Raw genomic sequence first — 72,089 nt, 5'->3', positions numbered from 1 at the left:
TCAGTTGAGATCATACTCACTACCACCAACAGTGTTACTAGTTCATCTCAATTCAAACCCATTTCACTTCATCTTCACAAACAACACACCATCTCCAGTTACCATTATTTCTAATCCGCAACTGCAATTGAACACAACACCGCACGGCCATTGTTCTTGATCATAACACCATTATCCACAACTGTAACTCAATCCCAACTCAACTGCACTAACATAATTCTCTTATTCAGTTAACCACAATCAAATACAGCTTAACCGATTTCATTATACAAACAATACCACCAACACCATTAGCTTCTTCATGTTTATCATCTGTGGCTCCATTTCCATACAACACCAGCACATACAACATGCATTTAACATCTTCATTACAAATCTGAAATTGGTCTTCTCAAACACAAATCAACAATAGTTTAATTAAAATCCACGAACCCTAATTTTCTCAATTTGGGGAAGAACAGGGGAAAACCCTAATTCTCAATCTTATAGTTAAACTCAAACTAGAACCCCATACGATCAAAACAACTTCAATCTAAACAAACCCATCCTTAAATTCTCTGTTTCATAATCGATTTCATATCAAAACAACTATCAATTAACAGAAACCCTAGATTACCTTTTTATTTTCGATTCAGTACAAGAAAATCTTCACATCGTCAATTAATCATCAACCCATTCAATCTTCATTTACCATCAAATCAATATAAACATCAGAACTTCACATATCCAACTTCAAATCCAGAAAACCCTAACTTAATCTTCTCTAACTCGTCACTTATTTTAACTCAGAACCTACCACACCACAAACATCACCACCAGCAACCATTGCATGATATTTTTACTCTTGATTCGATCTCAAAATCCTCACTTTCGATTCTCAAACTCTCAACAGATGAAGAACAGGGGAAAGAGAAAGAAGAAGAAGAGAAAAGAAGGGAAAAGAAGAAATGAGAGTTTATCCTCGATTTGGGTTGATAAGGCCATAGGAAGTTTATGGAACACCCGCTGAAAGTTAAGGGAAGCCCCAGCCGGTCTAATATCAAAAAGACTGTTTTGCCCTTCTCACTAATCTGATGATTACTTCTTCGTTTGGTATCCGATTGACACGTTCGAGTAGTCCATCGCGCATGAATTCTCAAGATCTATCCAGCGGTACTAGTTTCATCTTTAAATCGTTGTTAGATTAATTCCTATTAATTAACCTTCGTGTTAAACTAAACTAATCGAGTTATTAGCGGCCAAATCGTCTCTTGAATAGTCTAATAGCGTTGACGTCCTTGAGGGTCCTTACATTCACCCCACCTTGTATCATTTTCGTCCTCGAAAATAGAACCACCTTCTGGTCTTCAAAACTCCACACCTTAAAGAATAATCCACTCTTTTCTAAGCGCAAACAACATAAAACAAAACACAAACCTATATGGATTTCTACTACTACGATTTGCGGCTCTAGGTTCGACTATACTAATTTCTATTTCATAAGACAATTGTCTCTAATTACAAGGGAGATTCCCTACAAATCTTTCTAATTGAGTTTGTAATTATCGGTTTTTCTAAAAGAACTAAATTACACTTCTATAATCAGTTATCTCTGAATGCAGTTGCCCTGTCAAGGTTGTCCAATCCCAATAATGCCTTCCTACGAACAGAGAAAACACAACCTTCACTATTCCCTAGTGTTGGATTAACTAAATACAAACTTATTACGATTATCTAAGTATTAATTTATTAAAATTAATTAGTCTCTAAATTTTTATCGTAATTGGTGTAAGTATTATAATTTATTTCATAAAATATATAAATAGTTCACAACATTTTAAACAATTTAGTTATCTAAATTGTTACATATTATCTTCAATGTATATATTTGTTTATTTCATTATGTGACTGGATATAAGTAAATAACCACTAACAATTTGTCATAATCGTTTGGTACTAATATGTTATTATCATTATAACATTTATTTCTTCTTTCTTGGATCGATAAAAGTTAATTAAATTTAATCATAACAACAAGTTCATTTTTATTATAACTAAATTTGATTTGATCCAACTTTATTTTCTTAAATTTTTATATTATTGCTAAGTGATCCAAAAGTTGTACTATTAATAAAAAATACATTTTGCTGTTACTATCTTACAATTATTATCCAAATGATATTTGCAATAATTCTAAACTTTATAGTAATTAGTATTATAGTATTATTATTTGCTTATCTCATCAAAATTATTGTCTTACCTATATTATCATCTTCATATTCTTAAGTTACTAGTCCAGTAGGTACACTAAGCCTTAAACTTCTAAATATAATTCTACATTCACGTAAAGATTATTATAATAAATTTTATTCATTTAGATTGAATCCATATACTATATCTTATTTAATTTTTGGCGCTGATAATTTAATATGATCTAAATTTGGGTCTGCATAAAATTATAATATATCCTAATAGTCTTTAGATTTTGCTATTACTGTAAAGTATCCTATTAATATATGAATTTATTTTCTTTTAATTCTACTATTACAATAAACATCTGAATACTATTATTACTATTTCATGTATGTTTGTCTCATTATAAATATTTACTGGATTTTGTTAGACTAAAGATAATTTCGATACAAGAATTCTAACAAGTGTCTTTTTATTTTATACATTTTAAGTATTATCTTAACCGGCTAGTTCAAATACAAATCAGCTATTCCTAATTTGTCATTAGTTTAATTTATAAAACTTGACCATATGTAAGTGTTAACAATTTTCCGTAGCGATTTAATCATAATCATTATTTTTCTTTATCGTTAAATACCCCCATTGACATTTTAGTTAAGTTAAACTCAATATGATACTAATTGATAAATGCTAACTACTTTATTAAAATTATTATTACTTTGATCATCATCTGTAATTACTATTATAATATTTTCTTATTAACATGGATGGTCGAACTATTATTCTAACTACTCTTACAAATATTATTGAGTCCCAAAAATATTATTAACATTTATGTGATAATAAATTATTGACCCTACATATAAGTCAAGGTGCTTAAAAATATATATATATGACTTTCAAAATTTATCAATAGTACCAATTTTTTTTTATTTTTTGTATTGTATTGTATTGTGTACCCGTTCATACTATTTAGATCAATTATTCTCAAATCCATATAAGCTAAATCTATTGGTGTACCCTACAATTTTTACTTCATTACAAACAAACAAATCAATCAATCAAATAATTCTTTTAATTGTAGATAGTTTTTAGTGATTAAGATTTATCTCACAACCAAACCCAGTTCTAGACTAATCTATTTCACTAACTAGCACTGGCTATTCCTATCGTTTCCCATATAAGGTCTAATAGTGAGCTCTGATACCAACACTGTAGTGCCCCCTAATCTAGCAGCTGACTAATCCAAGAGATTAACTAAATAAAGAGGCGCCACGAATCTAATTCAAATACTTAAACATTCAATTAAGAAATCTTCTACAAAACGTATCCCAAAACTAACCCCGCTCAGAATATATATACATGAACTTCTCTCAAATGATACATATACAATAGTAAATTGGTTTACAGATACATTAGACAACATAATAAACATAGAAGAAGTTAACTAATTAACGGAGTCAACACTTGTGGCTTTCGCTGCGCAACTTTGATCTGTCTCTGAAAACTGAAAGTGGGAATAATTAACATTTAACTTCTAAGTAATCATAAACAAGATTAAGAAAAACAATAATGTTTTCCTAGACATTAAATAGTGACCAAGTCACTGAGATACACAAACACGAATATGGACAAGCTCCTTCTTCAAACAATGTATACTATGGTTGTGCAATTCCGAACTCGCAAATCCACACCTAATCGTAAATATGGATGTCGAAAATTCCGAACTCGCAAACTGTTGACCAATATATCATAAAAGCTCTAGGTATAAATGTGAAGGAGCGTAACTTATATACCACACGTGGAAATTCTTATTTCCCATAACAATTCATATTGACCACAACACATTACAGGTCCTTTCCAAACCATGGAAAGATTAACAGAATCAACAGAATTATCGTAAAACAAGTTAAACAATGCATAGAATGCACAAACAGAAATACATGAGTTTGTTAAACATAAACTGTTGTAAAGGAAAACAATAATGGTTACCGAAGAGTCAAATGTATTCCCACCTCTTTTGATGACAAGCCTCGCATACCTTGAGATCCAAAGTCCACTGGTTCATTCTTTAGATCGATTGTTGTTAATAAAGATTAATTGTTAATCACACAAGCACTCTAAATATTAGCCAAAAGGCTCATACAAGGCTCATAACACAGACCCATACAATTCTCTAGTTATAATCTAAGTGAACTATCTAATGGTTCTAAGCCCATTTAAAGTTCTACACCTTTTATTTATCTACCTTTGGCAAATCTATGGTTTACTAATTCAATTAGATTGGCTCTATAATCTATTAGCTAAGTCTCATGAAGATCTACAACTTGTAGAAGAAGCCAAATGCTAATTCAGACCACAAAGGTCCAACACATTAAAATGGGATAACTAGTCCAAAGCTCAAGTCCACTAATAAGCCCATTATACAATGCATGACCCAACTGGGTCAACTAACAGTCACTGACGGTCAAAGGGTTCAACTAACAGTCCACGTCCAGTCAAAGTCCAGGGTCAAGGTCAACTCTGTCAAGTCTGAGTCAAATCGATTCAACTCAGGTTACAGGGTTAACTCGACTCAGTCAGACACTGAGTCGGACACACTGAATCAGTCAGATACCTAACTGATAGAAAAACACAAGGCATGAGCCTCTACTCTATAACCATGCTAGCTACAACTCTAACCCCAGTTTAACATCAATCTAAACATTACATCAGTTCATTTATTCAAAACAAACTTCATAAAACATTCTCAATCAATTCAGCTAAACTTCATAATGAAATTACAAATATAACTACAGCCTACCTGCAGTTCAGCAGTTCCAAGCTTTACAGCAAACACTAACAACAATCAACACCAAACTCAACCATAATCACCTGCAGGTCTAACTAACAACTCAACCTCAAACAGACTCCGTACTTCATTCCCCACTGTGTATATCTTCTCATCTTAAATCTAGGTTTCTAACATCCTTGTTCTCCTCTAGAACCTTTCCAATACACACTCTTGTCTGCCATCATCCACATACTGGAATCGAACTCCAATTTACACACCCTGACTCAAACTGAACTTCAATAAATTCAGATTCGTTTTATATACGAAAACTATCTACATCAACATTTGAGGTTACATTCTATCCTCATTCTTCCATCAGTAGTGCCACCATTAAAAAACCATAACTCTAAGGCTCCATCTGCATTTCAGTTGAGATCATACTCACTACCACCAACAGTGTTACTAGTTCATCTCAATTCAAACCCATTTCACTTCATCTTCACAAACAACACACCATCTCCAGTTACCATTACTTCTAATCCGCAACTGCAATTGAACACAACACCGCACGGCCATTGTTCTTGATCATAACACCATTATCCACAACTGTAACTCAATCCCAAGTCAACTGCACTAACACAATTCTCTTATTCAGTTAACCACAATCAAATACAGCTTAACCAATTTCATTACACAAACAATACCACCAACACCATTAGCTTCTTCATGTTTATCATCTGTGGCTCCATGTTCATACAACACCAGCACACACAGCATGCATTTAACATCTTCATTACAAATCTGAAATTCATCTTCTCAAACACAAATCAACAATAGTTTAATTAAAATCCACGAACCCTAATTTTCTCAATTTGGGGAAGAACAGGGGAAAACCCTAATTCTCAATCTTATAGTTAAACTCAAACTAGAACCCCCATACGATCAAAACAACTTCAATCTAAACAAACCCATGCTTAAATTCTCAGTTTCATAATCGATTTCATATCAAAACAACTATCAATTAACAGAAACCCTAAATTACCTTTTTATTTTCGATTCAGTACAAGAACATTTTCACATCATCAATTCATCATCAACCCATTCAATCTTCATTTACCATCAACTCAATATAAACATCATAACTTCACAGATCCAACTTCAAATCCAGAAAACCCTAACTTAATCTTCTCTAACTCGTCACTTATTTTAACTCAGAACCTACCACACCACAAACATCACCACCAGAAACTATTGCATGATATTTCTACTTTTGATTCGATCTCAAAATCCTCACTTTTGATTCTCAAACTCTCAACAGATGAAGAACATGGGAAAGAGAAAGAAGAAGAAGAGAAAAGAAGAAATGAGAGTTTATCCTCTCGATTTGGGTTGATAAGGCCAGAGGAAGTTTATGGAACACCCGCTGAAAGTTAAGGGAAGCCCCAGTCGGTCTAATATCAAAAAGACTGTTTTGCCCTTCTCACTAATCCGATGATTACTTATTCGTTTGGTATCCGATTGACACGTTCGAGTAGTCCATTACGCATAACTTCTCAAGATCTATCTAGCGGTACTAGTTTCATAACTAAATCGTTGTTAGATTAATTCCTATTAATTAACCTTTATGTTAAACTAATCGAGTTATTAGCGGCCAAATCGTCTCTTGACTTGTCTAATAGCGTTGACGTCCTTGAGGGTCCTTAAAAATCCGACTTCAAACGAAGACTCTACTGCGTTTCTACTAAAAGCTGAAGTTCTTAATTTTCTGACGAAGAATTTCGACAAAGTTTTTCGTATATGCACATGGATCCTCATTCATTCATTCACAAATCAATAATTCCATACTTCTATGAAGAGGTTACAGGATATATACTTACTTGGGGAGTCTCCGAAGCATTCAATGAATTAGAATTGCCCGTGTCAGCATCAAGAGGATCATTACTTCCATTCGGTTTCGAACCTTGGAAATTTCCTTCATCTCTATTCTCAGAGGATGAACGAGTATCAGCACTCTCCTCCTCCATAGCGACATCCTCCTGGACATATTCTCAAACAATTAGCATTTTATTATGAAGCATTATATTTGGCTATGAGGAAGAGTTCTCACATCATTTTCTTCTTCAACGCTCAAATCAGAAATTGTCTGCCCAGCAGCAGAGAATTGAAGACCATCAATACTAGACGGAGCAAAATTCTGTAACCAAATAACAAATATTGGTTTTACGATCCTAGTAATATGGATAGAAGAAGTCACGGCGGAAAAGTGTCGACAACTCACCAAAGAAACAACCCGGGACTTTATGGTGTTAGGAAGTAGCTTACAATTATTGTTCCTACCTTCTCCACTGTGAATAATTGTTTCTGCTTCTGAGAAATTCACTTCAAGACGAGGTCTCACAGCACGACCGTCCTGCAAAAGAAATTGAGGTGATAATCAAAGGAAATTATTTCAATTTTATGAATAATGTGCAAAAGATACATACTGGTGAACATCCTGGAGATGTCTTTCGCTTATCACCACCGGAGATGTGTTTCAATCTGGGTCGAGAAGCAATCATATCAGCAGAAGGAGACTCTTTCACCAAAATTTGAGTTAATATTTACGAAATTGATAAGCACGTAAGTGTGATACATTTACACCCATAACTGCATTAGCTAGGATTCATTATTTTACTAATAATATTGTTTTAAGGCTTTTGTAGGAAATACAAGTAAATTTGGTAACCATAAGAATAAAACGGCTGAAATTAGACTTATGCGCGTATTTGACCAATCAGATCCGGTCAAAGAAATATGGACGGTCGTGGCTAATGGAATGAGATTAGGATTCGAATTAATTGGGCATAATATTTTGTTCGTGGTGGAATTACAAGAATATGGCGACATTAATTAACTTCATTTCTACTTACTATATTGGTTTTGTTTCCATTTCATTTCTTTAGTGGATTATACAACGCATGAAATGTGATTTACTACTGAGCACTAAATGTGGAAGATCTTTGAAGAGATTATATAAAGAAATGGAAAAAGTCACGTAAAAGATGCTTTGAGATATGATTCAAATGGGTAAAGTGACGACAAAAGATATATACATTCCTTATTTAGATATTTTGGATGTGTAATAATATCTTTGGACTTTTGGGAAGTAGACAGTGGTTATATAATTGGAGTGTCAACCATGTAACTGGGGGTTCTCGGTTGGTGGTCTGTTCGGGGGGGATTCAGATAAGAGGAGGCAGTTTCGGAGTTCTTTGGATGGGGTTCCATTGATGGATTTTCTGTCGGCGGACGATGGTACTGTGAAAGCTTCAGAGTTGAGAACAATCAAGGACGAAGAAGATTCCGTCTTTATTTCGGTTTAATCTTCTAACTCTCTTTTTGTTCAATACTTTTATAGATTTTTAAGAAATCTATGCATATGTGTTGCTAGTAATTTGTAACTAGGTTTTTATGGTAGAAACCACTTCAAGCAACGACCATTATGAAATAATTTGGATTGATTTGGTATTAGGCTATTTTGAATAGAATTGTCGAAATCCAATTTTTATGATTTATTGATTTTATAAATAATATTTGCGGAGCACCGGCTTTGTACGAAGTAAAAGCCTAAATGCATAAATGTATTTCGTGTTCCAATTTTATTTGTTACAGTATTTGATAATTCATGCTTAGGTTAAATCATTTGATGGGTTATGCTTAGACGACACAAATAGTGATTGTGAACCGATAATTATGTTTTCAATAATCTTCTTGTTATTGTAATTTGACAGTCCATGCTTAGGAAACTCTGATGGGTTATACTTAGGAGATGCGAGTTTATTATCGATAATTATAACAATAATAGGTGTTGCGATAGAACGTAGATTTAAATGCATATTTGGAATTCGAATGCTTTTCGGTACTCAATTAGAAATAGTGGTGGATACCATAGAACCCTGGTTACCGACTATTCCATTGATTTTATTTTGTTACTTTAGTTTATTCTTCTGTTATTATTCTTTTAAAAATCCAAAAATATTATTGCTGGTTAGTTAATTAGGAATACTGATTATTGATATTTCCACCGCTCCTCGTGGGAACGACCCATATTTGCCTCTGTCTACTAGTTGGACACCGTGCGATTGCGGTTATCACATATAAGGGTTCTCCCAGAATCCTATTAATTTTTGGTGTCGCTGTCTTGGGAGCGGTTGTGGAATATTGTAATTGGTATTTTGTAAATATTTTTGTTTTTTTTTTATTATTTTTTATGTACATAGCTTATTTTTGCTTTTATATTTTCTTTTAATTCTTTTTACATAACTTATTTGATTTTCATAGGTATCTTAGTCTGAATAGCGGCAATTGGAGTCAACAACTGGCCTAAAGTAAGTACTTGATATTCTCGCAAATCTTTTGCAAGGTGAGTTATTGAGAATTACTTTGTATAATGGTTTCCAGCGAGTTGAATTCTTTTATAGCTTTTTGGAATCTTACAAAAAGAGCTGAGACAGAGGAGTCATCTGATATTTCACATGAGGAGTATGTATATGCACCTTCTCATTATCAAGAACCTGCCAAGTGTGTAAATAATGATTGGAATTATTCTCATTGGTATGATCATCCGGACCTTGTGAAGGTTATGATCGTTACCAACCTTACCCTGGTTATGAGCCAAAATTTGTTGATTCCAATTATTATTCATACACTTCTGTGTCACGGTATGGGAGAGATGATTTATCTTACTGTGACTCATCTGCATCACAACTATCTTTGTTAGAACGCCTCAATATTGACATTGCTGAACAGACCAAAGCTAATGAGTTATTTTTTGCCGAGCTTAGTAAAAGCCATGATTATATTGCTCAACTTGCTGAACAAAATGCTTTATCGATTGCTCAACTAACGCAGTCTGTAAAAGATTGTGGTCTTACCGAGGAGACAAGTTTTAATTTTTCTAGTACTCTTGATATTTATGATGAAACCGCTTTAGATAATGAATCAATGTGTATGGAGAATGATGATGAACTTGATAGTTGTGATCATAGGAATAGAGACATTGTCATACCAAGTGAAGGTGGTGTATTTAGTCCAACTCCTGATCGTGTTTATGATCACTCGCCTATTCAAAAAGATGAGTTTAGGACTGAGGACACCATTCTTTTAGACGGTGGGACATATCACTGCTATAACAATGATGCCTATGAAGAATGCGTTAATTCCGAAGAAACTATAGTTAAGTCTAACGACTTAGAGACAAGGTTTCTTTTAATCATCTTTATTGTGATATTCCCATTGATTCCTTGATTGATGATGATTTAGTACAGGTTTGCAAATCTAATGGAGAAGTTAATATACCTAGAATTGTTAGCACAACTTTTCGGAAGATTCCTAATTTTGGATTAGAACTGCGTGCTTCTCCAGTATTACTAGATTATTTTGCATCTCGTGACTTCTCTTTGCCTGTGCATGTCTCCCAAATGGTTTCAATTCCCACCCACAGTGAACCACTTGGGTGGGTAATTCTTGTTACTGACGATTTATCCTTTGCAAAAACAAGGTATGTGGGAAGCTCTTTCCTTTTGATAATCTCTATATCTTTACGTTGCTACAACGAAGACCTGAGGTTATCACTGGTTGTATATATTGTTCTTTGGGTTGATCCCCGACTATTTAGGTTGCTGATATATGGAGAATCCTTTATGTATATTCCAGTGGGTAATTCTATTTTCTTATTTTATTTTTATTTGTTTATTGTCTCATATTATGAATTTCCCATCTTAAATTTTATGTTGGATGACTCAATTACATTGAGGACAATGTAATGTTTAAGTGTGTGGGAGTGGTTAACTTTTTCCTTTTTCTTTTTCAGGAATTTTCTTGCAATTTATGACCAGCTGTGGAGCGGGTATATTGTAGGTCTGCAGGTATATTATGACCAGCTGTGTAGCGGGTCTTAAAAAAATTAAAAAATATATCATCATGGTTTTTAGGGTTATGACCAGCTGTGTAGCGGGTCTTGTGTATGGTATTTATCATGACCAGCTGTGTAGCGGGTCCTTTGTATGGTATTTTCTATGACCAGCTGTGTACCGGGTCTTGGTATGGTATTTCAAATTTTCATTTTATGACCAGCTGTGTAGCGGGTCAACTTTTTTGTTTTGCTCGGGACTAGCAAAATGAAAGTGTGGAGGAATTGATAAGCACGTAAGTGCGATACATATACACCATAACTGCATTATCTAGGACTCATTATTTTACTAATAATATTGTTTTAAGGCTTTTGTAGGAAATACAAGTAAATCTGGTATCCCGAAGAATAAACGACTGAAATTAGACTTATGCGCGTATTTGACCAATCAGAGCGGGTCAAAGAAATATGGACGGTCGTGGCTAATGTAATGAGATTAGGCTTCGAATTAATTGGGCATAATATTTTGTTCGTGGTGGAATTACAAGAATATGGCGATATTAATTAACTTCATTTCTACTTACTATACTAGTTTTATTTCCATTTCATTTCTTTAGTGGATTATACAATGCATGGAATGTAATTTACTAATGAGCACTAAATGTGGAAGATCTTTGAAGAGAGTATATAAAGAAATGGAAAAAGTCACGTGAAAGATGCTTTGAGATATGATTCAAATGGGTAAAGTAACGGCAAAAGATATATACATACCTTATTTATGATATTTTGGATGTGTAATAATATCTTTGGACTTTTAGGAAGTAGACAATGGTTATATAATTGAAGTGTCAACCATGTAACTGGGGGTTCTCGGTTGGTGGTCTGTTCGGGGGGAATTCGGATAAGAGGAGGCAGTTTCGGAGTTCTTTGGATGGGGTTCCATTGATGGATTTTCTGTCGGCGGACGACGGTACTGTGAAGGCTTGGGAGTTGAAAACAATCAAGGAAGAAGAAGATTCCGTCTTTATTTCGGTTTAATCTTCTAACTCTCTTTTTGTTCAATACTTTTATAGTTTTTTAAGAAATCTATGCCTATGTGTTGCTAGTAATTCGTAACTAGGGTTTTATGGTAGAAACCACTTCAAACAAAGACCATTATAAAATAATATGTATTGATTTGGTATTAGGCTATTTTGAATAGAATTGTCGAAATCCAATTTTTATGACTTATTGATTTTATAAATAATATTCGTTATTGCTCCACCGGCTTTGTACGAAGTAAAAGCCTAAATGCATAAATGTATTTCGTGTTCCAATTTTATTTGTTACTGTATTTGATAATCCATGCTTAGGTTAAATCATTTGATGAGTTATGCTTAGACGACACAAATAATGATTGTGAACCGATAATTATGTTTTCAATAATCTTCTTGTCATTGTAATTTGACAGTCCATGCTTAGGAAACTCTGATGGGTTATACTTAGGAGATGCGAGTTTATTATCGATAATTATAACAATAATAGGTGTTGCGATAGAACGAAGATTTAAATGCATATTTGGAATTCGAATGTTTTTCGGTACTCAATTAGAAATAGTGGTGGATACCATAGAACCCTGGTTACCGACTCTTCCATTGATTTCATTTTGTTACTTTAGTTTATTCTTTTGTTATTATTTTTTTTAAAATCCAAAAACATTATTGCTGGTTAGTTAATTAGGAATACTGATTATTGATATTTCCACCGCTCCTCGTGGAAATGACCCGTACTTTCCTCTGTCAACTAGTTGGACACCGTACGATTGCGGTTATCACATATAAGGGTTCTCTCAGAATCCTATCAGAAACCATGTAAGCGTTCAAATTGCTGGTTCCAGAAATCTATATAACCCGGAGTTACATATGTAACTCGGTCAGCACAAGGGAACCAAAAAGAGCTTCCTTCGACATGTGTACGGTCTAAACAAGTCTTAATATGTTCCACCGATGGTTTTCTCCTCCGAAAAAGTTGGAACGCATTGATCCATACCCATCGATGGGCTGCTCTGTCAATGTTGTATTCCTCCACTGAAAAGTCTCCATATGTTGATGCTATTAGATAACCTGGAGTGCAGCTCAACACGAAAGATCTTTCGATCTCGCTCAAGTCAGCACCAGAGTTCAAATCCATGATTTCTTCAGCATTGAAAGTTATCAATTGAGAAATATGAGGAGGAATCAGCACCCAGGGACGAAATTTAAACTCAGACTCATTGTCTACTACATCAATGAAGCGCGTCTTGGATTGAGGCTGTCTTGTGGACCAACGCATAATCCTGGCGTTATCCTTCTCGGGGAAAATACGTCGAGAATCAGCAGCATTCAACCCTTGCAAGATACTACGGGGAATAGGTGCATACTTCTCGAAGCGTTCCCATATCAAGGCCTGGAGAAACATCGTATTGGCGTAGCATTAAATCTTCATAAAGCCGTTCGAAACGCTGGAGTCTATAACCAAGGAGTCCAGGTTAAAGTACAAAGAACCAAAGAATAAGCTACCTATGGGAAGTTGTTCACCTTGAGCCATCTTAATGGCAAGAGGGATTACAAATGGCTTTAGCAAAGTTCCGGCGTCTTCAAACACGTCCCTGGACAGCCATAAACACAAGAAAGCAGCAATATGCAACATATCGTCAGATTCGTTGAGAGGGACATCTCGTGGCCACCAGTGTGTTAACCAGTGAGCATAAAAACCTTTGCCAGAAGCCTTGTTAATTCCCTGCATATCAGCTATTAAGGTGTTGGAAATTGCTTTCTCCTCCGTCGAAAGCTCTTCAGGAAAGTTACATGTGATTGGAAGATGCAATAAAGTAATTAAATCTTCCAAGGTAATAGTAAGCTCTCCCAAACTACATATAAAGGTATGAGTTGGAATGCACCAGCGAGCAAGAAGGGCCACAATACCTCGCACATCGTGAAAGATATACAAATCTCCGGATGCTTAAATATCCCTGGTAACCTATGCTCTATCTAGCATAGCTCTAACACGAGGAAAACCCAGCATGTGTCTTGCCCATCCGGAGAATTTCTCTAAAGGTCATCGAGAGAGCTTGAATTCTATAATTGAGGCCAGGAAAAGTCCTCGTTCAAGGCAAAACCGATTAACTGCTCGAGGAGTCACCAATTTCTTTTGAACAATCGTTCTGGGATTTATCAAAAGACGAAATTCTGGAGTTATGAGACGTATTTCAGTGCCTTGCTGAACCGCGAAGAATGCATCATCTATATTTGGAACATTTTTGATTCCAGGTGTTTCTTCTTCTTCATCACCAATAGAAGTCTCATCCATACACGTATCATCTCTGGAAGCGTCATTTTCCTGGGATTCAGACATCCTTGCGAAGAAGCTGTAATGTGCACAAAGTATTCTACTTCAGTATATCGTCATATCAGGTGCAAACTTCGACAATATGATGAGATCATATAATCTGGCAACAAGGTACTTATGGAGACATCTACGAAAATGGTAACTCTTAGCCCTTACCTCTTTACAATTCCACTAACAATAGTGATAGTGCCGCAAGAGTTAACACTCCGAAATTAGTTCGTTCCTTGAAACCTGCAACAACGAACGAAGCTTTATTAATTTCCGAAACTGATTTTTCATTAAATCATAGACACAATTTTCATAGTATAAACATCCACAACTGAGCTATGAAATTTACACCAAGACAATATTTCATTATAAATAAATTGTCCAATTTCGAGGGTTACTCAAAACCCATGTTTTGATTTTACGAAACAATGAAAAACCGTGATTAACTCATGTAAAAAAAAATTTAACGCGAGCTCAGGCTCACGTGAGTTTATCAAAAATAAAATGTCCTTATGAAGCTCCACGGTTTCACATATTAAAAAAAATATCTCTTTTCCTTCGTACGATTGCTTTTCCTTAAAACGAAGGTTTCTTTCGGTTTTGTGAAAAGCTCACATCTTTTAAAGATAAATTTTTTGGTTTCCATGAAAGCTCACAGACAAAATTTTATCACTGGACACATGTCTATTTCAAAAGAAAAATCTCTCAAGTTAGGGATTGTTGTTAATTTTTTAAACTAACGATCGAATGAACGTACATTCCTAAAACAAGGGTTTTTCATAAAACTCACATCCAAAAGTATGTATATACACATATTATTTTATATAAACAACTCATGAACAAACAACAAGTTTTTGAAAAAAAAAATCACTTACCTGTCGGCGCCGATCGGGAGTTGGCCGGACGGTGGTGGCTTCGCTCGGACTGCGGTTGGCGCTCCGACGATTTTCCCTTGCTCTCTTCTGCTGCTGGCGTGAAGGGCGGAAGGAGATGAAGGAGGTGGTCGTGTGGGAAGAAATAAAAAAAAAGGATTAATTTCCTTTTATATCAAATTTTATTTCCAAAACCTAATTTCACAAGGATTTCCTTATCGGGCCCGGCCCGTGAATCCTAAAACGACCAAGGACTCGTCATCAAATCAGCGGTTCCATATCAATTTATGCTCTCTGGATGACGCTCTATTATGCCACTGGGGTTTTTCTCAAACCATAGTTCGCTCATTCAGTCGAAATCCGATAATATCTTATCTTCTAAGTTCAATTACTAATTTTTGTCAGTACCTGGAAAATCACCATTCAATGCTGACTGAGGAACATGACTGTCCCTCACTAAGCATGGGACTTAATGTAGATGGTGTATTTTCGACAAGGGCAAAACCTTAAAACCATAATTATACATACTCCGGATCCGACAATCAGATGAGTATTGAGACTCATGTCTCTCAATAAAGCGTGAAAGCTCATGCCATAAAACCTCGGACTAAGAAGACCGTCTCTCAGAGTATATGTAGATGTGTAGTCTCCCAGATGAGGCCATGGTACATCTCATGAATACTGAGAAATTTCAGTAATTATTTCTGTATAGAATCGAAAGATTGGATGTCTCCTAGACAACATGCCTGCTAGTATAGAGCAACAACATCTTCAGGATGCAACCAGGCTTTCCTTGACTATACAGGAGAAATATGACACTCCAGTGATAGACGCATTTATGTGTCTAATATGTCTCAATTGTATGTATTGTTAGTGCTCGATTTTGTATTTATTTTGTTATTTTATGTCTTTGTAGGTATTTATAGAGAAATAAGCTCTTGCAGCAAAATTGGCTCGAAAAGTGGTGTTTTACACCCCAGGATAAAGTACTAAAGGCACCCCAGAAATGCACCGGAAGCACCCCAAAAATGTGCCGGAGAAACCCCAGAAAAATTACTATTTGCACCCCATAAGGCAAGTGCTAAAGGGAAACCCGTACAGGATTAGGGGGAGGACATCTTCTTCTCAAATTCAAAACCAATTTTGGCGGGAAAACATTTCACATCACTGGAAGAATTTCGATCGAATGTTTCGAGGAGTTTTTGTGTGATTCAATCGCTAAAACTTCATCGGTAGTTGTGATATGTCCTAACAGAGCTAGTATGGGTGTTTGTTTCGATCAAATTTGGCTGGATAACTTGGTTTAATCCAAACAGGGAGTTGGAGGAAAAACATGAGCTTGCATGAGTTGTGAGGAATTTAAACGTGTATTGCACGTGCTTGGAAGAGTTGATCGATATTCTGGAGCGTGAAGAAGGTATAAAAGGAAAGAAATACAGCTGCAGACGCGTAGGAAAACGATTTTTGGAAACAATATTTTTGCGAGAATAAAAGAACTAATGGGATTAAATAAAGAGATTTTGGGAGATTCAATGTCGCAATGATGTATAAATAGGTTCCTAGGATCACATAGAAGGATGGGGGAGAGTTTGGGGTCGACAGGAGAGATCAGGAAGCGTGAATCAAGAGTTTTTAGAACTTTGTTGCTGCTGCTCGTGAAGAACAGGGAAACAACGACGGTTTCTTCATCCGTCGTAAGGGTTTCTTCAAATGCTTGTCACAGTTTCTTCAACTGGTTTGCAACATTTATCTTCATTGTAATAGTTTATTCATCCTCTTCTGCAACATTTATGTTCATTGTAACAGTTTCTTCATCCTCTTCTGCAACATTTATCTTCATATTTGTAACGGTTATCTTCATCATAACAGTTGAGAGTTGAAACAGTCGGTCTGCAACGCGCATGTGCTGTTGCAGATTTCCTGTTTCACTATTTTCTCTTCTTGTAAACACTTTTTGAGCCATGAATACATATTTTGAGTGTGTTTCCAACATGATGAGCTAAACCCAATCTTCCGGGGCGATGGAGGAAGCCATTCTTCCAAAAGTTATGTGGTAAAATTTATTTGAATTTATTTATGCAATTCTTTTATGATTATTTGCACCGAATGAAAATTGAGTAATGATTTTTATTAATTAGTTGTGTTTTCTCTTGATGAAGTATGCTTAGTTTAGGGCTTTTGATACTTCGTTCTTGCGATTAACAATTGATGTTTTGAAAATCTAATTTAGGCAATGATTAGAATCACAATTTGTTTTGATTGGAGTTATATTGTCTAGAATTGCATGATAAAAATTAACATTAAATTACATGAATTTTGGTGAATGGTGAAATCATGAACCCCGGTCTCTCTAATATAATCAGTTTTAATTTGCTTTATTTTCTTTAGTTTTAAAATTTAAATCTAAAAGCACAACCTTCACAAGTCTTGAACGAACTCTATTATTTATTACTATAACAACTTTGAAATTACATCAAATTTTTGGCGCCGCCGACGCGGACTTTTCTTTAGGCTAGAGTTTTTAGATTTTTTTGTTTTTTAGGTTTTTTTTTTATTTGTTCTTCTTTACGTTTTTGGGTTTTTGTCTTTTTCTTTCAGATTTTGGAATTTGGAGCGAAAGAAAATTTTGCCAAAGCTTTTGGTGAATACTTAAAGACTGGAGTAAAAGGCAAAGCGAAAGGAGCGAAAGAAGAAGATTTTTTTTTATATAAAAAAAGAGAGAAAAAAAAAAAGAGAGACATTTTTATTTTTTTTAGACTTTCTTTTTCTTTTGCACTTTATATTTTTGGACTGTGGACTTTAAATTTTGGGACATTATTTTTTAAACCCTACGGAAGGGTGGTTTATATATAAACTGTTTGCAGAGAAGGACGGTGATTACGACATCACCTCGGCCCATCGGGTTCGTACATGACATAGGAGTCGTGGCCCGAGTCGACTACAAAGGTTCATCCCCCGTCTGGTACGGGAGGTAAGTTTGTCAAAACACTCGCGAATCCCCTGTCAGCGAGTTACTGTCTTCCTTTGTATGCATATATGTTGAGGACTTGAAAACGGCTGCTTTAATTTCCTAGTAAAGGGCAAGGACTGGCCATACAAGATAAGGGTTCGGATTTCATCACCGTTATCTTCTTGCCCGCCTTAGGAAAACGACACCAAACGCGAACCTAAGCCTAAAATTTTGACTAGAACGAGACCGATAGGGTAACGAGCTTAACAAGAAAGTCATTCGAAAGATATTGGTTAATCTTTTAAGCATACTTCGAAGTTCTTGACGGTTACTGTAAGTTGAATGCGTGACTGCGCCGCCTTGTAATACGGTGAGGCCTTGGGTATCAAAGCTCCACCGAGCTTCCCTCACATCTATTCAACTTACTTTGACTCGGATTGATTCCAGAGGGGTTTGCTTAAATTGTAACGAATTCCCGTTCGAAGGATTAGAAGCTAGTCTAGAAACAATCTAAGTGGAGCCATCATGCTTTTTGTTTGCTAGAAATCAGTAGGTTTGCTGTGGTGGAGTCAGCCTTGTTTGTGTTTGCATAGAACATCCCTTCCGTTTTAGGACTTTTCTTTTTGATTTTGTTTTTCTAGTGTATGCCCGAAGTTTTTAAACGGTCTCTGAAAAGAAACACTCTAGGTCGTTTGATTAGTGACAAACCTAGTAGTTCATCTTGTGAAGGCGGGGAGCTCGAAGACTCTTCTTTTGAGAGCCTCATTTTTGGAAACTTCAGTTTTGAGAATCTGTCTCTTCGTGAGGAAAGTACCCCTAGTACTCCTAGTCCTTTGGTAGTGCCAGAAATGGAAACTTTGAAAGCTTTGCTAAACCCAACTAGGACCTCTCGTCCGTATTGTATCAAGTTAGTTGAAACCGAGGCAAATTATGAACTGAAATATGGGACTTTACAGATGCTCCCAATGTTTTTAGGAAAGGAGAATGAGAACCCATATTTTCATGTTAGGGAATTTGAGGAAGTTTGTAGTACTCTGAAAATTAAAAACCTAAGTGATGATGCGTTGAAACTTAGGTTATTCCCCTTTTCCTTAAAAGATAAAGCCAAATCTTGGCTGTATAGTTTGGACTCTGAGTCAATTGAAACCCATGACCAACTTACTTCTGCCTTTATACATAATAGAACTTAAAAATATAGAAAACTTAACTCAAAATTGATTTCAAGTGATTGGAAAATAACCAAGACACTAGAATCCACTATTACACATGAATGATGTCATATATTTCATAACTCTAATTATCCTTTTAATCCTTTATTTCTTAATCCACAAATAATCAAACATATTCTCAAAAATTAATTGTATCCCCTAAGGATAGATTATCTAACCAAAGCATAACCTATCTAATTGAATCACAACTAATGAACAAAATTATGTAAACTTTTAAGAACTCTGCAAAAGCAGTGATTGAGTGAATTATAATTAAATATTAGAGAAAATGAAATAGTTACCCATTGCTCATGTGTGAATAGCTTCATCCATTGCCTTGGTTACGAGAGAATTAGCCGTTCATCATGTTGGAAACACGCTCAAAAGTTGACTTCATTTATGCTCAAAGGGTTACAAATGATGAATAAGGGAGAATTATAATAAAAATCGGGTTTGCAACGCTTATAACTGTTGCAAAAACCGTTACAAAGAGCCCTACTGTTGTTGTTGTTGCGTTTTTAGCCTGTAAACTGCGACCCACAGAATAAGTTGCTGTCACTGTTCAAAAACGACTGTTGGTGCAGGTCCGTTCTTCGTGTTCTTCAGTTTTGCAGCAGCAGAAATGGCAGCTCTGCAAATTTGATTTTTCGCTCTGTGGTGCTCTTTTTCTCTCCCAATCTCTCCGTCCCTTCTATGATATCCCAGCAGCCTATTTATACTCAACAGCCCCCTCGAATCTCGAGTTAAATACCACAAATTCTCTATTATTCGGCAGTAAATAAAAAATATTCTCCGGATATTTTTTTTCTTCATCCGAGCATCTGCAGCTATCCAACCTTCCTTATTTTCCTTTTACACGCCTCTGAAGAGTCCAAACTCCATCCAAACACGAGCAGTGCACGTTTCAATTTGTTGTAATCCCGTGATGGAGTTTTCCGGCCACGTACTCCCTGTTTTCTTCACCACGGCAATTCCATCCAAATTGGGTCGTAACAAACACCCATACCAGCTTTGTTAGGACATATCACAACTACCCATTAAGTTTCAGCCCTTTAGTCTACCCAGAACTGCTTCAAATTTCGATCGAAACTTCATCCAGTTTCAGTGCTTCTTTTTCCCGCCAAATTTAATTTTCAAACGAAGAAGATGGTTCCCCCTAACCAGCTGTGGGGTGAGAATAGCAGCTGCCTGGTTTGGGGGTGACCTGGGGTACCCCTTAGTAATTGAGGTGCCCCTTAACCAAATCTGGGCTCCGTGTAGCAAGTGTCCTCCGGGGGGTGTTCCGAGTGATTTTTCGATCCGATTTTTCCAACAATATTTATTTTCCAAAAATACCTAAAAATACACAAAACACCATAATAAGGACGAAAACGAGTACCAACAATACGAAACATTGAGGACAAATTAGACACATAAATGCATCTATCAAATACCCCCAAACTTATTATTTGCTAGTCCTCGAGCAAAACTAATAAAAAATAAATGAAACCGAGTTAATCTCGGGAGGGTTTACCAGAGGTGTGCCCACAAAACCATTACTCCAGACCCTAGCTATCTATGCAGAACCTTGGAAGGCACTAAAGAATCTCTTTGGTTGACATACTTATTGACTAAAGGAGGAAGTACCCTGATGCGAAATTCCAATTGTTGTACACGAGTTTGCACTCAAGCATACTAAAATTCATATAAAGTGACAGAGCTCTACTCAGATAGTTTCTGGACATCATAAACCGGAGTCAACCAATCACATGGATAGATTAAGAAGATGGATGTAGAGAAAAATGTGGATGATGTTGACTAAGGTGAACCTATCCTAATGGACTGAGATACTGGTCTGGACTAATATCAACACACTGGCAAATACAAGGGAACCAGTGGTCGATAATCCTAACTCTAGGTCAACTCAGCTGGCATATACAAGGGTACCAGTGGTCGACTTTATTGTATTTATTCCAGTTGGTCTGGTGGTGTGGTCTCAATTTTTTTTTTTCATCTCAGACACTCTATTTCACCCTAGTAATGGTAAAAAGAAAAAAAGAAGAAGAAGTGATCAGGATTCTTTCGATGTTTCCATCACGAGGTTATGGCGAAACTACCATGTTTTCATTTCTAACACCTGAGCTCTGTGCTTTTATGAATAGACTTTTCTAGATGTTTCCATCTAATCAGATTGGTTCCTCAATTCCTACAATCAAAATGTTCCCATCCACTTAGATCGGTTAGTGCCAACCTTAATAAACATAAATTTCTAGGTTCTGGAGTTTATTTATTGCAACTAAAAGCTAACAAAAAGTTTCTTCCCCACCCCCAAACTTAAATCTAACATTTTCCTCAATGTTTCTAATGAAAGAGCAATACCAAAAAGTTAAGTAACATGAGGAATCAGTAAAGAGAGAAGTCGGAAAGATAGTACCTGGGTGAAGAGAGAAATCAAAAACTAATATACAACATACAATCGCCTCGATGGTCAATCAAGGGTAAACAGGGTCCTCCAGAGGTACCTCCTCAACATCACCTGTTGGAAAGGGCTCTAAAAAGGGTTTCAATCTCTGACCGTTAACCTTCGAAGAACTACTACCATCCGGTGTCTCGATCTCAACAGCTCCATGAGGAAAGACAGTGCGAACAATAAAAGGACCCGTCCATCGAGAACGTAACTTCCCAGGGAAAAGATGCAAGCGGGTATCATACAGAAGAACTTTTTGACCTGGAGAAAATGACTTCCTTAAAATATTTCTATCATGCACAAGTTTCATTTTGTTCTTATACTCCTTCGCACTATCGTAAGCATCAATACGAATCTCGTCCAACTCATTGAGCTGGAGTTTCCTATGGGCTCCTGCCTTGTCAAGAGAAAAGTTTAGCTGCTTAACATCCCAATAAGCTCTATGTTCTAACTCGACAGGTAAATGACATGCCTTGCCATACACAAGTCGATAAGGCGACATTCCAATGGGGGTCTTAAACGCAGTACGGTAAGCCCATAAGGCATCAGTAAGCCTAGACGACCAGTCTTTCCGATTAGGATTAACTGTTTTCCTCTAATATACGTTTTATCTCACATTGGAAACCTCAACCTGACCACTAGTATGTGGATGATACAGGGTAGCTACCTATGTGTAATACCATATTCTTCATCAAAAGCCTAAAAAGGTCCATTACAAAAAGTGCGACCCACCATCACTAATTATAGCCCGCGGTGTACCAAAACGTGTAAGAATAATTATTTTTTCAAGAAATCAATCACAACCCTATGGTCATTGGTTTTACACGCAACCGCCTCAAATCCACTTAGAGACATAGTCTACAGCGACAGGATGTATAGGTTACCAAAAGAATTAGGAAACGGACCCATAAAGTCAATACCCCACACATCAAAGACCTCGACAACCTAAAATAGGGTTCAAGGGCATCATGTTCCTACGGGAAATGGTTTTCCTAATTTATGGCAACGTTCACAAGTAACACAGTAACTGTGGGAGTCTTTAAACAACGAAGGCCAATAGAATCCACACTGTAATATCTTAGCAGCAGTCTTCTTAGCACTGAAGTGACCCCCACAAGCATGATCATGACAAAGGAAATAATACTGGACTGGTCACTCTCAGATATACATCTCCTAATAATCTGGTCTGGACAATACTTAAACAAATAAGGATCATCCCAAAAGAAGTGCTTAACCTCAGCTAAAAATCTAGAACGCTCTTGCTTACCCCAATGGTGGGGCATTCGACCAGTAAACAAGATAGTTCACTATATTCGCATACCATTACCAAGGTAATTGGGTAACAAAGAAAGAACAATTGTTCATCAGGAAAGTGTCCCTTATAGGAAGGGAATCATTAAGGGTATCCACAACAAGTCTAGAAAAGTGGTCTGCTACTACATTTTCTGCACCCTTTTTGTCTCTAATGTCCGGAGAAAACTCTTGTAACAACAGGATCCACCTAATCAATCTAGGTTTCGTATCCTTCTTAGACAAAAGATATTTCAAAGCAGCATGATCAATATATATTACGATCTTAGAACCTAAGAGATAGGGTCTAAACTTGTCTAAGGCAAACACAATGGCTAACAGTTCCTTCTCCGTAGTGGTATAGTTCAACTGGGCATCATTTAGAGTTTTGCTGGCATAGTAAATTACATGAAGTAACTTGTTTTCTCGCTGACCTAGCACAACACCAATAGCATAATCTGAAGCATCGCACATGATTTCAAAGGGTAGGTTCCAGTTGGTTGCCTGGACTATGGGGGCGGTAGTGAGTAAAGTTTTAAGCTTCTCGAAAGCCTCTAAACAAGCATCATCAAAGACAAACTTAACATCTTTTGCAAGCAAGTTGCAAAGAGGTCTAGAAATCAAGCTAAAATCTTTAATGAATCGACGATAAAAACCAGCATTTCCTAAGAATGACCTAATACCTTTTACGGTTTTTGAGACCGGTAAAGTTTTAATAAGGTTAACTTTGGATCTATCTACCTCTATACCCTTTGAAGATACGATATGCCCTAGAACAATTCCTGAACGAACCATGAAGTGACATTTCTCCCAATTAAGCACTAAATTATTTTCCTTACACCTAGTCAAAACTAATGAAAAATGATGCAAGCACTCATCGAAAGATGAACCAAACACTGAAAAATCATCCATAAATACCTCTAAGAACCGTTCTACCATGTCAGAAAATATGCTCATCATACAACGCTCAAAGGTCGCAGGGGAATTACATAGGCCGAAAGGCATGCGTCTATACGCAAAGGTACCAAAGGGACAGGTAAAAGTGGTTTTCTCTTGGTCTTCTGGGGCAATAGGAACCTGATTATAACCGCAGTATCCATCTAAAAAGCAATAATGGCTATGTCCAGCTAATCTCTCTAGCATTTTGTCGATGAAGGGAAGGGGAAAGTGGTCCTTCCTAGTGACCTTGTTCAATTTTCTATAGTCAATACAGACACGCCAACTCGTGGTCATTCGGGTTGGGATTAACTCATTGTTATCATTCTGGACTACAGTAATACCAGATTTCTTGGGAACAACCTGAACGGGGCTGACCCACTTACTATCTGAAATGGGGTAGATAATGCCTGCATCTAACAGCTTCAGAACCTCGGTTCGAACAACTTCTTTCTTATTAGGGTTCAGTCGACGTTGCATCTCCCTATAAGGTTTGGTGTCACTCTCTAAATAGATATGATGCATACAATCAATAGGACTTATACCCTTAATGTCTGTTATGGTCCACCCTAAAGCTTCCTTGTTATTCTGAAGGACAGTCACTAGCCTACTTTCCTGATCACTATCCAAGTCGGATGCTATAATCACAGGTAAAGTTTCAGATGGGTCTAAAAACACATACTTCAGGGTATCTGGTAATGGTTTAAGGTCCAACTTGGGAGGCTTATCTAACGAAGGAACTACGGTAGACTCGGAAACGGGTAAAGGTTCGAACTTAGGTTTCCATCCATTACTAGTGTCTAACAAAGGGGTTGAATCTAACAAAGCATTCACCTCATTAATCACATCATCATCATCAAAATCAATCCCAAAGTGAGCTAGGCATTTCTCTAATGGATCTTCTATCAAAGTGTTTGGTAATGACTCCTCTACTAAGGTGCCTATCATGTTCACCTCTTCTACGCTCGAGTCGTCCAGTTCATAGGGTAGCTTACTAATGTGAAAGATGTTCAGCTCAATAGTCATATTACCAAAAGACAAATTCATAATACCAGTTTGACAGTTAATGATCGCATTGGAAGTTGTTAAAAATGGGCGACCTAAAATCACTGTTGTAGTATTATAATTGTGCGGTAAATAGGGGATTCATTACTCGAACTTGAAAAGATTTAAAAAAATATATGTACAAAAATTATCACAGGATCAAGAGACACTAGGACTCAGGATTCCACCATAATCATTCATATAATTAATATATTTATTCCCAAAACAATTATAGCTCACATAAAAATACGGACTCTAATTCTTGCCAAGGTATATTTTTAGAAGATTAACTGTAAATCGAAAGCATGGCATATCAAAAGTACTAAGATCAAGCATAAACCATCAAAAGAAATGACAATCAATTAAGAAAAATCATAAAACTATTTATAAAAAGTGCAAGAAGTCATGAAAGAATTAAATAAATTATTATATGCGTGAAATATGGCTTCCTCCATTATCCCAGTGTTGGGGGTTTAGCCTCTCATATTATTCATGTTCTCAAAATACAATTTAATAGCTCAAAAAGTTGATTAAATGATGAGAAAATATTAAACAGAGATTTCGCAACAGTTATAAGCGTTACAATTACGTTGTTAACTGTTGCGCTGCATAAACAAAACTTAAGTGCAGTAAAGAGCGACACAACCTGAGCGCTGTAAACAGCGACAATTTCTGTCTGCTGCTGGAACTGTTGAAGAACGACGGTCTTTGGACAGTCTGTTCTTCGTCTTCTTCTTCCTCAGCAGCAGCAGGAAGCTCTCCTGCAATGGCTGCTGGTGCTCCTTCCTTGATCCTCTGACTCTCTTTATACCCCCAAACTCTTGATAAAGCTTCTCTGAACTCCCACAGGACTTTTTATACTCGACAGGCCCAAAAATCTCTTGGTTTAATCCCGAATATCTTCTATTATTCTTCACGGCCTCGTCCGTTATTTCTTTCCCTGTGGAATCTGATTTCTCGTTAATAGCAGATATTTGGTTTTTAATAACTTTCCAAACTTTGTTAAGATAGGATAGAAGCAAATCTTATGATATCTTCTGCTGATTAATCACCATATCTTCGAAATATGTTCACGCTCCTGTTGTTGACGCTTTCTTCCTCCAACAGATTATTCATCCCATTTTGATTAGTTAAACTGCCCAAACTAACTTTGTTTGATAAATACAAGTCCAGCCCAATCATTTACAGCGATTGAATCTCGTTAAAACAGCCCGAGAATTCAACTCCAAAATCTGCAGCGTCTGCATGCAATATTCCCGCCAAAATCGTTTCAAATGTGGAAGAAACTGGTAGCCCCCTATCCAGAGTAGGGGTGAGAATAGCAGCTGCCTTGGGGGTGACCTGGGGGTGCCCCTTAGTAATTAGGTTACCCCTTATCCAAAAGCGAGAGTCCGAATAACACTTGTCCTCCGGGTGCCAAAATCAACTTTTCGAGCCGAATTTTCCAAAAATGTTTATTTCCTAAAAATACATAAAAACACAATATTAGTACAAAAATAGAGTTCCAACAATACGTACATTGAGGACAAATTAGACACAAAAATGTGTCTATCAAATACCCCCAAACTTATTATTTGCTAGTCCTCGAGCAAAACTAAAAAAATAAATAAAACCGAGTTAATCTCGGGAGGGTTTACCAGAGGTGTGCCCACAAAACCATTACTCCAGACCCTAGCTTATCTATGCAGAACCTTGGAAGGCACTAAAGAATCTCCTTGGTTGGAATACTTATTGACTATAGGAGGAAGTACCCTGATGCGAAATTCCAATTGTTGTACACGACTTTGCACTCAAGCATACTAAAATTCATATAAAGTGACAGAGCTCTACTAAGATAGTTGCACTATGGACATTATATTCGGAGTCAAACTAATCATATGGATAGAAAAAGGAGATGGAAATAGAAAAATGTAGATGGTTTTGATGTTAACCAAATGATCGATGTATCACATATCTGTCTGAAGGACACTGCCAGAATGAACCTATCCTAATGGACTGAGATACCGGTCTGACTAATATCAACACAACTGGCATATACAAGGGAACCAGTGGTCAATAACTTAAATCTAGGTCAACAAACTGGCAAATACAAGGGAACCAGCAGTTGACTACACAGAACAATAACAATTTTTTTTTTAACGGCATGAATAGATCTTTTGGATCCAAGCGCATGCTTCTTGTCAACATATTACACGATAGTTCCCACGGGTCCTGCATTCCACGCTTGCTTAGGCGACGGAAACAGGGAGAACACACGCATATTGCTATCCAAGTGTTAATACTTATTCCGATTGGTCTAACTGGTCCGGTCTTTTTTTTTTTTTAGTAACTCAGTCACTCTAATTCACCCTAGCAGTGGTAACAACTTGAATCGTGTGCCCCACCTAATCACTTAGAGAAACATAGTTTAAAAAAAATAAAATAAAAAAAAGAAATGAAAAGGACTCAACGAGATATGGTGAAACTATCATGTTATTACTAACACCTGAGCTCTGTGCTTTTATGAATAGACTCTTTCGATGTTTCCATCTAATCAGATTGGTTCTTCAACTCCTATAACCAAGATGTTCCCATCCACTTAGATTGGTTAGTGCAATCCTAAATAGGCATAAATTTCTAAGCTCTGGAGTTTATTTATTGCAACTAAAAAGTTTCTCCCATACCCCCAAACTTAAATCTAACATTGTCCTCAATGTTCTAAAGATGAAACTAAAAGCATGAACAAGGAGAAACTGTTACCATTTGAAGCGAAAGAGTTAAGGAAAGATATTACCGTGTTGCATGAGCATGGGATACCTCCCAAGAAGTGCTAAGTTTAAAGTCTTCAGCCAGACTTAGGAAAGGATTAGTCAACTCGAACCATAAAATAACAGTCGAAATAACTGTGGGTCTTCAAAACTAAATAGAGCTGACCAAAGTAAACTGCAATGAACCAAGAAAGTGGACAAGAATAGCATGCCCTTACCTAGTTTCCTGAAAACTATCGCTAATTGCGGTTCAGGTTCAGGTTCTATGAAAGGGTCTAAATAGAATATTTTCATTGGCTGCGTTTCTTCATAGATGGGATCCGAATCACTAGGTCTTAGAGTCTGTAAAAACTCAAATATGAACTTAGAATCACGAAGTAATAACCTAAATAATTGCGGATCCTCTAAGTCAATCAGATATGACTTACATAGTTGACCACAGTGAGAGTAGTGGTCATTCTTAGGAAAATGTGACGATTCTATTAGCCTAAAGTACTTAGGCTTAGTCTCAGAACTTAATATTCGACTCATTTGAAACGTTCCCACAGTTGGAAGAAAACTATTTGGTGGGAAAACAAAGTCAATCTGGGTATCATAGCCAAACCACATCAACCAGAGGATGGGTTTCTAATAAATGAACTCCTTCATGGACATCATTAGGCTCGGGAAAACGAGTATGAAAGTAATCTTGTAAAATGGTCGAGGCACAGATATCAAGTCCTAAGTGTGGGGACTTTTTGAGAGTTAAAGGTAAGGCACTAGGGAAGTGATAATCACCCCAAAACTTAGAGTTTTCAGTGTCTCTAGATAGACCTCTAATTATTTCTTGAATTTCCGTATATTCAGAGTCCTTAAAATATTCAAGAGATTCTTCTAAGTTATTATCAGGTAGTGCATCTTTACTCATCTTTACGGGTCTATCTTCTTCTTCCAAGACTATTGTTTCTAAGTCTCTAGACTCTAAAATAGTATTTTCGAAATGAACTCGTTCCTCTAAACCACTATCGGCTTCGTAATCAAAAGGAAAATCTACATCGTGTAAAACGATGGTATCCCTAATCAAATCCTCGTCCTTTTGAATAGGTGAATAATCATAAAAATTATTTGGATTTGAACTAGAAATAATATAATCACTATACATCTCAATTGGATTACTAGACTCCTGATCACTATGCCTACATATTTCAGATTCTTCATTACTGCTATCCTCATCATCATAGTACGAAGATGATTGAACCTTATCTAAATAAGTAGTGTCTTTTATTCTAACCTCGTCCTCTAAATTAGGCAAATATTCACTATTTACATCAAGGGTAAAATTGGAAACACTATTTTGGAATGTAAGATTATTTCGAGCAAGTCTTTCGTTCGTCTCAGCCATCAGCTTGAGGGATTCCTCTATAGAAAGTTCACTCATTATTGTAGTTCTTTCGTCTAGAATTACACTATTCATTTCAGCTAACTTACGCGTCGACTCAGCTAACTCCCTGAGGGACTCTTCTAAAGGAGGAATAGGAACAGAGGGATCATAAAAAGGACTACTTTTCAATAGTTTGATTGTATCCTCTAGAGACGAAGAACTAGTACTATAATCATCTTGCTCGTAAGACTGATGCATGTGTGGATAGTAATTGGGCTCACCAGGGTATGACCCATATCCTTCCAAATTATGGCGTTCCCAACCACTATTCCCAACTTGGTCATAGAAAGGATGATGTCCATATTCAAATTCAGGTCGATATTCATTGTATTGGCTTCTATCATACCAGCTCGACATTCTTAAATGCAAGGGAATTCTACACAACCACAAACAAGGCTGACTCGACTCCACCAAAGCAAACCTAAAGATTTCTAGCAAACAAAAAGCATGATGGCTCCACTTAGATTGTTTTCTAGACCAGCTTCTATTCCTTCGAAAAGTAATTCGTTACAATTTGAGCACATCCCTCTGGAATCAATCCGAGCTAATGTAAGTTGAATCGAGGCGAGGGAAGCTTAGTAGAGCTTTGATACCCAAGGCCTCACCGCATTAGAAGGCGGCGCAGTCACGCATTCAACTCACAGAAACCATCATGAACTTTGAAGTGTGCTTAAAGAGGAACCAATATTTTTCGAACGAGTTTCCTATTAAGCTCGTTACCCTATCAGTCTCGTTCTATTCCAAATTTTAAAGCTTGGGTTCGCGTTAGGTTTTGTTTTCCTAAGGTGGGCAAGAAGGGAGCGGTGATGAAATCCGAACCCTTATCTTGTATTGGTCAGGCCTTGCCCTTTACTAGGAATTTAAAAACAGTCCAAATTCGTCATCAATCAATGAATCACCTTAAGGAATACAGTAACTCGCTTACAGGAGATTCACGAGTGTTTCGATGGACTTACCTCCCGTACCAGACGGCAGATGAACCGTTGAAGTCGACTCGGGCCACGACTCCTATGTCATGTACGAACCCGAGGGGCCGAGACGATATAGTAATCGTCGTCCTTCCCTGCACACAGTTTATATAATATTTTTTTTTTTTTAATAATACCCTTCCGTAGGGTTAAAAAAAGAATAAAGTCCAATTGTTTAAAGTCCAAAGTCCAAAATAAATAAATAAAAAATTACAGTTTTCCTCACACACTCTAAAAAAAAAAATTAAAAATTAAATCCTAAAATTGTCCTTTTTTCTTCTCTTTTCGCTTTTCGCTTTAAGCTTTTTCCTCTCCAAGTCCTTAGTGCTCCACTTCGAACCTGTAAATCAAAGAAAAAAAAAGACAAAGTAAAAAGGAACAAAGATAATAAAAAAAAAAATATAAACCTAAAAAAAATAAATAAAAATAAATCTATAAACAAGTCCGCGTCGGTGGCGCCATTTTTTGTAGTATTATAATTGTGCGGTAAATAGGGGATTCGTTACTCGGACTTGAAAAGATTTAAAAATATATATGTACAAAAATTGTCACAGGATCAAGAGACACTAGGACTCAGGATTCCACCATAATCATTCAAATAATTAATATATTTATTCCAAAACAATTATAGCTCACATAAAAATAGGGACTCTAATTCTTGCCAAGGTAGATTTTTAGAAGATTAACTGTAAATTGAAAGCATGGCATATCAAAAGTACTAAGACCAAGCATAAACCATCAAAAGAAATGACAATCAATTAAGAAAAATCATAAAACTATTTATAAAAAGTGCAAGAAGTCATGAAAGAATTAAATAAATTATTATATGCGTGAAATATGGCTTCCTCCATCATCCCAGTGTTGGGGGTTTAGCCTCTCATATTATTCATGTTCTCAAAATACAATTTTATAGCTCAAAAAGTTGATTAAATGATGAGAAAATATTAAACAGAGATTTCGCAACAGTTATAAGTGTTACAATTGCGCTGTTAACTGTTGCGCTGCATAAATAAAACTTAAGTGCAGTAAAGAGCGACACAACCTAAGCGCTGTAAACAGCGACACTTTCTGTCTGCTGCTGGAACTGTTGAAGAACGACGGTCTTTGGACAGTCTGTTCTTCGTCTTCTTCTTCCTCAGCAGCAGCAGGAAGCTCTCCTGCAATGGCTGCTGGTGCTCCTTTCTTGCTCCTCTGACTCTCTTTCGACCCCCAAACTCTTGATAAAGCTTCTCTGAACTCCCACGGGACTTTTTATACTCGACAGGCCTAAAAAACTCTTGGTTTAATCCCGAATATCTTCTATTATTCTTCACGGCCTCGTCCGTTATTTCTTTCCCTGTGGACTCTGATTTCTCGTTAATAGCAGATATTTGGTTTTTAATAACTTTCCAAACTTTGTTAAGATAGGATAGAAGCAAATCTTATGATATCTTCTGCTGATTAATCACCATATCTTCGAAATATGTTCACGCTCCTGCTGTTGACGCTTTCTTCCTCCAACAGATTATCCAGCTCATTTTGATTAGTTAAACTGCCCAAACTAACTTTGTTTGATCAATACAAGTCCAGCCCAATCATTTACAGCGATTGAATCTCGTTAAAACAGCCCGAGAATTCAACTCCAAAATCTGCAGCGTCTGCATGCAATATTCCCGCCAAAATCGTTTCAAATGTGGAAGAAACTGGTAGCCCCCTATCCAGAGTAGGGGTGCGAATAAAAGCTGCCTTGGGGGTGACCTGGGGGTGCCCCTTAGTAATTAGGTTACCCCTTATCCAAAAGCGAGAGTCCGAATAACACTTGTCCTCCGGGTGCCAAAATCAACTTTTCGAGCCGAATTTTCCAAAAATGTTTATTTCCTAAAAATACATAAAAACACAATATTAGTACAAAAATAGAGTTCCAACAATACGGACATTGAGGACAAATTAGACACAAAAATATGTCTATCAATCACCGGTATCTGGTTCTCTGGGTCAGGGACAGGTTGGGTATCTAGGATAACAAAATCCACTGGATAAATAAACGTGTCGACCTCAATAAGAACATCCTCGATCACACCACGAGGAATTTTAACGGACCTATCAGCTAACTGGAGTGTCATCTGGGTAGGTTTCATCTCACCAAGTCCTAGCTTAAGGTACACATGGTATGGAAGTAAATTCAGACTGGCTCCTAAGTCAAGCAAAGCTTTCTCAACACGGTATTTACCTATTGTGCAAGAAATAGTAGGGGACCCTGGGTCTTTATACTTAGGAGTAGTGGTATTCTGAATAATGGAACTCACGTGACTAGCTAGGAAGGCTTTCTTATGGACATTAAGCTTACGCTTTCGTGTACACAAGTTCTTAAGGAACTTGGCATAAGCCGGAATCTTCTTAATCGCATCCAACAACGGTAGGTTGATAGTAACTTGCTTAAAAACCTCCAATATATCATTAAAGTTGGACTCCCTCTTAGTCGGAACTAGCAGCTGGGGAAACGGGGCTCTGGGAACAAAGCCGAGCTCAGCAGGACCCTCATTGGTCTCTTTGGAGACTCTATCAGTTTTCTCATTCTCTGGCTCAGAAGGGTGAACTACAGCATGTTCACTATTAGGCATGGAAACCTTGTTGTCTATCTCTCTACCGCTCCTAAGGGTTTTAATAGCATTTACATGATCGGATGGTCTTTCACCTATTTCATTAATTCCTCTAGGGTTTGGTTGAGTTTGACTAGGAAACTTACCTCTTTCTCTTAAAGACTCATTTATATGACTAACCTGGGTTTTCAACTCGGAAATAGCCTGAGAGTTATCCTGACCTATCCTCTTATTTTCTTCTATACCTTGAGCAACAGATTGCTGAAACTGCATAGTGTTACGAGTTAACAAAGCAAGAGACTCTTCTAAACTCATAATCTTCTTATCTGAAGGGTTCTGAAACTGTGTCGGGGCTGAAGGATTCTTAGGATAGCCAAAACCTGGGGGAGCTTGAGAGTTACTAGACTGACCTTGATTCTGGCCCTTAGACCAAGAAAGGTTGGGATGGTTTCTCCAGCCAGGGTTATAGGTTTCTGAATAAGGGTCAAACTTCTGACGGTTATCGAATCTAGTGTTGTTATAAAGAGCATTGGATTGCTCTTCAACAGTATGGTCTTCCCAAAAAGGCTCTATTCTACCACTAGTACCACTAGAATGACCTAATTCCAACGCTTCTAACCTTTTGGTTATGGCTGCTATTTTAGCATCTGACTCATAGGATCCTTCTACCCTATTGACATTTCCTCTACTTAGAAGAATTGTTTTCTGGGGTTCCCTATTATTTTCCCATTTTTGGGTCTTATTGGCGATTTCATTCAAAAATGTCATCGCCTCATCAACAGTTTTATTCTCAAACCCACCTGTGCATAAGGACTCAACCATGGTTGTTATTGAATAATCTAAACCCTCGTAAAGGATCTGAACTAACCTAACCTTCTCTAAACCATGATAAGGACATTGAAATATTAAGTCATTGAACCTTTCTAAATACCTATATAAAGATTCTCCCTCTTGTTGAGAAAAAGTACAAATTTGTGTCCTAATAGACGATGTTTTGTGCCTTGGGAAAAAATTAAGTATAAAGGCAGATGTAAGTTGTTCATAGGTTTCAATTGACTCAGAATCCAAACTATACAGCCAAGATTTGGCTTTATCTTTTAAGGAAAAGGGGAATAACCTAAGTTTCAGTGCATCATCACTAAGGTTTTTATTTTTCGGAGTACTACATACTTCCTCAAATTCCCTAACATGAAAATAGGGGTTCTCATTCTCTTTTCCTAAAAAGGTTGGGAGCATCTGTAAAGTCCTAGGTTTGAGTTCATAATTTTCCTCGGTTTCAGCTAACTTGATACAAGACGGATGAGAGGTCCTAGTTGGGTTCAATAAATCTTTTAAAGTTGCCATTTCTGGCACTACCGAAGGATTATGAGTACTTTCTTCACAAAGAAGCAGATTCACAAAACTGAAGTTTCCAAAAACGGGGCTCTCTAAAGAAGAGTCTTCGAGCTCCCCGCCTTCACAAGAAGAACTACTAGGTTTTTCACTAATCAGACGACCTAGAGTGTTTCTTTTCCAAGACCGTTCTCTAATGACCTCGGGCATACACTAGAAAAACAAAACTAAAATGAAAAGCCCTAAAAGGGAAGGGAAGTTCTATGCAAACACAAACAAGGCTGACTCCACCATAGCAAACCTACTGAATTCTAGCAAACAAAAAGCATGATGGCTCCACTTAGACTGTTTCTAGACCAGCTTCTAATCCTTCGAAAGGGAATTCGTTACAATTTAAGCAAACCCCTCTGGAATCAATCCGAGTCAAAGTAAGTTGAATTGAGGCGAGGGAAGCTCAGTGGAGCTTTGATACCCAAGGCCTCACCGCTATCACAAGGCGGCGAAGTCACGCATTCAACTCACAGAAACCATCATGAACTTCGAAGTATGCTAAAAGATTAACCAATATTTTTCGACCGACTTTCCTACTAAGCTCGTTATCCTATAGGTCTCGTGCTATTCCAAATTTTAAAGCTTAGGTTCGCGTTTGGTTTCGTTTTCCTAAGGCGGGTAAGAAGAGAACAGTGATGAAATCCGAACCCTTATCTTGTATGGCCAGTCCTTGCCCTTTACTAGGAATTTAAAACAGCCGTTTTCAGTTCCTCAGCATATATGCAAACGAAGGAATACAGTAACTCGCTGACAAGGGATTCGCGAGTGTTTCGACAAACTTACCTCCCGTTCCAGACGGGGGATGAACCGTTATCGTCGACTCGGGCCACAACTTCTATGTTGTGTACGAACCCGAGGGGCCGAGGTGATATCGTAATCATCGTCCTTCTCTGCAAACAGTTTAATATTTAATCTACCCTTCCGTAGGGTTTAAAAAAAAATTAATGTCCAAAGTCCAAAAGAAAGGTCCAAAAAATAAAGTGCAAAAAGAAAAAGAAAAATACAAAATAAAAAGAATTCCTAATACAATCTAATAAAATAACACTCTCTTTTTTTTCTCTCTTTTTCAATAAAATAAAAAAAATTCTTCTTCTTTAGCTCCTTTCCCTTTGCCTTTTACTTCAAGTCTTTAAATATTCGCCAAAAGCTTTGGCAAAAATTTCTTTCGCTCCAAATTCCCAAAATCTGAAAGGAAAAGAAAAAAACCCAAAAACATAAAGAAGAACAAAAAAAACTAAATCTAAAAACTCTATCCTAAAGACAAGTCCCCGGCAACGACGCCAAAATGATGGTATTTTCAATGATGTTGTAGTAAAGAGTTCGTTGAGGCTTGTGAAGGCAATGAATTCTAGACTTAATAGAACTTAAAAATATAGAAAACTTAACTCAAAATTGATTTCAAGTGATTGGAAAATAACCAAGACACTAGAATCCACTATTACACATGAATGATGTCAAATATTTCATAACTCTAATTATCCTTTTAATCCTTTATTTCTTAATCCACAAATAATCAAACATATTCTCAAAAATTAATTGTATCCCCTAAGCACAGATTATCTAACCAAAGCATAACCTATCTAATTGAATCACAACTAATGAAGAAAATTATGTAAACTTTTAAGAACTCTGCAAAAGCAGTGATTGAGTGAATTATAATTAAATATTAGAGAAAATGAAATACTTACCCATTGTTCATGTGTGAATAGCTTCATCCATTGCCTTGGTTACGAGAGAATTAGCCGCTCATCATGTTGGAAACACGCTCAAAAGTTGATTTCATTTATGCTCAAAGGGTTACAAATGATGAATAAGGGAGAATTATAATAAAAATCGGTTTTGCAACGTTTATAACTGTTGCAAAAAAAACCGTTACAAAGAGCCCTACTGTTGTTGTTGCGTTTTTAGCCTGTAAAGTGCGACCCACAGAATGAGTTGTTGTCACTGTTCAAAAACGACTGTTGGTGCAGGTCCGTTCTTCGTGTTCTTCAGTTTTGCAGCAGCAGAAATGGCAGCTCTGCAAATTTGATTTTTCGCTCTGTGGTGCTCTTTTTCTCTCCCAATCTCTCCATCCCTTCTATGATATCCCAGCAACCTATTTATACTCAACATCCCCCTCGAATCTCGAGTTAAATACCACAAATTCTCTATTATTCGTCAGTAAATAAAAAATATTCTCCGAATATTTTTTTCTTCATCCGAGCATCTGCAGCTGTCCAACCTTCCTTATTTTCCTTCTACACGCCTCTGCAGAGTCCAAACTCCATCCAAACACGAGCAGTACACGTTTCAATTTGTTGTAATCCCGTGATGCAGTTTTCCGGCCACGTACTCCCTGTTTTCTTCACCACGGTAATTCCAGCCAAATTGGGTCGAAACAAACACCCATACCAGCTTTGTTAGGACATATCACAACTACCCATTAAGTTTCAGCCCTTTAGTCTACCCAGAACTGCTTCAAATTTCGATCGAAACTTCATCCAGTTTCAGTGCTTCTTTTTCCCGCCAAATTTAATTTTCAAACGAAGAAGATGGTGTCCCCCTAACCAGCTGTGGGGTGCGAATAGCAGCTGCCTGGTTTGGGGGTGACCTGGGGTACCCCTTAGTAATTGAGGTGCCCCTTAACCAAATCTGGGCTCCGTGTAGCAAGTGTCCTCCGGGGGGTGTTCCGAGTGATTTTTCGAGCCGATTTTTCCAACAATATTTATTTTCCAAAAATACCTAAAAATACACAAAACACCATAATAAGGACGAAAACGAGTACCAACAATACGAAACATTGAGGACAAATTAGACACATAAATGCGTCTATCCAGCTTCCCTCGCCTCTATTCAACTTACTTTGACTCGGATTGATTCCAGAGGGGTTTGCTTAAATTGTAACGAATTCCCGTTCGAAGGATTAGAAGCTGGTCTAGAAACAATCTAAGCGGAGCCATCATGCTTTTTGTTTGCTAGAAATCAGTAGGTTTGTTGTGGTGGAGTCAGCCTTGTTTGTGTTTGCATAGAACATTCCTTCCATTTTTGGACTTTTCTTTTTGATTTTGTTTTTCTAGCGTATGCCCGAAGTTTTTAAACGGGCTTGGAAAAGAAACACTCTAGGTAGTTTGATTAGTGACAAACCTAGTAGTTCTTCTTGTGAAGGCGGGGAGCTCGAAGACTCTTCTTTTGAGAGCCCCGTTTTTGGAAACTTCAGTTTTGAGAATCTGTCTCTTTGTGAGGAAAGTACCCCTAGTCTTTTGAGGTTCCCCCAGGTTTTGGCCATACTAAGAATCCTTCAGCTCCGGCACAGTTTCAGAACCCTTCGGATAAGAAGATTATGAGTTTAGAATAGTCTCTTGCTTTGTTAACTCGTAACACTGTGCAGTTTCAGCAATCTGTTGCTCAAGGTTTAGAAGAAAATTAGAAAATAGGTCAGGCTAACTCTCAGGCTATTTCCGAGTTGAAAACCCAGGTTAGTCAGATAAATGAGACATTGAGAGAAAAAGGAAAGTTTCCTAGTCAACCACAACCCAACCCTAGGGGAGTCCATCAAATAGCTTTAGCTAGTGAGAAATTATCAAACCATGTGAACTCGATAACAACGCTTAGGAGTGGTAAAACGGTAGACAATAAGGTAGCCATGCCTAGTGGACATACTGTAGTTCCACCTTCTACTTCCCAAGAGGAGCCCGTAGACAAGGAAACTGAAACAGTCTCTAAGGATTCCCAAGAAATTCCTGATAGGTCTACCTTTGTGCCTAGAGCCCCATATCCACATTTGTTAGCCCCAACAAAGAAGGAGTCGACTTTCAACGAGATAATGAAAACATTTAAGCAGGTGAACATCAACATTTCGCTATTAGAAGCAATTAGGCAGATGCCTGCTTATGCCAAGTTCCTTAAAGATCTTTGTACACGAAACCGTAAGCTTAATGTCCATAAGAAAGTTTTTTTAGCTGGTCAGGTAAGTTCCATTCTTCTGAACCAAACACCCCCTAAGTATAAGGATCCTGGATGCCCCACCATATCTTGTGCGATTGGTAATCACATGGTCGATAAAGCTTTATTTGACTTAGGATCTAGTGTTAACTTACTCCCGTATCATGTGTACACCCAGCTAGGTCTTGGTAAGTTGAAACCGACTAAAATGACACTACAATTAGCTGATAGGTCTGTCAAAGTCCCTCGTGGTGTCATAGAGGACGTTCTGATTGAGGTTGATAAGTTTATTTATCCTGTGGGTTTCGTTGTTCTAGACACCCAACCTGTTCAGGACCCAAGTCGTCAAATCCCAGTGATTTTAGGTCGCTCATTTTTATCCACAACTAAAGCTGTCATCAACTGTAGGACTGGGCTTATGAACATATCCTTTGGTAATATGACCACTGAACTAAATGTCTTTAATGTTACTAGACAACCTTCTGAGAACGATGATTTAGGAGAAGTGAATATGATTAGCACTTTAGTTCAGGATAATTGGCTTGACACTTTACTGGTAGATTCTTTATATGATTTTGAGGAAACCATTCTCTTAGATCAGATACGTGGTCAATCTTTAGAAGAAGCTCTTGAGTATTTTAAAGATTCTATGGACCCAGAAATTCAGGCAATAGTTTTAGGTTATTCTGAGAATAATGATGACCCTAAGTTTGAGGGTAGAGAACTAGAAGAATCTCTTGAGTATTTTAAGGACTCTGAAGATACGGAAATTCAAGAAATAGTTAGAGGTTTGTCTGTGAATCCTAAGTTCGGGGGTAGTGATGGTTCTTGTGATTGTATCGTATCCCTAATTAGAGTCCCTAACTTGGGACTCTAGCCTTGTATATCTGAGATATTACTTGAGTCTTTTCAGACTCTGCAACCCGATCCTCCTGATACTGTCCAGGAGGTAACCCAGGTATTAGAGACCCTTTTTTCGGATGAATCTATTTATCGAGACACACATATGAAGTTCAATTACACGCCGCAGATAAACCCAGTTGTCTTGACAGAAACCTTAGATGAGGACGTGCTCCTTCTTTTCATTTTTCTGAATCAGTGCAGTTGTCTCATACTGGTGTCAATTCTATTTGGTCTTATGGACCCACAATTGTTTCGACTATTGATATATGACTTTGGAAGGTGACAATCCTTTTTGAGGTATTTGATGTCTAGCCAAAGACTTTAAATTTAGCATTTCCTGGGAGGTACTCATGCTTACGGTAATATTCTTCCTTATTTCTTTTTCCATCCATCAAGTGGTAACAGTTTCTTATTGTTCATGCTTTTAATTTCATCTTTAGAACATTGAGGACAATGTTAGATTTAAGTTTGGGGGTGGGGAAGAAACTTTTTGTTAGCTCTTAGCTGCAACAAATAAACTCCAGAGCCTAGAAATTTATGCTTAAGGTTGGCACTAACCAATCTAAGTGGACGGGAACATCTTGGTTGTAGGAGTTGAGGAACCAATCTGATTAGATGGAAACATCTAAAGAGTCTATTCATAAAAGCACAGAGCTCAGGTGTTAGAATTAAAAAAAACATGGTAGTTTCGCCATATCTCGTTGAATCATAATCCTTCTGTTTTTATTTTTTAAGTGATTTGGTGGGGCACATGATTCAAGTTGTTACCTTTGCTAGGGTGGAATAGAGTGATTGAGATACCAAAAAAAAGAAAAAAAAAAGAGACCAGACCATTAGACCAACCGGAATAAATTCAATAGTCGACCACTGGTGCCCTTGTATATGCCAGTTGTGTTGACCTAGAGTTAGGTTTATCGACCACTGGTCCCCTTGTATATGCCAGATGTGTTGATATTAGTCAGACCGATATCTCAGTCCATTAAGATAGGTTCACCTTGGCAGAGGCCTTCAGACAAATATGGGAAACACCGTTCACTTTTAACCATCTCTTTATCCATCTTCTTAATCTTTCCATGTGATTGGTTGACTCCGGTTATGATGTACAGAAACTATCTGAGTAGAGCTCTGTCACTTATATATGAATTTTAGTATGCTGAGTGCAAACTCGTGTACAACAATTGGAATTTCGCATCAGGGTACTTCCTCCTGTAGTCAATGAGAGTATGCCAACCAAGGAGATTCTTTAGTGCCCTCCAAGGTTCTGCGTAGATAGCTAGGGTCTGGAGTAAAGGTTTTGTGGGTACACCTCTGGTAAACCCTCCGGAGACAACACTCCGCCGCTAGGGCCACCTAGCGGTTTAACGGCTTGTTGCACGTGCTAAGTGTAGTCATTTTTATTTTGTAGTTTTGATTTGCTCGAGGACTAGAAAATAATAAGTTTGGGGGTGTTGATAGACGCATTTATGTGTCTAATATGTGTCAATTGTATGTATTGTTAGTGCTCGATTTTGTATTTATTTTGTTATTTTATGTCTTTGTAGGTATTTATAGAGAAATAAGCTCTTGCAGCAAAATTGGCTCGAAAAGTGGTGTTTTACACCCCAGGATAAAGTACTAAAGGCACCCCAGAAATGCACCGGAAGCACCCCAAAAATGTGTCGGAGAAACCCCAGAAAAATTACTATTTGCACCCCATAAGGCAAGTGCTAAAGGGAAACCCGTACAGGATTAGGGGGAGGACATCTTCTTCTCAAATTCAAAACCAATTTTGGCGGGAAAACATTTCATTTCACTGGAAGAATTTCAATCGAATGTTTGGAGGAGTTTTTGTGTGATTCAATCGCTGAAACTTCATGGGTACTTGTGATATGTCCTAACAGAGCTAGTATGGGTGTTTGTTTCGATCAAATTTGGCTGGATAACTTGGTTTAATCCAAACAGGGAGTTGGAGGAAAAACATGAGCTTGCATGAGTTGTGAGGAATTTAAACGTGTACTGCACGTGCTTGGAAGAGTTGATCGATATTCTGGAGCGTGAAGAAGGTATAGAAGGAAAGAAATACAGCTGCAGACGCGTAGGAAAACGATTTTTGGAAACAATATTTTTGCGAGAATAAAAGAAATAATGGGATTAAATAAAGAGATTTTGGGAGATTCAATGTCGCAATGATGTATAAATAGGTTCCTAGGATCACATAGAAGGATGGGGGAGAGTTTGGGGTCGACAGGAGAGCTCAGGAAGCGTGAATCAAGAGTTTTCAGAACTCTGTTGATGCTGCTCGTGAAGAACAGGGAAACAACGATGGTTTCTTCATCCGTCGTAAGGGTTTCTTCAAATGCTTGTCACAGTTTCTTCAACTGGTTTGCAACATTTATCTTCATTGTAACAGTTCTTCATCCTCTTCTGCAACATTTATCTTCATTGTAACAGTTTCTTCATCCTCTTCTGCAACATTTATCTTCATATTTGTAACGGTTATCTTCATCATAACAGTTGAGAGTTGAAACAGTCGGTCTGCAACGCGCATGTGCTGTTGCAGATTTCCTGTTTCACTATTTTCTCTTCTTGTAAACACTTTTTGAGCCATGAATACATATTTTGAGTGTGTTTCCAACATGATGAGCTAAACCCAATCTTCCGGGCGATGGAGGAAGCCATTCTTCCAAACGTTATGTGGTAAAATTTATTTGAATTTATTTATGCAATTCTTTTATGATTATTTGCACCGAATGAAAATTGAGTAATGATTTTTATTAATTAGTTGGGTTTTCTCTTGATGAAGTATGCTTAGTTTAGGGCTTTTGATACTTCATTCTTGCGATTAACAATTGATGTTTTGAAAATCTAATTTAGGCAATGATTAGAATCACAATTTCTTTTGATTGGAGTTATATTGTCTAGAATTGCATGATAAAAATTAACATTAAATTACATGAATTTTGGTGAATGGTGAAATCCTGAACCCCGGTCTCTCTAATATAATCAGTTTTAATTTGCTTTATTTTCTTCAGTTTTAAAATTTAAATCTAAAAGCACAACCTTCACAAGTCTTGAACGAACTCTATTATTTATTACTACAACTCTATTATTTATTGCTCAACTCTCAGATAATTAATGCTCCTAGATAGGAAGCCCTGCTAGTATAGAACCCTCAATTAATTATCTCTAATCGTAGCTGAATATTCAACTATATTCTACGATTCTTCGAATGTTACGTTACTTCAATTTATGGTTTTCCCAGCAGAATTCCATGGGTTAGTAATAGATATTCAACGTACAAGCATCTGAGCATCGAATAAGCCCTGACTAAAATAGTGCAAGTGTGTTTAGCAATAATGCACAGACCAGCATCTGAATGTGCGAACGAGCATTTCAGAACACGAAGGAATGATGAACCTATGCAAAATAGGAAGAAAAATAATAATAATAAAATATTTGGAAAGGCGCCAAGGGACTGGGCTCACCAGCCGGCAGTCATGTCGTGACCAGTCTCGCGCCCAATTTTATATTTTATCATATTTTATTATTTTTCTCTGATCTAATGAAAATCCTATCATTTGAGCAAATCTCCTTCGTTTCAAGGAAATTCCCTAATCTCATGATATTTCCTTATGTCAAAGAAATAATAAAATTAGGAAAGATGCCGCAGGACCAATCCCACTAGCCGGTCGGCCATGCCCTGGCCGGTCCCACACCTCACGGTTCCTTATTATTTCATTATTTCCCTCATCCCATGAAAATTTCCTGATTTCATGAATTTTCCCTAAACCCATGAAAATTATTGTAAAATTAGGGAAACAGTGGGACCGGGCTCTAGCCGGCCGGTCATGCCCTAGCCGGTCCACACGTCCCTTATTTTATTATTATTACTTGTTTTGTTTTTTTCATTCCATGAAAACTCCCTGATTTCAACAAAATACCTTGGTTTCAACAAATCTATTTGATTTTATGAAAATTCCCTAAAATCATGAAAATTACATAAAATTGGAAAAGTGCCCTGGGACCGTGCCCGTTTTCCGGCAGGCCATGCCTTTGGCCATTGTCGGTCCCACACTCCATCATTCCCTATTTTATTATTATTTTATTTCTCTCATCTCATGGAAGTTCCCTAATTTCATAAAACTCTCTAGTTTCATGGAATTTCCCTCAATTCAGATAAAATACATAAAATTACATAAAACTGGGAAAAATGTGTGGGGACCGTGCTTGTCAGCCGTCCATGCCCTAGACGTGGACGGTCCCACGCCTTGCAATTCCCTGTTTTATTTATTATTTTTCATCATCTTATGTATTTTTCCTAGTTTCAGCAAAAACCTGGATTCTGCATATTTTCTCAAAATGTTGCTCAAACGCGCATCGGAAAATATTGAAACTCTCAGGACTAAGACACAGACAGTATGGTGACACGGGCACATCCCCTTAACTGACCAAGGGTGGCCCTAAGGCTTGCAAACAGCCGGTCCCACACGTTTTAATGATTTTAACCTAATTTGCTCAATTGCTCATATTAGGTTCAAACTCTTTTCAAATAATTGAGGGTTTGCTCAAACGACCATCAATTGGTCCCACGACCACCAAGAGCCGGTATCATGATCTCTTGGTCGGTCCCTCATCTTTTCATGACCAGGTTTTATTATTTGACGCTCACACGAGCATTATTTCAATAAATGATTAAACCAGCATTGAATCAATCTTTCACCAACTGATACCCAAGAGACTTTGGTATTTTGCTCATTCGAGCATCTGGGCGTTACATGGTGGACTTATCATCCCAGGTAGCTGGTCCCTTCGCTCTGTGCGGTTGATTTTCAATAAATCATCAATTTAATTAAAATTAAGATTTTTTAATCCAGAGTTCTGCAAAAACGCGATTCTGAGTAGATTTAAATACTGATAATTTTATGTTGATCCCATGATCAACACTTTTATTTATTATACTCGACCCAGCAGTCAGTATCTTAAATTAATATTTTATTTGGTTCTGCTACCAATAATTCATCAAACGAGCAATATTTGCTCAAATCGGCAATATTTTCTCAGACTAGCAATATTTGCTCAAACCAGTGATATTTTCTCAGATTAAAGAATATTGGTTCAACTATCAATATTCAAAAATTCAGCAACACTTGCTCTTCTTAGGTTATCAACATAATAATACCTTGTCTCAGCAGACATTTAATTCATGAGTTTCAGAACATTTTCAAATCGTGTTCAACTCAGCAATACATGGACTCATCGTTCCATAACGTCATAACTGACTCCACAATCACGGGACATCAATCGTGTCACATGGGGGGACATTAACTAGGGTTTTGGTCGTGCAGTCCGTTGGAAGAGTCAGCAAAGTAGTGGGTGGAAAGTTAACCAAGTCTCCGCACGATGAGCAACTGGTTTTGACATGATTTCCCACTTCCCCACTCTCTGATTCCAGCAACTGTCACACTTCATGGGATCATGGTGTTTTCAACTTAGCAATATAAAAGACCTCTGAATCATGATTGAAAATGACATTCGTCTAAATAAGGAATTTCTCGGCAAGTTCATACAAACAATCTTTCGTATGCACGAACTCATCGTCTGAGCAATCACTCTCAATTGAGTAAAATTCATCATTCAGAGCGTTCTTACGCTGAATTCACAACACACCTACAATCTCTGATCACCATTGATCTCACACATTTCTCAACTTCCCTCCTACAGATTAACCCATCCTCTCTTGTGACCGAATTGACTATGGAATGGCCATTGTTCTTGGTTTAGGCCGGAGTCCTACAGATTGATCTCTCGAACTTAAAGCACTCCCTTTTTTGCAGTGCATCTGTGTGAGGTTCAACATTTTGCTCGGTTCAAGGAGTCTCCACACAGACGTCTCTTCAATTCCGTAAAAAAACAGCAAATCATTTTTCCCCATCTACAAGAATTATATTTACCATCATAGGATTGTTCCAAAGAGCGACCACTTTGTTTCAATATATAGAGAGGTAGAATAAACATGAGATCAATCAAGTATTTTTATTAACCTTCAATGAAGTTATCGGTAGATGTCTTTATGTAATCATTAGTCTTCAATTAAGGATAGCGTTTATTACATATTCTATTACTTAAATCTCATCTAGGCTACATTAAGAATGCGTTTTGGCATCCAAATTTGAAAGCTGACTTGACATACCAACGCTAGTGGGTTTTTCCGAGCATGATCTAAAAAACACCATACACTTGTGGATTTCTAGGACATGTGAAATTGAAATGCCCTCCAAAAACCGGACGTTTCTTATGGAAAGTAAGAATCGAAGGTCTCCCCACCTTTGACACCCTAGCACACATCCATATTACCTCCACAAATTTATGCCTAGCTTGCATGGCATATCCAAAAATAGATTACTATATAGTCTTCAAATGTTATCATGCACTCAATATGGCCAACGAAACCCAGATCCACTAATGACACAAAATGCATCACCACCACCACCACCACCACCTCATTACTTACAACAACCGTCATTCTGTGCAGCCACAATAATACAACCACCACCACCACCCTCATTCAACCCGGATCCACTATTCCGACAAAGGATCAAAGCCACATTAGCCAAGGTGACACACCATCTGAAAAAGCGGGGGGTCTAACAACCACACCCAATATTCCGCGTAGCAATCTATATGGACAACTCCAGTATAATTCCAAAAGAATCAACTAGACAGTCAGACTCAATCAGTGGAAATATATCCAAGAGTTGTATCTCTGTTTCACAATGTAATCAACAAATCAAACAGATAGAAATCCGCGAGCCTGATTATAACGTGAAACAACTTGAGTGGTACCAAAGACCAATGTTCAAGTGTCAATCAATTTATATCAACAACCAAAGGTTGGATTATCTAATTGATTGAACTACGCACAACCTGTGATATTTCAATTATATAAAAAAATGTAATGCAGAAAAGAAATCACACAGACACCAGAAATTTTGTTAACGAGAAAACCGCAAATGCAGAAAAACCCTGGGACTTAGTCCATATTTGAACACCACACTGTATTAAGCCGCTATAGACACTAGCCTACTACCAATGAACTTCGGACTGAAATGTAGTTGAGCCCTAACCAATTTCACACTGATCAAGGTACAGTTGCGCTCCTTACGTCTCTGAAGCCCAACACAATTCTGCGCACTTGATTCCCTTAGCTGATCTCACCCACAACTAAGAGTTGTTACGATCCAAAGTTGAAGAATTGATAAACCAATCTGTCTCAAACAAAAAAGTCTATTGTATAGATAAATTTGTCTCCCAAAGATAAACCTATGATTTTTTTTCTGTCTTTTGATAAATCAAGGTGAACATGAACCAATTGATAACCCGGACTTATATTCCCGAAGAACAGCCTAGAAATATCAATCACCTCACAATTGTCTTAATTGTATGGTAGTGAAACAAGATATTGTGGAATCACAAACGATGAGACGAAGATGTTTGTGATAATTTTTTATCTTGCCTATTGGAGATTAAATCTCGAGCCAATCTTAGAGAAGATAGTACCCAAATACGATAGAAGATGCAAGATCAGAACACACAACTACATAGTAAATAGTTGGGTCTGGCTTCACAATCCCAATAAGGTCTTCAAGTCGTTAACCTACAGGGTTTCGTGAAAAACCTAAGGTTAAAGGAGAATCGACTCTAGTCGCAACTAGTATCACACATAAGGTGTGGGGATTAGGTTTTCCAGTTGCTAGAGTTCTCCTTATATAGTTTTCAAATCAGGGTTTGCAATCAATTTTACTTTGGTAACAAAGCATTCAATAATCACCTTTAGATGAAAAACTGATTAGTTTCAAGCTAATATCTTTCAACTGTTAGATCGAACTTAGATTGTTACATACAAATGAAATGAACTTCATTTAGTTTTATGTAGTCGTACCTAAACGTGCACAATGTTGGCTCAACAATAGTTAACCAAGGTTAGCCATATGAATACCCTCATATCAACCTTATTCATCTTAACCATAACTAGTTCAAATGACTCTAATGAAACTAGTTAAAGAGTTGTTCAATTGCTATATTCTCACAGAAGTATACAAGACCACAATTGAAGCAAAATTGGTTTGATTCACTCGAATCAATTCATGAACATTATAGCTACGGTTTGCAAAGATCCTAAATATATAAATGTATTAGTTCATGTACTAAACCGATTTTAGAATTTTGACCTTCAAGTACACGAACAAGTACGCATACTTGAAATACCCGGACTGAAATTGGGTTTCGCCAGTACGCCAACAGGTACGCATACCACCAATCCCAGAAGAAAATCTGGGACATGAACCTTAACCATACTAGGTTCCCAGACTTCTCAAACCAACAAGAACGCATACGGGTACGCATATTATGGTTCCCGGACATGGAAAACATATATGCAAGAGTACACAACATGTCACAATCCAATAATGGTTAAGTGTTCTAAACTCTTCATTTCAATCATTCAAACTTTCTTAGAGGATGACAATAACCGTTTTCACACACTATTGGCATCAAAACAATTTTTAAGTTATTGAAATAATCATAACGAAATATTCCAAGTCTACACCAAATGATTGTATCACACAAACCATGTAAGATGTTACTCGACGATTTTCACATGATCAACATAAACTTGGTCGAAGCGAAAGCTTGCCAACACATGTTCCGAGAAATATGTAAGCGAGTTAAACTCAGCTCGAAATCTCAAATGTGTATAATAGAAAACTATATCGTAATACGACTTATGTCTCAATATAGGAGATATAGTAGAAATAGACTTTCCAAGTGATAGATGAGTTTCAGTCTCCACATACCTTTTTGTTAATGAAGTTCCACAAGCTCGCCTTAGTAGTTCTTCGTCTTCAATGATGAACGTCGTGAAGTCTAATGCTCAACTACACAATTTATCCTAGTCTGAGACATCTATAAGTAGACTAAAAATCAAGACTTATAGTTTTGATCACTAAAATTGACAAACAATCTTGAGATAACAACGCTTGCGAGTTCGACGGAGCAGTGCTCTAACACTTAGTTTGAAGCCACTCTTAGGCTGTAAAGGACGTCAGCTAAGGGAATAAATTGCGTAGTTCCTTGCGAGGTTCAAGAGACGTAAGGAGCACGACCGTAACTGAATCGCGTGGAGGGTGGATTCAATCTCAACTACATTACAAGCCGAAGTCTGATAGTAGGCTAGTGTCTATATCTGCTTAATATAATTTGGTGTTCAAATCTGGACGAAGCTATGGGGTTTTTCTGCTATTGCAGTTTTCTCGTTAACAAAACTTCTGGTATCTTGTGTTTTTCCCTTTTCACATTGTATTGTTTATCTTTATAATAATATTTACACAAGTAGTACGTATTCAATCTTAGGAGATACATCCATATTAATTATGATCGATTACAAGTCTCGTTCTTGTATAATTCGTATATATCTTGAAAGATAAATAACAAGTTTCATACTTTGCAGAATTCCGATTGGATTATTTGGATACGACTAGATTGATCTTGGATATTGATTTTTGGGATAGTTCAAGTACTCTTCTTAACAATCAGGTTCACTGACTCCTTGATCTAGAACTTTCTGATTGAGAAGAGATAGAGATATAACTCTATATACATAGTGTCAAGGATCATTAAGTTGGTCTACTCACAATTGGATTAGGTTTTTTTCATGCAGGTTGTCGAACGAAAAAGTTGGTGGTGTACTTGGTACCCTCTCCTTTTCATAATTGACTCAACCACATCACCATTTCACCAATTTCAAGATCACCATCCATTTGCAAATTGCTATCGTGTTCCCCTCCGCCCGAATGAGCTTGTTGCTTTTCTAGGTTTTAACGATTCTGAATAGACTCAACCACCAAGTGAGTCTCAAACTGGCTTGATCTTTGTTATGTTGAACAACAGTCTTGAGGCCAGAAAACATGACCAATTAGATTTTTAATGATCAGGGAAACCGTTAGCTTATGGTTGTAATTTAACTTCAGTTTTTCAAATATAATTGTTTTGTTTTTACAATATTTATGAAAATTATCTTGAATTTAATGTTCAAATCCAAAATGGGTTGACAGTTCATTGAGTTTTTATTAGACAAACATTTAACTAAAATAACGCAATCGTATTATACAACGATTACATAATACTTAATCAAACTTAAATCCTTACACATGAATCTTATAGAGTTCATAGCATAATCATGTTTAAACCATCTTCCGATGCCTTCAATAAATTTGAATTGAGTTATATATTCTGAAAAAACTAATAAATAATAATTTAATATGATTTTTATTAAACAAAATTAAATTAAGTTAAAAAAAAAAGAAAAAGGTAAGTAAGATGCTCACCAGTTCGTCGATTGATAATCCAGGATGATCCCTTTTTTATGCACATTTTCTCATATCCTTATATTGCTAAAGGAAAATCTATGTTGAAGGCTCGTAGTTGTTCTTCTTGAATTTTCATTATATGCCAACACCATGGGCCTTTGAAACACACTGTCCCAAAAATTAAAAGTGGTTAATTTGAAGTTTACATCGCTTGCAACTAATATCCAAGATCAAACAAGAAAAGCATCTTTTTTTGGAGTAAAGCGACCCTAGCAATGTTAGTGAAGCAAGCACTAGCTATCTTGTGATGAAAATTAAAAAATTATGAAGTTTTAGAGATTTTGAAGCGAGAATTAGCAATGTGTGATTAGTGTATTTTGTTTTATACTAAAAAATCTAGAAATTCTGATGTGAGTTGAAATGTATTTAAAGTTGAGTATTTTGGATGATGGAATTCTGGCAATTGGATGATGAATCACCATGCGCTGATCATAGAAACGAGCGAGTATCATTGTCGGCTGGAAATGGTACGACGCCACCGTCAATGGCATGACGCATTTGTCCCTCCACCGGGCTTGACAAATTCATTCTTTTTGAAAATTCCCATAAAAATGGCCCCTAGCCTTGCACAAAAAAAACTTCAAAACTTTCAGCTTCCCAGTTCCCACCACTAATACTAGTAATCCGTTGTATATTTTCCGATAAGTTCCTCAGACCTAGAATCTTCACGTTTCCCGATATTGAGCATTGTGAAGAAGAAAACAAGAAAAATTAGGGTTTCCAATTTTCTTTGAAGGCAAATTAGGGTTTTCAATTGAGTGAAAGGATGAGAGAGTTGCGCAGTGGAGTTCGAAGAGGTCGTTCAGCAACAAAAGCAGCAATAGAAGAAGTAGAGAGAAGTCTAGCTGATCAAGGTAGTGCAACGGTGATTCGGAGAACGAGGTCATCGATTAAGAATAACAAACAAAAACCCGAAGTAGAGCAGCCACAACACGATGTTCGTAAATCAGTTCAATTTACACTACGGATGGTGTTGGATGAAGAAAAAGATTCTGGGCTAGAAACTAAGGGTTTTGATGAAATTCGTGAGAATGTTGTTGAGATTGAGGATTATCATGATGCTGAAGAAAATATGGAAACATGCAATGCTCCTGCAGCTGAAGAACTGGAGGAGGAGGAGGAAGCAAATAGGACTCCTACTCCCTATGAGGTTAGTTAGGGTTTGGGTTTTCTTTTCAGAAATTCATTTTTTTTTATCAAGGTTTTCTTGAATTTCTTTATTTCATCCCTTTCTCTCTTAAAAGAGTACATAGAAGTAAGCAAAGAAACCACATAAATATATCTCACAGTAGGTCAGAAGGTCCAAAGGGGTAAAGAAATTGGGGTAAGTAGATGAATGTAGTCCAAACTCCAAACCACATTACACGCCCAAATGAATATGTAGTTCTATTGGACATGCCTTCTTATTAGGGGTTTCATCTGTAAATCATTCTGGTTAGCATCTTTGTTTCTTGTTATTAATTGATTCTACATTTATAAGGAACCCACCCTTCTTCGCACCCGGCTTGAACTTCATGCACGGTCGGCTGTTGCTCAAATTGTAAGATGTTGTTTGATTACTTTAGAATGATTTCCTTTTACCTGATTATCTTTTGCTTATTTCTTGTCTTTTGTTTAAGTAGGCTCTTACTGCCAAGAAACGGTATTTGGAGAAGGGACTGCGGAGGCAAACGTACATTCCTTGACTTAATACTCTTTGCTTGTATCTATCCGTTGTGATTTATTTCTGGAGGAATGCTTTGATGTTCTTACTCGGTGGTTTTTGTTATTTATCAAAATAATCATGTATGGTTTGCTTAAAATCACGTACTAGCCTTTTAGTGAGTTAGCTTAGGAAAGTGACCATTTTTGCATCTATAATTTCCGACATTTCAAAAAAGAAAAAGGAAGAACAGAGCTTTGTATGAAATTCTTACAAAAATGATAATGTATGGAATGATTAACAAAGGGTTCTTAGAATACACAGTAGATAATGTTACTATCGAGTAAAAGACAAGGATAAATTATGTTATAGTTTGAGCAATATCTACCATCCCTGTAAAGGTCAAATGGTTTACATTTCACTCTTCGTAGATGGTCGAGGTTTAAGCATGTTTAGTGCTGGATACTTGCATTGTAATCATCAATCTGATGGTTATTGTAGTTATAGTATAATATGGATCTTAATTTAGCTATAAATCGTGCAAAAAAATGTATTGTGTTTTTTTATTGTGCAGATTATTCTTTTGGTGTTTATAATTCTTGCATCCTGAGGGACACAATAGAATTAAGAAAGTAAGAGAAATCGTAAGAAGTGGATTTTTTTCTTCATTTTCATAAGTTCATTACCTAGTTGGACCCATAAGATACTTCAGATGAACTGGGGCATGCTGATGGGTTAATTTTGTTTTACCTAGAGATGATAAATTAGTAATGTCTGTCTTCGGTAGTTGATGATCTTTAATGGACACACACTGGATCAAGTTAAGGAAGATACTCAAACTTGTGAATATCTATTACAATATAAATGTATTTAGTGCCTTCAAGTTTAAGTTTAGGCTAGATGGCATGAATATCTTCTATGAACATCTGATATTCTTCTCGGGGGTCTATGTTAAACTATACTAGTCAAGATAATGGAGGTGTACAAAGTAATAGATTCATTACTGCTTTCTCTAAAGAAGTTAGATCCATTTACACCAGCAAAATTTATGTTTTTTTCGCTTTGGTGGATAAGCATCCAGCTAAGTAGGTTTGGGGTTTTTGATCTCCTACACTGCTATCTAAGAAGCGACACATTTTTCTATGTAAAGAGGTGCTCCAATTGCAAATTTATTTATTTCATATTTGCATTATTTGAATATGCCCACTCTCATGTCTTAGAAATTTCATGAATCGCATGTATGGCCCAATTTTATAATGATTTTATTGGTGCCGATGCATCATAACGGCAGACATATGCTTTGACCTTCTTGTCTGTATTTATAGATGTCCATAAAACATTCCAGCCTCCTTTCATTTTTCGTGTGCATCTTTTTTCTTAAAAGTTCACTATATTCTATCTGAGTACTTACTTTAAAGATCTCTTACTGTGTTATCTATTTTTTCCGCCCTAGAAGACTGCTTCACGAATCATCAAGTAGCTATGAGATGGATGGCGAAACACGGGAAGGATCTGTTCCTCTTGCTGCTCCAGAGTGTGAAGTTACAGACCACAACTGTGAGATGTACGATCACAAACACAAAGGATCAGTTCCTATTGATATTCCAGAATGTGAAACTGCGAAGGATGTTGTGGTAATCTGATGGTTAAACCTTTTAAAAAAGAAAAAAAAATCATGTTTTTTATGTTAAAACTTCAATGAGAGTCAGTATCCTCTATTTTTCTAAAAAAACCTGATGATATCTGCTGGTTTGCAGGTTGATAGCAACAACAGTAAACAGAAGAAGAAAGATAAGGTGGCTCCTACTTCCAAGGTAAGCTGGTTATTACCCAACGTCGTCGTACCTTGTTTCCAGTGTTTTTGTACTGGGTTCAATAATCTCCATGCAGTATCATATTTTGTAGACGATCAAAAAGTATCATTTTTTTTTTGTTTAAAATTGCTCTCTCCCTCTCTCTCTCTCTCTCTCTCAGCACACGGGTCAATAATTATATTATACTTACAAAAAGAAGAAGAATAATTAAAAAAATAAATTATATTACTGAATGCACTCCTAAACGGGTTATTTCCATTTTTGCAGGAGGCACCTGTGGGTATAGCAGAGGATGAGATGCATAGGACAACAAGATTATTAGGCAAAAGAAAAGGTAAGCATCTGTATTCACTTGTGCTATCTCTTTAGAGATTAGCTAAAAGAAACATGTCTTTATAGAGTGGTATATTGTGATTCGTTCTTTTAGACCAGAGCATTGTCAATTTTGAACCCCACCTATATATGTCCCTCTATCTACGATGAGTAATGTACAACTCCTACATATGTGGTTTATTTTGAAAACATAAAGGTTTATGTGTTTCCCGAATCAGCGATCCCCATTCTTATCAGAGTATGGTTCGAATTCTTTTGCTTACAGTGTTTGTTATGTTGTTTCTCACGAGCCAGTGTTCGGATATATTGGCATTTGACCTTGATGAGACTTATTACTTAGCAGTTACAGGCACCATGACTTCTTGAACACTTTATTGCTATAAACAATGTGCACTTTTCATCAAAGACCAACAAGAATGTAAACAAGGGCCTACTTGAGCCTATACGTGAATGTGGTTAGTGTAGGGTACATAAATCAATTTCTCATTCTATCCGCACGATGTGATCTTTTCAGCAAAGACCAACAAGAATGTAAAAAGGGCCTTTCTTGAGCCTATGCCAACTTTATACGTGAATGTGGTGATTGTAGGGTACAATAATCAATTTCTCATTCTATCTGCATGTAGCTCGTGAGATTAATTACTTGTGTACTGACCATTCTGTTGTGCTTACTTCCTGATCCTATGATTCCTATCAGCCTCGGGAACCATCGCCGAGCAACCCAACATGGAAGATCACCTTATAGAAGCACCTGAAGAATTTGAATGTAAGTTATTAATTGGCTTACACATTACAATTTAGTGATTTACCTAGTTTGTGATGGAAACATCGATGTGCTGACATTGGCTTTAAGGACTCCAGTAAGAGGCGCTGAAAAGCTTGTAAGTCAACGCACCTTCTTTCAGAAGCCTAAACGTCTAGGTCTAGCCCTTAAAATTGCTGATAAATTGCAAGAGCAACGAATGCTGATGGAGAACAAGCGGCAAGAAGAGAGAATGTCCTGCTTACGGGTGGAAGATCAACTCTTGAATCCTCAGAACAAGGTCTCACGGCTAGAGGAGACTCTGGCCAACATCATGCAAAGCGTAAGATTCTTTTTTCTTAGTTCTTACATAATATGCTTGAATCTTTTAGTAGTTGTCCTTACTATCCCTTCAAGGCTTCAGGAAATGTCAATGTCTTGTAGGGAAATCACGTCATCAACTTCTGATGAAGTCTCCCATAATCCTTAGCAGCAATATATATCCATTTTTTGCACTTTGTGGCATTCTACACATTATAGAATCATTCCAGTTTACTCACTAAAAGTTTGTAAGTCAACCCATCTTCTTTCAGAAGCCTAAACGTCAAGCCCTTAAAATTGCTGATAAATTGCATGAGCAACGTCAAGCCCTTAAAATTGCTGATAAATTGCACGAGCAACAAAAGCTGATTGAGAACAAGTGGCAAGAAGAGAGATTGTCCCGTTTACGAATGGAAGATCAACTCTTGAATACTCAGAACACGGTCTCACGGTTAGAGCATATGCTGGCCAACTTCATGCAAAACGTAAGATTCTTTCTTCTTAATTCTTATACAATATGTTTCATGCAAGTTCTAGTTTTACACTTGTGCTTATTTACAATGTGTTTTGTAGTTCTTTTCTATGTTCTCCATACTTATCAAAAATTGATGTTGTTCCTATCATTATTAACAATCTTTTGCGTGAATGTCCTTACTCTGCAGGGGAAGGCACCAACATCGATTTCTAACAAACACCCCTCAAAAAACTGTGGAAACTCGGTATGTAATTATGCAGTTTGTGATGATATCTCTTGTATCATTAAAAAGGGATTTTACCTCTTTAGTGTATTTTATTTTATATAAATAGTACAAGTATGAATCAGTCGATTCTCGGTCTATGCCGTGGAAAAATAAGAAGTTATAGTTAGTAAATTGACATTATTTCTCTTTTGTCAAGTGCATAATCTTCACTTTTCTATATAATCTCTTTTCTTTTTGACTTTCTGCAATGGCCAAACCATGTTTTGTAGAGAAAGGATCTTGCGTCGGTGTCCACCATGCTCCCCACTAACAATAACGAAAATTTGGTATGTGAAGTCCAGTACCTTCACTTTTCTGTGTAATTTCTCTTCTGCCAAGTGTGTAATCTTCAATTTTCTATGTAAAATATCCATGTTTTATAGGGGGTTGAGCCCGCATCAACATCAACTCTGGTCCCAGTATACAACAATGGGAATTTGGTGTGTCAAGTGCATAATATTCTCTTTCCTCTTTGATTATCTCTTTTCTCTTTTTGTTCTTAACTTTCCATTCTCGCTAAACCTTGTTGTACAGGGAAAAAGGGTTACATCGGCTTCCAATAGAGTCCCCAAAAACAACATAGAATACTCGGTATGTGAAATACATAATCCTCTCTCTCTTTCTCTCTCTCTCTCTCTCTCAAAGTAACCTTTCTTACCAAACCATGTTGTACAGGGGAAAGGACCTGCATTGACTTCCTCTAGGGTTCCCATAAGCAACAAGGAAAAATTGGTATGTAAAGTATATAATCTTCACTTCTTTGTAAAATCATCTGTTTCTTAATTTTTTCTTAACTCCCTGTTTGCCGAACATGATGTATAGGGGAAAGGGCCTGCATCGACTTCTACCAGGGTCCACCTAAAGAAGAATGAAAGTTTGGTATGTCTTTGTGCTATTTTCTGGCCGTTTCATTGAGAAAATAGTTTATGGTTGGTTTTTTGTCGACAGTCCTTTTCTTTCTGACTCTACACCAATGTTCATGCTGTGTAGGGAAACTTTCCTGCGTCATTTTCTGATAGAGACAATTCAAACAACTACGAACCCTCGGTATGTTCTGTGCATTACGTAAAATCCTATGTCTAGTCAAAATAGTGCTTTTACCTTTCTCCTCTATCCTTTCTCTATTTATAGACATCAGGCAGATCTCAGTCTATGATTTGGAGAAATGATGAGGAAAACTTGCCTGTTGTTCAAGTAAATCCATCAAGGCATGTCGCCAGATCTGTGAAGGTAAGTCAAAGAATATAAATAGTTTCATTAAGTTGAAGGTTGCTTCAAATTCGAACACTTCAAGTGATACATTTCACCATTCTCAGGTTCGTTGACTATGTTCAGCGATTCTACTCCTTGAACGCTATGTATATGTATGTAGCCAATGTAAGATATCACCAATGTCTTTCACAACTTCTTTAGGGCATTCACAGGCTACACCGTAAGTGGTCATAAATATTGGAATATGTACTTCAGTTTCTATATCATTGATGGTTTTCTTGCCTAAGAATTTCTATGTGACTATCCGTGTGAATAGGCTCACAGGAAGTGACCTAATGTGTGCATCAGTGGAAATTAGTTTCTTTTTTGGTCAAAAACTCCATCTGGCATGGATAACAGGTTTTATTATCTTCTCTGTTAGGATTCGAATGTCTCACGCTTCCAGAGGTTCTATAATAGCGCGTCTCAAAGATTGACCGGCAGCATTCCTTTCATATCAGTACCAGTAGATGCCGCGGTCTTTGGTACAGAAATGGAACTTTATCTTGAACTGGATGATGTTAGATATATGTGCCATATGGAAGATTTGTCTGAGAATTGCGTCGTGGCATACATTAGGTGAGGAAATCCTCATCTTAAATGAATTTATAAAGCTATTTATTAATGCTCTTTTGTCGTAACAGACTCGTTTGTTTTTAATCTTTCTAGGAACCTCTACGATATATTAGCGGAGAGAGGGATACAACACAAATATGAATTTATAAACCCGGCATCAGTAAAAGCTGCAAAAGATGCTGATTTGTCAAAAATAATAACTTCAAGGTTGATGAATACAACTTGCGAATGGGTTTTCATTCCCGTAAATCCAGAGTAAGTTCGAAATATTCAGTTATTTACACTTACTGAATGTGATGAGATGTACAAACTAATTATCACCTCTTTAATTGTAGGGGGGCACATTGGCTTCTTGTCGCAATAAATATGGTGGCTATGAGTTGCTATTGGCTGGACCCATCGGGTCTCCCAGCTCGATTCAACATCAAACCCTTCGTCACTTTGTAAGTATATCAGGTTTTACCAATCTGTATGTTCACTGCTGCTTGTTACTAATTGTATTTTTCATCTTAAAAGTGGTCTGAAAGGCTTGCAAAAAGATGGAGTGAAGAGGTCATCACCAATTTGGTATAATGTCAAGGTAATCGAGTTAACATCTGTATAAATCCTCAGTGTTTAGTTGGTGTTCACATATTCAACGTATTTGATACTGTTCCCCTGTGATTCGCAGTGTCCAAAACAGAAACATAGCATGGAATCTGGGTTTTACATAATGAAGTTTATGAGGGAGATAATTGATGAGCCAAACATGTTTACAAAGAGTGAGGTGAGAACCTTTTAGCTTCATTGTGCTATTTATTTTTCAGCTTTGTAGTCTGTTTTTGCTTTCCTAACTGACTTCTTTAAATTTTGCAGCCTTTCTCTAAATCTACGTATGAGCAGGATGAAATCGATGAAGTGAGACTTGAGTGGATTCAAACCATAGAGGCGTATCTTTAGTTACAAAGTCAGGGTTTTGAAGATCTGCAGTTCAGTTCGTCTTCAATTAGAGAAAACAAAAAAATTGTTCATTTTCTTTGTCCACCAATGTCAGAACTGGGTGAACAAAACCACATTTAAGAGATAAACTTGATTTGCTCTCACATTAGTGCAGAGATATTGAACTTATACCCATGGAATTTGAGAAGCTGACTCCATGATTCAGCCATGCAGTGAAAATGTAACTTCAGCAGGCAACAGTGTTCTTTTTTCTTTTCTGAGAGAGCTTATTCTTTACAGAAGACTCTTTTATTGGAGGCAACTCAGTTGGCTGGTGTGGATGCAATTTTCCAACGGTGCAGTCTGGGGAACTAAATATCAGGGGTATAGGTGTTAATCCTATATAACAATTTCTTGACAGAGAACACAATTCTGTTTTGCAATTTCAGTTGCCGGGAACATTGTAAGCCACACACCAGACTAATGCACAACCAATTATGCCAAAAATAGGAACATAGAAAAGTTTTATTCAGCAGAGACAATCTCGTAAAATCAAAGAACGAACAAACTGTAAAACACAAACGTCACTCCATTTTCTGCAACAATATATCTATCCAGTAATCTGTGCAAGAGTTGCAAGAAACCCAATACCAACAAACAGAATACTTATTTGCAATTTCAAGCCATATGAAACAAGAAGTTCTATAATAACGTTATCCATAACAGGACCACAGAAAACTTGATCTTTAGTTTTTGTTGTTGCGGAACTCCGAATACTGATAGGAGTTACACTCGATTCTGCTTTGATTATCCATGAAAAACTCCTCCCATTACCCCTTCGATTTCTTCCCATTACGAAATCATGAACTATTGATCCTGCTTGAACACCCACTTTGAATTTACCAATGCATGCATCATTATTTTCAGAAACGAAAACTTCCAAATGATACTCCGAACCTTTTTTTAGTGTAACTGTTGTTTGTACTCCACTTGATTTCCCTGAAACAAGCTCTACTGCAGCAACTCCTTCTGGAACTTTATAGTTTTTGTTTGTAGTTATGTATTTCACTGTTCCAAATATTGCCCATTGGTTTAATGGCGATTTAGCTGGATTTGATTCTGCGCTCATTAGAACGCCACCAAGGGAATTGTTGGAAAATGCTGGCCCGACTTCGAACCCGCCATTTAGCACCAGTTTTTTCTTTAGTTTGGTGATTTCTTTCCCATTTTCGTATCCAAACCAGAAGTCAGTGTCTGTGTCCAAGATAGATATTCATTAGAAACATAACAAGAAATGACAAACAAGAAAATCAAGGAAGTTTTGTTCTGTACATACCATAATCTATAGGATTCGGAATTAGCTCGAAAATGAATGAATCCAAAACCACACCACATTTAGTGGTGTTCGTACTTTGATTTTCAATAGTAAGATTAATCAACTCTTTATTCCCATGAACACCCAGATAACAGGCATGACTTTGCCAACTACTTGAATTCCCAAATTTCTTTTCAAAAGAAACAACAACCGATCTATCCGGAACAGATACGGTAACACTAGTAGGACTAGTACAATTTGGTTGAGCTGGTTTAAGACTAAATGTAAGTAAATAATCATAATTCTGATCAAATTGTTTGACTGCTTTAAACGTTTGGTTAATCTTTCCGTCTTGTCCTAAATAAATTGCATTCCCTCCCTGACTTGGAGAAATTACATACTGTACAGTGCCTTGATATGACCATCCTGGCAGGGTATTGATTGTTGAATTCAGTGGTATAGATTGGTTTGTTGAGTTTTTTGGTATGTTTGTTGGTGGTGTTTCAAAGTCAGGGTTTCGAAGATCTGCGGTTCAGTTTGTCATTCAATAAGAGAAGAAGAAAAAATTGTTAGTTTTTGGAAACTTGTAACTTTACTGAGAATGAGTTAATGAAGTTTTTGTTTTCATTACCTGCTGCGAATGCACTTGCTATTAGGAGTTGAAGGAGAAGTAGTCCTGCAGCTTCTGCTTGCCATATCCGCATTACTCTTGTCTGAAATAGAGAAGGGAGGTCTAGTTCTGTTCTTGGGTCTGTGTGTACTTGTAAGGATGCAAATGGTTGACTTTGAATACAGCAAGCTGACATTGAGCAACCATAGGGAAGCATCCATTTTCATTTTCTTGCTGAGCTACTCTTTGAAAGTCTCCTTCCATTTATTTTTATGCACAAGATGGGAGGAGGAAATTTGATAAATTTGTGACTGAAGTTTTAGTCAGGTGCAGTTAATATGGTCTCAATTTCTTTGTCCACCAATGTCAGAGTTGGGTGAACAAAACCACATTTAAGAGCTAATCTTGATTTTGCTCTCACATTAGTGCAGATATTAATTGGAATTTGAGAGGCTGATTCATGCATTAAAAGTATCACTTCAGTAGACACCAGTGTTTGTTATTTTCTGTTCTAAGAGAGCTCAATCTCTACCGAAGACAGAAATTTGAGACACTGCAGAAATTGGTTAAGCAATTCTACAGAAGAAATTTTCTTGATAGAGAACACAAATTTCGGTTTTGCAATTTCAGTTGCCAGGAACATTGTAAGCCATACACCATTAGCCAGCCAACTGATGGGCTAATGCACTGGCATTTCATCCACACAACAAATTATGCCAAAAACCTACAGATAGGAACATAGAAAAGTTGAATTCAGCAGAGACAATCTCATAATATTGTTATTAAAGAACCAACAAAATGTTAAAACACAAACGTTACTCTAATCAAAACGTCACTCTATTTCTTTGCAACAATCTCTCTATCCAGTGATCTGTGCAAGTGTAGTTGCAAGAAACCCAATACCAACAAACAGAACACTTACATGCAATTTCAAGCCATAGGAAGCAACAAGAATAACGTTATCAATAACAGGACCACAGAAAACATGATGTTTAGTTTGTGTTGTTGCGAAACTTCGAATACTAATAGGAGTGACACTCGAATCTGCTTTGATTGTCCATAAAAAACTACTCAACTGAATCCCTGACCTTCTCTCTATTATGACCTTCTCAATTGTTGATCCTGCTTGAACACTCACTTGGAAGCTACCAATACATGCAGCATCACTTCCGGAAAAGTAAACTTTTAGTCATATTGGGAACCTTTGTTTAGTGTAACTCTTGTTTGTACTCCACTTGATCTCCCTGAGACAAGCTCGACTGCAGCAACTCCTTCTGGAATTTCATAGTTTTTGTTTGTAGTTATGTATTTCACTGTTCCAAATATTTCCCATTGGTTTAATGGCGATTGAGTTGGATTTGATTCTGCGTCAAGTATAACGCCACCAAAGGAATTGTTGGGAAATGCTGGCCACCACCAGGTTTTTCTTCCCTTTGATTAATTGCCCATTTTCGAATACGTTATCGTCTGTGGAGATTAAACCAACATATCAACCAAAATAGATACATGGACATAAAAAAGAAAATCAAGGAAGTTTGTTCTGTACATACCATATAAACTTGCAGGATTCGGAATTAGCTTGAGAATGGATGAATCCAAAACCACACCACATTTAGTGGTGTTAGTACTTTGATTTTCAATAGCAAGATTAAGCAACTCTTTATTCCCATGAACACCCAAATAACAAGCATGAGTTTGCCAACTACTTGAATTCCCAAATTTCTTGTCGAATGAGACCACGACTGACCTATTTGGGACAGAAATGGTAACACTAGTAGGACCAGTACAATTTGGTTGAGCTGGTTTAAAACTAAATGCAAGTAAATAATCATAGTTTCGATCATCTTTAAATGTTTGATTACCATTTTGATTAATCTTTCCATTTTGGCCCAAGTATATTGCATTTCCTCCCTGGCCTGAGGAAATGACATACTGTACATTGCCTTGGTATGACCATCCTGGCAGGGTGTTGATTGTTGAATTCAGTGGTATAAATTGGTTTTTTGAGTTTTTTGGTATGTTTGTTGGTGGTGTTTCAAAGTCAAGGTTTTGAAGATCTGTGGTTCAGTTTGTCATTCAATAAGAAAAATTGTTAGTTTTTGGAACTTGTAAATTTTGGAGAAGAATTAATGAGAGAAACAGAAGTTTTCGTCTTCATTACCTGCAAATGCACTTGCTATTAAGAGCTGAAGGAGTAGTAGTCCTGCAGCAGCTCCTGCTTGCCATATCCCCATTACCCTTTGTCTGAAACTGAAAGAGAGAGTGTACTTGGGTCTGTGTGTACTTGCAAGGAGGCAAATGGTTGACTTTGAATACAGCAACTCACTAAGTTGACATTACGGAAGGAAGTTCCCACCCTACCCCTTCTTAAAACTAGTAAAATGGGCAGTAGGTGAATTAAAGCTCGAACACTAAAACCACCATTTGATCCCAGTAGGAGCTTGTTTAATGTTTCCAGTTCTTGTAATCTGAAGTACTTACATAGAAAGTTTCTGTTTGCAGTAGATGGAACAGCTAGAACAATACTACAAATAGTAACATATAAAAAAACTGTAATTGGTAGATACAATCTCATAAAAAATGTTATCAAAGAAACACAAACGTTATCAAACATCACTCTTTTGCAACAATAATCTATGCAAGAGTTACAAGAAACGCAATACCAACAAGCAGAATGCTTAGTTGCAATTTCAAGCCATATGAAATAACAAGATCCAGAGTAACTTTATCAATAACAGGACCACAGAGAAAATGATCCTTAGTTTTGGTTGTTGCAAAACTTCGAATACTAATAAGAGTGATATTCGAATCTGCTTTGATTATCCATGTAAAACCCATCCCCGTTCCCCTTCCATATCTTTCTATTGTGAAATTCTGAACTGTGGATCCTGCTTGCACACCCACTTCGAATTTACCTACACATGCATCATTATTTTCGGAAATGGAAACTTGCATGTTGTACTCGGAACCTTTGTTTAGTGCAACTGTTGTTTCTACCTGTTAACGATAGAGCCTCATCTGCTGAAGACTCTCAACCAAACCAGCAAGCATTCCGTGTATGAAGGAATGACCGAGTATTTTGTGTTTAGATTAGTCTTACGGGTCTTTAGTTACAGTTAAAATAGCATCTGTAACACTTGAATAGGTTGATTAGTTGTAACAACCTTTGTACTCTCTGATATAAATAACAAGTAGACTCCACAGTTCTGAGTGTGGAAGTCTTTCACCAAAACTCAAATCCTAACTCTACCCCACTTGATTTCCCTGAGACGAGTTCGATTGCAGCAACTCCTTCTGGAACACTATAGTTTTTGTTTCTAGTTATGTATTTCACTGTTCCTAATATTGTCCATCGGTTTAATGGCGATAGAGCTGAATTTGATTCTGCGTCAATTAAAACGCCACCGAAGTAGTTGTTGGAAAATGCTGGTCCGACTTCAAACCCGCCATTTTGTGGCAGTTCTTTTATTACTTTGCTGACTGATCGCCCGTTTTCGTATCCAAACCAGAAGTTAGCGTCTGTGTCCAAATTAGATATACATTAGAAACATAACATAATGCTGAAAATCAGAATTCAAGGAAAATCAAGGAAGCTTACTCTGTACATACCATAGCTTATAGGATTCGGAATAAGCTTGAAAATGAAGGAATCCAAAATCACACCACATTTAGTGGTGTTAGTACTTTGATCAGTTGAATGATTTTCAATAGTGAGGTTAATCAACTCTTTAACCCCATGAACACCCAAATAACAGGCATGAGTCTGGCAACTACTTGAATTCCCAAATTTCTTGTTGAATGAGACAACAGCTGATCTATTCGGAAGAGAGATGGTAACACTAGTAGGATTAGTACAATTTGGTTGAGCTGGTTTAAGACTAAATGTAAGTAAATAATCATAAGTTTGATCATATTCTTCCATTGCGTTAAATGTTTGATTAATCATTCCATTTTGGCCTAAATATATTGCATTCCCTTCCCGACTTGAGGAAATCACATACTGAACAGTGCCTTGATATGACCATCCTGGTAGCGTATTGATTGTTGAATTCAATGGTATAAATGGGTTTGTTGAGTTTTTTGGTATGTTTGTTGGTGGTGTTTCAAAGTCTGGGTTTTGCAGATATGCGGCTGTAAGAGAATAAGATTGTTAATTTCTGGAAACTTATAACTTCATTGAGAAGAATTAAGGAGAGAAATTCAGAAATATAAGTTTTTCTTTTCATTACCTGTTGCAAATGCATTTGATATGAAGAGTTGAAGGAGAAGTAGCCCTGCAGCTCCTACTTGCCATATCCCCATTACTTTCGTCTGAGACAAAGAGGGGTCTATTTCTGTACTTCTGTTGTACTTGGGTCTTTGTGTACTTGTAAGGAGGCCAATGGATGACTTTGAACATAGTAAGTTGACATTGAGAAAGCACGATGGTACCTCATCTCCATGTTTTGGAAGATGGTCAACCATAGCTTGGCAGATATTTTTGCTAAGCTACTCTGTATATATGACTTCGCATGCCTGGCTGAAAGTCTCCTTCCTGTTTTAGAGGAAGACTTATCTTATTACAGCTCATATAAGTTTAATCTAATCCCATTCTTGCAAGGAAGCCTCTTTATCAAGCATAAAAATAATAGGATTCTTAAAAATATTCTTAAAATTATTCTGACATTCAAAAGTCAAAGACAGAAACATGCAGTAGACAAAGTGGATTGACACTTTAAAACCATCTGCCTGATGTCACAATCAAGGAAAATTGACAAATTTGGCACTGGCAGTGAAACTTTTACGCAGGAGCAGTTTAACAATGTGCCTGGTGTCAGACTCAGTTTACAACTAAGCCTGGCATCAAGCACAGTTTTAATCTGTGACTGGTGATGGGACACACATGTTAATAACGCCCGTTTAAGGTTAATGACGCCCGCACACCAGAAAAACTTACAAACTGCCTACAATTCTGTTTGGCTAAATTTAATCCAATGTGCTAATGTGCCAACACTCAGAAGGATTACACCAGACTTTCAAATCTTCTTTAATGAGACATCTACTTCAGATTAACTAGAATCCATGAGATTACTCGCCCATGTGGTAGAAATCCAACTTAGAAGAACAGCCAAACAAAAGTCTACGTTTTAGGACACGAAAGATCATCTCATCTGAAACCCTATCAAATATAGACCACACAAATTAAACGCTGATCGATATTGCTGTTATGACTCCAAGCATCCGTCTCAAAACAATACAATAACACTAGCTAGTCAGACTGTAAGAATTTAAATTGAAGATTTTAAATCCGTATTTTTTCCTTCACAAAAATGACATGAATGGACAATACCTGTGATATTTAGCAAAAGGCACGCCCTAGTCAATATATACACTTCATGCCCGCGCAGACAAATCGGGTAAAACTAAAAAAGAAGAAGGTAAAACTCGAATTATATAGAGTTAACTCCTAATATTACCTGTACTTTACTGGTCCAGCAGAAGCATAAAGTAAGCCGTACAAGGCAAACGAACCAGAAGAACCCACGAAAGCATGGACCCTTACAGAAAGCATCACTGTGTACAACTGATTGAAGCTTAGTATTTGGTGACAATATAGAGGAAACAAAAGGAAAGCAGACACTCATATCAATGCCTTGCGAATACAATGAGAAAACTGTTACAAATTATAGGAAATGGAGAACTAATACCTTACTGGACATAGATGTAATACGCCTTGAGCAAATATATTACAAGTTATGTATCTCAACAATGCACACGGCAACATCAACTTCCCTAGATTTAAACGTAACTTTAAGTTAAAAGCAAAGGAACATCCTAAGTGATAGGTGAAAGAGACTGAGACATTCTCAGTTCCTATGGCTACACATAAGTTTGCAAATAATATACATATTGTTTTGGAGGTCCTAGCAGTCATTTGATCATGAAAACAAGAAGAACACGGTGGTGGTGACATATCAAAAAGACTATTAGTAACTATCTTTCTCCATTTCATAGTTCCCAATGTAATGACCATGCAAAGATACTTCCTGTTGGCTTTTGAAGCAAAAACACTTACAACCTTGTTTACTTGTGACAATGAATCAAAACCAAAACCATGGCACATGAAAATGAATTCTCCCTCAGTAGATGTAGATAAGAGAGGACAAGTGATTCACTCCTATTCGGGTTTACGACATTTATCAGAAACCATGAGTATCATTAGGCTGACTGATTTGTTTCATACAAGATAAACCATTGCAATAACCTACTAGTTTTCTTGTAATTTCAATATCTACAGCTGACACTAATTTAATATCCACTTTTTCTTGTCCTGATAAACTGAAAACATAAGTCTTTCCCAAGCTGCCCCTTCTCGATACATTAAGCAGATTAAAGACTAGAAATTCTTGATTTTTGTTTTGAATATAGTGAATCACAGAAAATCTTGAATCATTAAGGATTGAATTGCACCATACCTTACTGACGCAAGAGCAAACTGCTAGAGTCCGGACTGGTAATCTCGTCAGAATATTCTCGATCATCAATTCATCAGGAAGATGATAATAACTTCTAATTTCCATTCCGTTGTGATCAATTTTATGCAAAATTGCTCTCTTTCTTCCAGTAATGCATGTATTGAAGAAATTCAAAAATGGGGGGTGAGGCATGATGCTGGGTGTTTCCTTATTCTCACAAATTACTCCTCTTCTTCTTCTCTTTATCAACCTGTTTTCTTCTTCTCCATTTTCCCAAAGATGGGTCTTTCTATAATGTTCTTTCTACGATGTTTGGTTGCTCAGCATCATAGAGAACCAGCTGAAATCCTAAAATCAATTCGCCTGGGGTTTGAATCGTTTGATATACTTGTTAGAGAGATAAGAACCTCTGCTTGGAAGAAATGACTCAATGAGCTAAGGTGTTTGTTTTCGTACTTAGCCCTCTAGGGCTGGGAGCCTTAAGGCTAGTCTAGGCCTTAATCTTTCTACCCTTGCTGCTTTTGCATTTTTTTCCTGCTTGTAAAGCTTTTTTCAAAAGAATATATGAGAAAAGCAAAACTAAAAAAAAATAACAAAAATATAAAAATGTTCCCTTATCAAAAAATTTAGTAGGTCGGTCACCTCAATTCTCGATCCGATTAAATGCTTTCTATTAGATTTTTTCATTTGATATTGGGTATCTTTTTCTTCTGCTGCTGTTACTCTCTTTCGTTTTTTCTTTGTTGTTATTGCCATTAAAACTGGGGGTGCACAGGTTAAGCAGAGAGTGTTTGCAGGATAAGCATTGATAGAAGATAAGTGCCCAAATCAAAGAAAGATACGGAGAAATGATAAATGTGAGAATCTCTCTCTCTAGATATATATAGATGAAAATGGAAATACGACTCTTCTAGAGAAACTATTCTTCTCCAACTAAAATGGGAGCTAAACACGTGTTATATTGTGTGATGCCACTTGGAAACACATTTGTGCAATGTGTTACCTTTTTTTTAGACAGATGTTAGAGTTAGTAGAGTTATTGAGGAAAATTTCGAGTGGGGACTCGATGGCTCTTAGAAGGTAATTTTCTCTGGTCATAGTAGAAAGGAGGATAATCAAGTTCAAGTTCAAGATATAAATTACAAGATCTAAAGGAAAGTGGTTAGCTGATGGAGAGACCATTTCACAATTTTTTCACAAAAATGTCTCCTATAATCAGAGAGTAAACTCTATTAACTCTTTGTTTATTGATGGTGAAATGTTCCATGACAAAGAAAAGATAAATGAAGAGGCTAAACACATTTTACATGAACTTTTTCAGTGAGGATACTCCTCACTGACTAAAGCTTGATGGCTTAGATGTTCCAACAAATTCTGTTCAGCATGATATTATGTTAGAGAAACCTTTTGACATGGAAGAACTGAAGAATGTAATATGGGGTTCTGGTTCAAACAAGTCACTTGGACCTGATGGGTTCATTATGGAATTCAATAAAGTTGTTTGGGTTATTATCAAGACTGATATTATGGCTGTCATCAAGGAGTTTGAGAATTATGGTACCTTGGATTGGAGACTTAATTGCACAAACATTATATTGATTCCTAAATGTGAAGGTGATATAACTATGAGCGACTTTGAACCTATAAGTTTAATAGAGGGAATGTATAAAATCATAACAAAATAGTTAGCAGATAGGTTGAAAGTGATAATGCCTACCATTATATATGAGTTTCAAGAGGCTTTTGTGGATAGTAGGCAAATCACAGATGGCATTCTCATTTCCTCTAAGCTGATTGACTCAATAGAAAGAGATAATGTATCAGGGTTAGTGGTGAAGGTTGATTTCCGTAAGGCTTTTGATAGTATCAACTGGAACTGTTTGGATTACATTATTTCAAGATTTGGTTTTGGGATGATTTGGAGAAACTGGATTAAATGGGTTATCTCTGAAACAAGATTTCCTGTGTTTATTAATGTTAGTGCTTCCTTCTTATTCAGAAGTAGTAAGGGAATCAAACAAGGAGATCCATTATCTCCTTTTTTGTTTATAATTATAGTTTAAGTTCTTTCTCTTTTGATCAAAAGGGCTGCATCTCTTGAGCTTATAGCTGTTTTTAGGCATGTTACTGGTGCTGACGCAATAAACCATTTGCAAATGATCTTATAGTATTCTTAGATGATACTGTGGAACAGACAAAGAATATTCTGCTTGTATTTGAGCTTATTTTAGGATTAAAAGTTAACTTCAACAAAAGTGCAATTGTAGCAGTGGGAGCATATCACTTTGCAACTGAATGTGTTATTGTTTTGAGGTGTCAACTAGCTTCTTTTCCTATGAACTATCTTGATATTACGTTGCGGAGTAAGTCAAAAGCTGTTAGAGTATGAGAGGTGATTCTTCAAAAATTTCAGTAGAAACTGAGTTCTTGGCAAAGAAAATACTTATCTAAGGGTGGTAGATTGATGCCAATTCAAAGTGTGTTATCAAGTTTGCCTATAAATTATCTAGCTATTATGAGGCATTTTATGTGGGGGTCATCAGGTTCTAAAGCAAAGAAAAGCCGGGTTGGATGGAAGAATGTTAGCTTGCCTAAAAATAGTGGGGGTATGGTTATAAAGAAGCATAGACTTATGAATAAAGCTCTCGCCAAGTGGATCCGGAGATATGGTGTTGTGGAGAATGTAGTGTGGAAAAGAACTTTATAATACATGTGAACATCGGCAACAAGTGTGTGTTTTGAAAGGACAAATAGGTTAATGGTCACTCAATGGAAGATTTTTTTCCTGCACTTTACAAGATTAGTAGGTCAAAGGATGCTATTGTGCATGACTTATACTCAAATGAATGATGGGAGCACTAAAAGAGAGTGAAGTTGATGATGTAGCTCAATTCATTCCTCTTCATCCAGTCATTAATACAGATGGTGGGAATAATCAAAGAATCTGGAAATTGGTGACTCTTTTTCTGTTGCAGGTTGTTACTAGGAACTTGAAGATGATGGCCTTATTTCCCCCTAATAAGAGTCCGTGGAATCCAAAAATTCCACAAAAAGTTATATTTTTATGTGGTGTCTATGCTATGATGCTGCACCTACTATTGATAAACTGAAGGGGAAGATTGTTGTTAATGGTTTCCTTTCATGTAAAAAGGATACTGAGTCAGACCACCATATATTCTTACATTGCCAGACTACAAGAGATATCTGGTTATACTTCTTGAAAGGATATAAGCTGCAATGGTTTTTTTAACATTGTGTAAGACAAACATTATGGGAATGTAACAGGATAAAATGAGTTGATTTATCTATAAGAAGAAGCATATGGGACCTAATTTCTTTTGCCATATGTTGGGCAGTCTGGATCGAGAGGAATGACATAGTTTTCAGTGGAAAATACAAGAGTTTGGATGAAATTATTGACACTGTCAAGGTTCTCATGTATTTGTAAATGGTCTGTAAGGTCGAGTCTCTTTGAGGGAGTTTCTCTTAATCAGGTCCTAAGTAATTGGGAAGTTGTGCTTGGTTCATTATAATAATAACTCTACTATAATTGAGTTTTGTAACTTTTCTTTTCGCAGTACACCATTCCCTTATTGGTGTCACTGTCTTTTAGTTTATTTCATTTTTTGAGTAAAATGAAAAATGCTTCAGCAAAAAAACTAATGAAAAGAAGGGTTGGAAATTACAATTACACATTCGTACATAAAATAAGACGCTAGTGATACAACAAAACCTCCTATATTGATAATATCTACGTGTTAATATAAAATCATAACCCTAACTTGTAAAATCTTATTACATTTTATTAGTTTATAATTTTGTGAGTTCCCTAAAGTATTAATAAAAAAAAAGACAATGGCTTTGAAAAGCGGGGTACAACAACCACACCCAATATTTCGATTAGCAATCTGTATGGACTAAAACCAATATACTTTCAATAGAATTAACTAGACTCAATGTTAATAAATTATATAAAAGAGTTATATCTCTCTTTCTCGATTCAATTCTTACTCAAGCAAATAGAAATCTGCGAGTCTAATTGAATACAAGAGAAATCACTTGAACGGTACCAAAGACCAATGTTCAAGGATCGATCATTTTCAATCAACAACCAAAGGTCGAATTTCCCAATTGATTGATTCAAACGCACAACCTGTGATATTTCAATTCTAAAGGTAAACAATATAATGCGAAAAAGAAATAACACAGACACCAGAAATTTTGTTAACGAGGAAACCGCAAATGAAGAAAACCCCGGAGACCTAGTCCAGATTGAACACACATTGTATTAAGCCGCTACACACACTAGCCTACTACAAATTAACTTCGGTCTGGACTGTAGTTGAACCCCAATCAATCTCACCTTGATCCAAGGTACAGTTTCACTCCTTTATAGCTAGCCACGGTTTGCAAACTTGCATTCCTTAGTTAATATAAGTATAAGTTCACGAATAATCATTTTTAAAAAATAACCAACCTAAGTACACGGACTAGGTACGCGGACTTAAGTACCCGGAATAAGTTTGTAAATAGTTCACAAACACCAGCAGAATTTTTCGGGAAGAGAACCTCCGACAGTACGCGGACTGGGTTCACGGACTTTGTTCCGGTTTCCTGAGCAGCAAAGTACGCGGACTTTGGTTCAAGGAATAAGGACTTATACATATATGTGTTACCACATAATGCTTATATCCAACAATGGTTATTGGTGTGATTTTTAATCGTTGTTGTAGTAATACAAGATTCGAACTTTAAGACTTGTGAAGATTAAATTTAAAGGTTTAATGAAAATAATAGACAAAAACGAGAGTTACTGGGACTAGGAGTTCACCGAATTCATAACATAAGGCTCAATTATTTATTCTCAACAATTATTGCTCAATAATTAAAACAACATGGACTCTTATTTTTGCCAAGGTAGATTCTCAAAATATTAGTTATAAATCGTAAGCATGGGACATCAAACATTTTAAGCAAGTATGAACCACCAAATAAAATGATAACTAATTAATTCAAATCATAATTCTATTTTAATTAATGCAAAAGTCAAATAGAGAATAAAATAAGTTCACCCATGTATGAAGTTCGGCTTCCTTCGTCGACCCAGTATCGGGGTTTAGCTTCTCATGATGAAAACACACTCAAAAATATAATTCATAGCTCAAATGGTGTTTTTATTAAAGAAAACTAATAATACAATAAATCTGCAACGCTGAAGATCGTTACAAAAGTCACCGTTACAAGAGCTGTTGCAAATTCAAATTAAACGTACCAAACTGTCTTTGACAAGTACTGTTTATAAACGACAGTTTTCTGCGACAGTCAGTGGACGTCAACTGTTTTCTTCTTCTTCTCTGCAGCAGCAGAGAAGTTGCTTTGCGACTCTCAATTTTTCTCCCCAAACACTCTGAATGCATGTTTAGTCCTATTAGCACCCTATTTATACACAACAACCCATTACTCAAATATCTTTTCAAAATATTCTTCCATAACTCCACCAGATCTTCTATTTAATGAAAGATATCTCTGGAATAATTTCTTTCTCCATTTATCACACATCTTCATCTATTTGCTAGAATAAAATCCTGGGGATATTATCTTTTTTTTATTTATAAATAAAACCACAGATTTTCTTTCTCCTTTTCAATAAAAACAAACTCATCAATATATTATCTTTTTTAACTTCAAGATATGAAAACTTCCTGTATAATATGCAAGAAGATATTTTTTCTTTAAATCTTTGAGATCTACCATAAATTATGTGAATCTGTTTCAAAAGAAGAAGAAGAGGGTGCCTCTATCCATTTGTTGGGTGCCCGTATCTGAAATGGTGGGTGCCTTTATCAGTTCCTCTGGTTGTCTTTAACACTTTTTCGAGCTATTTTTCCAAAAGAGCTTATTTCCTTGAAAAGACTTAAAACAAGATTATTAGTGATTAAATTAGTCATAGCGAATGTAGTTATGGGTGAAAATGCGTCACACTTGCGTGCTCATCAAATTCCCCCACACTTACATTTTGCTAGTCCTCGAGCAAAACATAAAATTGACCCGCTACACAGCTGGTCATATAATAAGATAGAGAGAAAGAGACCCGCTACACAACTGGTCATATA

General features: G+C 36.8%; 4 protein-coding genes across 9 annotated transcripts; 1 reads left to right on the top strand and 3 right to left on the bottom strand.

Annotated features, from left to right (window-relative positions):
* Positions 1-49,676: 49,676 nt before the first annotated feature.
* Positions 49,677-57,854, top strand: LOC113355759. Of its 5 annotated transcripts, none has more exons than XM_026598698.1 (23): positions 49,677-50,409; positions 50,740-50,799; positions 50,882-50,931; positions 52,358-52,535; positions 52,659-52,715; positions 52,983-53,049; positions 53,746-53,814; positions 53,910-54,133; positions 54,384-54,596; positions 54,774-54,830; positions 55,082-55,138; positions 55,235-55,291; positions 55,386-55,442; positions 55,527-55,583; positions 55,674-55,730; positions 55,842-55,898; positions 55,983-56,081; positions 56,485-56,681; positions 56,772-56,933; positions 57,014-57,121; positions 57,195-57,258; positions 57,349-57,444; positions 57,534-57,854. In XM_026598698.1, the coding sequence occupies exons 1-23, from the start codon at positions 50,026-50,028 to the stop codon at positions 57,615-57,617; spliced, it is 2,511 nt and encodes an 836-aa protein (XP_026454483.1). In that variant the 5' UTR covers positions 49,677-50,025; the 3' UTR covers positions 57,618-57,854. The 5 variants fall into 5 exon arrangements, with proteins under 5 accessions (XP_026454483.1, XP_026454482.1, XP_026454486.1 ...); XM_026598697.1 differs by having other exon boundaries at positions 52,355-52,535; XM_026598701.1 differs by lacking the exon at positions 50,740-50,799.
* Positions 57,855-58,007: 153 nt separating this feature from the next.
* On the bottom strand, positions 58,008-59,645 carry LOC113355761. Its single transcript, XM_026598702.1, has 3 exons — positions 59,543-59,645; positions 58,933-59,436; positions 58,008-58,850 (listed from the first exon to the last, which is right to left on the bottom strand). The coding sequence occupies exons 1-3, from the start codon at positions 59,613-59,615 to the stop codon at positions 58,207-58,209; spliced, it is 1,221 nt and encodes a 406-aa protein (XP_026454487.1). The 5' UTR covers positions 59,616-59,645; the 3' UTR covers positions 58,008-58,206.
* A 676-nt stretch (positions 59,646-60,321) lies between these two features.
* On the bottom strand, positions 60,322-61,759 carry LOC113361108. Its single transcript, XM_026604467.1, has 3 exons — positions 61,683-61,759; positions 61,072-61,578; positions 60,322-60,988 (listed from the first exon to the last, which is right to left on the bottom strand). The coding sequence occupies exons 1-3, from the start codon at positions 61,753-61,755 to the stop codon at positions 60,891-60,893; spliced, it is 678 nt and encodes a 225-aa protein (XP_026460252.1). The 5' UTR covers positions 61,756-61,759; the 3' UTR covers positions 60,322-60,890.
* Positions 61,760-62,063: 304 nt separating this feature from the next.
* On the bottom strand, positions 62,064-66,377 carry LOC113355758. Of its 2 annotated transcripts, none has more exons than XM_026598696.1 (5): positions 65,209-66,377; positions 64,978-65,074; positions 63,751-64,055; positions 63,131-63,652; positions 62,064-63,040 (listed from the first exon to the last, which is right to left on the bottom strand). In XM_026598696.1, exons 3-5 carry the CDS (start codon positions 63,983-63,985, stop codon positions 62,745-62,747), a joined length of 1,053 nt encoding a protein of 350 aa, XP_026454481.1. In that variant the 5' UTR covers positions 63,986-64,055; positions 64,978-65,074; positions 65,209-66,377; the 3' UTR covers positions 62,064-62,744. The 2 variants fall into 2 exon arrangements, with proteins under 2 accessions (XP_026454481.1, XP_026454480.1); XM_026598695.1 differs by having other exon boundaries at positions 65,977-66,377.
* Between the last annotated feature and the right edge of the window lie 5,712 nt (positions 66,378-72,089).

The sequence above is a fragment of the Papaver somniferum genome, chromosome 3 (genome assembly GCF_003573695.1).
Source record: "Papaver somniferum cultivar HN1 chromosome 3, ASM357369v1, whole genome shotgun sequence".
NCBI classification, from domain to species: Eukaryota; Viridiplantae; Streptophyta; class Magnoliopsida; order Ranunculales; family Papaveraceae; genus Papaver; species Papaver somniferum.
Note: the sequence above shows the minus strand (reverse complement) of the source record. Positions and strands in the feature narration are given on the sequence as shown.

What these genes read in the sequence shown, in the direction of transcription:
- LOC113355759 (XM_026598697.1), top strand. Translation starts at nt 50,026, where the DNA reads ATGAGAGAGTTGCGCAGTGGAGTTCGAAGAGGTCGTTCAGCAACAAAA. An exon ending in TGGCCAACTTCATGCAAAAC is followed by an intron (nt 54,597 to 54,773) that starts GTAAGATTCTTT and finishes CTTACTCTGCAG; the next exon opens with GGGAAGGCACCAACATCGAT. An exon ending in CAAACAACTACGAACCCTCG is followed by an intron (nt 55,899 to 55,982) that starts GTATGTTCTGTG and finishes CTCTATTTATAG; the next exon opens with ACATCAGGCAGATCTCAGTC.
- LOC113355761 (XM_026598702.1), bottom strand. Translation starts at nt 59,615, where the DNA reads ATGCGGATATGGCAAGCAGAAGCTGCAGGACTACTTCTCCTTCAACTC. An exon ending in AGCAAGTGCATTCGCAGCAG is followed by an intron (nt 59,437 to 59,542) that starts GTAATGAAAACA and finishes ACTGAACCGCAG; the next exon opens with ATCTTCGAAACCCTGACTTT. An exon ending in TCCGAATCCTATAGATTATG is followed by an intron (nt 58,851 to 58,932) that starts GTATGTACAGAA and finishes TCTTGGACACAG; the next exon opens with ACACTGACTTCTGGTTTGGA.
- LOC113361108 (XM_026604467.1), bottom strand. Translation starts at nt 61,755, where the DNA reads ATGGGGATATGGCAAGCAGGAGCTGCTGCAGGACTACTACTCCTTCAG. An exon ending in AATAGCAAGTGCATTTGCAG is followed by an intron (nt 61,579 to 61,682) that starts GTAATGAAGACG and finishes ACTGAACCACAG; the next exon opens with ATCTTCAAAACCTTGACTTT. An exon ending in GAATCCTGCAAGTTTATATG is followed by an intron (nt 60,989 to 61,071) that starts GTATGTACAGAA and finishes TAATCTCCACAG; the next exon opens with ACGATAACGTATTCGAAAAT.
- LOC113355758 (XM_026598696.1), bottom strand. Translation starts at nt 63,985, where the DNA reads ATGGTTGACCATCTTCCAAAACATGGAGATGAGGTACCATCGTGCTTT. An exon ending in ATCAAATGCATTTGCAACAG is followed by an intron (nt 63,653 to 63,750) that starts GTAATGAAAAGA and finishes ATTCTCTTACAG; the next exon opens with CCGCATATCTGCAAAACCCA. An exon ending in TCCGAATCCTATAAGCTATG is followed by an intron (nt 63,041 to 63,130) that starts GTATGTACAGAG and finishes ATTTGGACACAG; the next exon opens with ACGCTAACTTCTGGTTTGGA.